This window comes from Staurois parvus, unplaced genomic scaffold (genome assembly GCF_062004578.1).
Source record: "Staurois parvus isolate SC_StPar_1 unplaced genomic scaffold, SC_StPar_1.0 ptg001462l, whole genome shotgun sequence".
Taxonomy (NCBI): Eukaryota; Metazoa; Chordata; class Amphibia; order Anura; family Ranidae; genus Staurois; species Staurois parvus.
In genome coordinates this window covers 892,682-964,770 of record NW_028319258.1, presented here as the reverse complement: position 1 = coordinate 964,770, position 72,089 = coordinate 892,682, and the positions used below count along the sequence as shown (strand labels likewise).

Genomic DNA, 72,089 nt, shown 5'->3' with positions numbered 1-72,089 from the left:
TCTCAAATTCACCTTTTAAAAAAGGTCCCCCTGGAAGTTTTTTTTTTAAACAGATCCTGTTGCAATGTTCATTTTCAATCTGGTGTACATCCACCGGAAGTTTCACTTTTCCGCCACCAGATGTCCTTGGTCTTATGTTCAGGGTCATTCAACACAGAGGACTAAAGACAAACTGTGAGTGCAGTTGAGGAAAGTGGAAAAACAGTGTTGGACCCATAGGAATAACTTATTGGTGTTGCTAACCTAAAGTATGGATGTTGATGTTGGTGATCTGATTTCCGGGCAGGCGGCTTCTACATCCTAGAGGATCTCACGTTCTCATTGGCTTGTAGTGTAATGTTAAAAAAAAAAGGAAAACTGAAACCCCACACCACTGCCAAGAGATCCAGATATAACTTCATTGCAATAAAAGTCAGAGGGACATTCCAAGGATTACCCAATAAGTTCCACGGGTCCAAAATCACACTGAGTGCTGGATCAAGAGGAGGTGTCACAGCCACAAATTATATTCACTGTATAATGATACAGAGAGCTGATGACAATATGTTACCATCATTCTCTGCATCACTGAGGACCGCCCTCCTCTGGGAGGAGACTGAACAGGAAGATGACCCCCATCTAAAAAAGGAAGCATAAGATTAAAAAAAATACATTACACATGGGAAAGTGGGGTGAGTGGGCGGGGGTTGGATGAGTATCCTTTTTTTTCTATTTTTAATCCTCTTTGTTATCCTTTAAGGATTATTTTCTTTCCTTGCTCTCTTTAGCTTGTGTTTACTTCAATTTTTTTTTTTTACCGTTTTTGCAGTTTTTTTATTTTCACCTGCACTTGCTTTGAAAAAAAGCACATACCACTCACAAAATTTTAATAAAAATTTTATTTCCTGTTTACCAAAAATATCATTTTAGTGTTGTTACACATAGGGGTCTATTTATAAAACATTTGTTGGCTGGATGGCAAAGGCATTTGTGCAAGCAGGCGAAATTTCCCTGTATTTTTTGTTATCCTTTATTGATTATATCCTTTCCTTGCTCTCTGTAGCTTGCGTTTTATTTTATTGTTTTTTACCGTTTCTACTGTTTTTTTTTTTTTTGCAGCCGTACTAGCTTTGAAAAAAAAGCACATACTGCTCACAAAATTTGAATAAAGCTTTTATTTCCTGTTTACAAAAAATATATTTTTAGTGTTGTTACACATAGGGGTCCATTTATAAAACATTTGTTGGTTGATGTCAGAAGCATTTGTGCAAGCTGGTGAAATTTCCCTGTATTTTTTCTAATAGATGAATTCCTATGTTGTCCGCTCCATCTAGTGGCCAAGATGCGGTATAACCAGAAAAGTGAACAGCGCAATGGAAACTTACAGAGTAAATAAAATCAATTAAAAATGAAAATGACTTTAAGAAAAAATGTACAAAGTCTAAAAATAAAAATGTAAGTTTCAATAGCGCTGTTCACTTTTCTGGTTATACGCGTTTTAAGGCGCACTCATTGTTGTAGCAAGTTTTGAAGAACTTGGCTGTGGAATGAAATATATTTACAAATCTGCGTAGCTTAAAACATTTTTTTTTACAAAAAATGTGGTACAGATTTATATATATATATATATATATATATATATATATATATAAATATATATAAATTGATCTAATGAGGAAAAAAAATACAGGGAAATTTCGGCCATAAAGGCTTCTGATATTCGGCAAACAAAAGTTTTATTAATAGACCCCTAAAATGATGAAAATGATGGGAACATAAAATTAGTGGTTAATGTTTAAATTTTTTTTCCAACTGAAAAAGATATTATTTGTTTGCTTTTGCTTTTTTTTTTTTTTAGGGTTTCCTCACTCCCTGTTTGATGAACCCGTTGTCACCAGAACAGGAAGTTAGGTAAAATCTCAAGAAAAACAGCTGTTCTAAATTTTTTTCCCATTCTACCCAAATCTAAAAAACAAAACAAAAAAAACAACTTTTGGTTGGACGTTCCCTTTTCGTTTCGCTGCAATAAGTTGAAACTGAATCGCTAAAACAATATTGGTCTCACTTAGGTATCTAAAGCTAAAATGTAAAAACGGCTCTGGAGTGCTTTGGGTTAATAATGCCAGAAACAACGCGGTTATATGTCATTTGTAACAGTAGAGGGCAATGTACACCGCAGGCTCTGTTATGTACACGCCGTTGTTCTATGGATCTTTTTTCATTCCGGCAAAAATCTGTATTTATTTCACTTTTATATTTTCTGGATTGTAGGCAATTTCTAGGATAAAAAAAAATAGACAAAAAAAATAAACAAATAAATCAAAAATAATAATAAAAAAAAAAAATATATATATATATATAATTTATATATATATATATAACATTTATATATATTATATATATATATATATATATATATATATATATATATATATATATAAAAAATTTATATTTATTTTTTATATACATATATATATATATATATATATAAAATTTATATTTATTTTTATATATATATATATATATATATATATATATACATATATATGTATATGGGCAGCACAGTGGCTAAAAGGTTAGCACTTCCGCCTGGCAGCATTAGGGTCATTGCTTCGAACCCCAGCCACGGCACCTCCTGCCTGGAGTTTGCATGTTCTCCCTGTGCCTGTGTGGGTTTCCTCCAGGTATTCCGGTTTCCTCCCACACTCCAAAGACATGCTAGTAGGTTAATTGGCTCCTGTCTAAATTGGCCCTACAGGGGCGGACTGACAACTAATGGGGCCCCCGGGCAATAGGGGATCATGGGGCCCCTGTGTCCTTGCCCAAACTCAAAAAAACCTATGAAAAAGGTACCAGGGGCATCTCATGGGGCCCCCTACTGACCCTGGGCCCTCAGGCAGTGCCCAAGTTTCCAAATGGTCAGTCCACCCGTGTCCCTAGTATGTGTATGTATGAATGTGTACACCCCTTGAGGGTTAGGGACTGATGTGAATGTACAAAATATATGTAAAGTGCTGCATAAATTGACTGCACTATATAAGTACCTGAAATAAATATATATATTATATATATATTGTATATATATCTGAACAACCATAACATTATTATCATCCACCTAATACTGAGTAGGCCCTCTACCCCACCCACCCCGACCCACCGAGGCATGGATTCCACAAAGTAGAAGTATCTCATGGCCTCCACCAATTTCATCCCCATAGTGCATCCTGGTACCATCTCTTCTCCATGTAAGTGACCCTCACACACCCGGCCATTCGCATGAAAAAACACGATTCATCAGACCAGGCCACCTTCTTCCGTGGTCCAGTTCTGAAGCTCACGTGCCCATTGTAAGTGCTTTTGGCTGTGGGTCAGCATGGTCACCCTGACCAGACTGTGACTGCACATCCCCGTATGCAACAATCTGATCCTCTGTGTGTTCTGACACATTTCTATTCGAACCACCATTCACTTTATCAGCAATCTGAGCTCCAGTAGCCCTTCTAGTGGATCTGACTACACAGGCCAGCCTCCCCCCCACCCTACATGCATCAATGAGCCCTGGCTGCCCAAAACTTTGTCGCTGGTTTGCTGGTTCTCCTTCCTTGGACCACTTTTGGTCAGTCCTGACCAATGCAGACCAGGAACATCCCACAAGAGCTGCAGATTTTAAGTTGTTTTGACCCAGTCATCTAGACATTACTATTTTGACCATTTCAAAGTTGCTTACAACACATCATCTTCTGGTACAACATGTTCACTTGCTGATTAATATATCCCTCCCACTTTCAGGTGTCATTGTAATGAGATAATCAATGTTATTCACTTTACTTGTCAGGGTTCATAATGTTATGGCTGATCAGTACATATATATATTCACCAATTCACAAAAGTGAGGAAAGATTAGAGGAACTAATTCTCTCTTGAGAAGTGGAGATTAAGAGGAGATATGACCACCATGTATAATACATAAGGGGGGATATGATCTCCATGTATAATACATAAGGGGGGATATGATCTCCATGTATAATACATAAGGGGGGATATGATCTCCATGTATAATACATAAGGGGGATATGATCTCCATGTATAATACATAAGGGGAGATATGATCTCCATGTATAATACATAAGGGGGGATATGATCTCCATGTATAATACATAAGGGGGGATATGATCACCATATATAATACATAAGGGGGGATATGATCACCATGTATAATGCATAAGGGGGGGATATGATCTCCATGTATAATACATAAGGGGGGATATGATTACCATGTATAATACATAAGGGGGATATGATCACCATGTGTAATACATAAGGGGGGATATGATCACCATATATAATACATAAGGGGGATATGATCACCATGTATAATGCATAAGGGGGGGATATGATCTCCATGTATAATACATAAGGGGGGATATGATCTCCATGTATAATACATAAGGGGGGATATGATCTCCATGTATAATACATAAGGGGGGATATGATTTCCATGTATAATACATAAGGGGGGATATGATCTCCATGTATAATACATAAGGGGGGATATGATCTCTATGTATAATACATAAGGGGGGATATGATCTCCATGTATAATACATAAGGGGGGATATGATCTCCATGTATAATACATAAGGGGGGATATGATCTCCATGTATAATACATAAGGGGGGATATGATCTCCATGTATAATACATAAGGGGGGGATATGATCTCCATGTATAATACATAAGGGGGGGGGATATGATCTCCATGTATAATACATAAGGGGGGATATGATCTCTATGTATAATACATAAGGGGGATATGATCACCATGTATAATACATAAGGGGGGGATATGATATCCATGTATAATACATAAGGGGGGATATGATCTCCATGTATAATACATAAGGGGGATATGATCTCCATGTATAATACATAAGGGGGGATATGATTTCCATGTATAATACATAAGGGGGGATATGATCTCCATGTATAATACATAAGGGGGGATATGATCTCTATGTATAATACATAAGGGGGGATATGATCTCCATGTATAATACATAAGGGGGGATATGATCTCCATGTATAATACATAAGGGGGGATATGATCTCCATGTATAATACATAAGGGGGGATATGATCTCCATGTATAATACATAAGGGGGGGATATGATCTCCATGTATAATACATAAGGGGGGGGGGATATGATCTCCATGTATAATACATAAGGGGGGATATGATCTCTATGTATAATACATAAGGGGGATATGATCACCATGTATAATACATAAGGGGGGGATATGATATCCATGTATAATACATAAGGGGGGATATGATCTCCATGTATAATACATAAGGGGGATATGATCTCCATGTATAATACATAAGGGGGGATATGATCTCCATGTATAATACATAAGGGGGATATGATCTCCATGTATAATACATAAGGGGGTATGATCACCATGTATAATACATAAGGGGGATATGATCTCCATGTATAATACATAAGGGGGGATATGATCTCCATGTATAATACATAAGGGGGGGATATGATCTCCATGTATAATACATAAGGGGGATATGATCTCCATGTATAATACATAAGGGGGATATGATTTCCATGTATAATACATAAGGGGGATATGATCTCCATGTATAATACATAAGGGGGGGGGATATGATCTCCATGTATAATACATAAGGGGGGATATGATCTATATGTATAATACATAAGGGGGGATATGATCTCCATGTATAATACATAAGGGGGGATATGATCTCCATGTATAATACATAAGGGGGGGATATGATCTCCATGTATAATACATAAGGGGGGATATGATCTCCATGTATAATACATAAGGGGGATATGATTTCCATGTATAATACATAAGGGGGATATGATCTCCATGTATAATACATAAGGGGGGGATATGATCTCCATGTATAATACATAAGGGGGGATATGATCTCCATGTATAATACATAAGGGGGGATATGATCTCCATGTATAATACATAAGGGGGGATATGATCTCCATGTATAATACATAAGGGGGGATATGATCTCCATGTATAATACATAAGGGGGGGATATGATCTCCATGTATAATACATAAGGGGGGGATATGATCTCCATGTATAATACATAAGGGGGGGGATATGATCTCCATGTATAATACATAAGGGGGGATATGATCTCCATGTATAATACATAAGGGGGGATATGATCTCCATGTATAATACATAAGGGGGGATATGATCTCCATGTATAATACATAAGGGGGGATATGATCTCCATGTATAATACATAAGGGGGGATATGATCTCCATGTATAATACATAAGGGGGATATGATCTCCATGTATAATACATAAGGGGGGATATGATCTCCATGTATAATACATAAGGGGGGGATATGATCACCATGTATAATACATAAGGAGGGATATGATCTCCATGTATAATACATAAGGGGGGGATATGATCACCATGTATAATACATAAGGGGGATATGATCTCCATGTATAATACATAAGGGGGGGGGATATGATCTCCATGTGTAATACATAAGGGGGGATATGATCTTCATGTATAATACATAAGGGGGGGATATGATCTCCATGTATAATACATAAGGGGGGATATGATCACCATGTATAATACATAAGGGGGGGATATGATCTCCATGTATAATACATAAGGGGGGATATGATCTCCATGTATAATACATAAGGGGGATATGATCTCCATGTATAATACATAAGGGGGATATGATCTCCATGTATAATACATAAGGGGGGATATGATCTCCATGTATAATACATAAGGGGGGATATGATCACCATTAGAGATGAGCGAATTATTCAAAAACTCGGTTCGGCTGATTCGCCGAATTCGCCAAATAAATTTGCTTCGAGCCGAATATATTCGCTGTGAATTTAACTTATAAAAAGGGTGTTTCTAGGCTTCAGAGAGCCTTTATATTAGTGCCGAACACTGTACCTTTAATTTAAATGCCCTTGGAGTCTGCTGGGGAAGAGAAATAATACTGTCAATCAGTATGACATGCAGATGAGTGCCGTCGATCTTAGAATCACCGCACACTTCACTCATTTGGGCAGTCACGGGGCCAAAACCAGAGTGTGGAGCCACAGTGTGGCGGTGGAGGCAGCAGCAATGGGAGGCCATACAGCACCCTATGAAAAAATGGAACCCACCAGCAGTGTGAGGAGACCTGAAAGTGGCACATGGCAGAGTGTGGCGATGGAGACAGCAGCAATGGGAGGCCGTACAGGGACCCATGACACACTCTGGACCTGGCAGCAGCATGAGGAGGCGGTACAGGGGCCCATGACAGATTACGGGCCTGGCAGCAGCATGAGGAGGCGGTACAGGGGCCCATGACAGATTACGGGCCTGGCAGCAGCATGAGGAGTCGGTACGGGGGCCCATGGCAGATTACGGGCCTGGCAGCAGCATGAGGAGGCGGTACAGGGGCCCATGGCAGAGTGGCGGAGCGTAAGCAGCTAAAATTGAAGGCCATACAGAGGCCTATGTTAAAAAGTCCCCCCAGCAGCAGCGTGGGGAGACGACTATCAAGAGTCCAATGGCAGAGTGGCGGAGCAGAAGCAGCTTCAATTGAAGGCCATACACAGGCCTAGGTTTAAAAGTCCCTCACAGTTAATTCCAATAACGGACTCTACTCCTCCGTGCAATCTACTTACGAGACCCTGGGCAGGTCTGGGTCCAATTTGTGGTAGAGACTGGTTTTGTTCAGCCATGCTTGAGCGAGTAATAACAGGTCTGTGCTGCCCTTTGGTGTCTGGCTTAATGCGCACAACACTGAACGTCCCAGCGTTTGTCAACGATTTGCCGTTAAGTGATGCAAACCCCCTGAACCACGTTCATGAGGAGCCGGTACAGGGGGCCATGAATCAGTATGGACCTGGCAGCAGCGTGAGCAGACGACAGAGGCACATGGCGCAGGGTGGCGGTGGAGGCAGCAGTATTCTGAAGCCATCCACAGGCCTAGGTTAAAAAGCGGAAGCCGTCAGCAGCGTGAGCAGACGACAGAGGCACTGTGTCCCTGAGTAACGATTCTGTGTCCCTGAGTAACGATTCTGTGGCCCTAAAGTCTCTGTGGCCCTAACTCTGTCCCTTAATACACACAGGTCTGTCTCTCTTGAATGACCGGAGGCTAATGGAGAATTCTAAGATGGCCGCGATTTATAGCTCCACCATTACACAGTGCTGGCTGGCTGCTGATTGGCTAATGCGATCACATGTCATGAATGCATTATGGGTCAGCGCGCCTTGTCTGCGCGCCTTCCCAGAGATCCCCGCCCCATCTTCTCTGTCCATTTTCTCCGTCGCCACACATGTCGCCGCCATTTTTGGGAAAATTCGATTCGTGCATCCGAAGTTTGCTAATCTTCGGATTCGTTGCGAATCGAATTTTTCCAAATTTTCGGAACGAATTCCACTTTGTCATGTTCGATTCGCTCATCTCTAATCACCATGTATAATACATAAGGGGGATATGATCTCCATGTATAATACATAAGGGGGGATATGATCTCCATGTATAATACATAAGGGGGGATATGATCTCCATGTATAATACATAAGGGGGGATATGATCTCCATGTATAATACATAAGGGGGGATATGATCTCCATGTATATTACATAAGGGGGGATATGATCTCCATGTATAATACATAAGGGGGGGATATGATCTCCATGTATAATACATAAGGGGGATATGATCTCCATGTATAATACATAGGGGGGGATATGATCTCCATGTATATTACATAAGGGGGGATATGATCTCCATGTATAATACATAAGGGGGGGATATGATCTCCATGTATAATACATAAGGGGGATATGATCTCCATGTATAATACATAAGGGGGATATGATCTCCATGTATAATACATAAGGGGGGATATGATCTCCATGTATATTACATAAGGGGGGATATGATCTCCATGTATAATACATAAGGGGGGGATATGATCTCCATGTATAATACATAAGGGGGGATATGATCACCATGTATAATACATAAGGGGGGATATGATCTCCATGTATAATACATAAGGGGGGATATGATCTCCATGTATAATACATAAGGGGGATATGATCTCCATGTATAATACATAAGGGGGGATATGATCTCCATGTATAATACATAAGGGGGGTATGATCTCCATGTATAATACATAAGGGGGATATGATCTCCATGTATAATACATAAGGGGGGATATGATCTCCATGTATAATACATAAGGGGGGATATGATCTCCATGTATAATACATAAGGGGGGATATGATCACCATGTATAATACATAAGGGGGGATATGATCTCCATGTATAATACATAAGGGGGGATATGATCTCCATGTATAATACATAAGGGGGGATATGATCACCATGTATAATACATAAGGGGGGATATGATCTCCATGTATAATACATAAGGGGGGATATGATCTCCATGTATAATACATAAGGGGGATATGATCTCCATGTATAATACATAAGGGGGATATGATTTCCATGTATAATACATAAGGGGGATATGATCTCCATGTATAATACATAAGGGGGGGGATATGATCTCCATGTATAATACATAAGGGGGGATATGATCTCCATGTATAATACATAAGGGGGATATGATCTCCATGTATAATACATAAGGGGGGATATGATCTCCATGTATAATATATAAGGGGGGTATGATCTCCATGTATAATACATAAGGGGGGGATATGATCTCCATGTATAATACATAAGGGGGGATATGATCTCCATGTATAATATATAAGGGGGGTATGATCTCCATGTATAATACATAAGGGGGGATATGATCTCCATGTATAATACATAAGGGGGGATATGATCTCCATGTATAATACATAAGGGGGGATATGATCACCATGTATAATACATCAGTGGTTCATATAGTGAGCTTGTAGGCGCTCTTTTTGTCTGGAGGAAAAGAAATATAATCTCTAAATGCAGAAAGGTTACAGTGAGAGCTGTGAGAATGTGGAATAGACTCCCTCCAGAGTTGGGTGTGGCCAGCTCAGTGGATTGCTGTAGGAAAGTCCTGGATTCTTTCTTGGATACACAGAATATAACTGGATATAACATTTATAGGTAACGTTGATCCAGGGAATATCCGATTGCCTCTCGGGGGATCAGGAAATAATTTTTTTCCCTGCAGGAGCAGATTGGATTTTGCTTTTTGCCTTCCTCTGGATCTTAACTGTGGGTATAGGATTATAACTTTTTTTTTTGAGTTGAACTGGATCGACTGTTGTCTTTTTTTCAGGCAGACTAACTAGCTAACTATATATATATATATATATATATATATATATATATATATATATATATATATATATATATATATATATATATATAGTGAAAGTAGAACCCCTTTAGCGATTGGGTTCCCCAAAACTTTAATATTGACATGAATGGGTATGTGAAAGGGAAAATTTGGGCCATCATTGTAGTTCCCCTTGCAGAACAAGCTTGATTCTTTGGGATTTTCTCCCTCTCTGTTCCTGGTTCTCTCCGGACACTTTGTAGAATCTCTTCAATGCAAACAGCAGTTTCTGTACTCAGCGGAGCAATGTGGAACTTCAGGTTTCTGTCATAGGACTTCTAAGTTTGGGTATAATGACCGGTTCTGCTGCATTCGTAGAGCAGGAAAGCATAAATTCTGATTTTGTTCAACCTAAACACCTTTTCCTAAAATACAGAGACTGACCAAGGCTTTGCAGAACCTCTCATGGAGTCAGATCTATCTCACTGGTACTTTGGTGATAACCAGGGGCGGACTGACAACTCATGGGGTCCCCCGGCAATAGGAAATCATGGGCCCCCTGTGTCTTTGCCCACACTCAAACCACACCCAAAAGGGCCTATGAAAGGTACCAGGTGCATCTCATGGGCCCCCTACTGACCCCGGGCCCTCGGGTAGTGCCCGAGTGCCTAAATGGTCAGTCCGCCCCTGGAGATAATTACATCTGTCTTCCCCCTTTTATATATGTAATTCCAATCTCTAAAAGTTGGTTATAGTATTAGCAAGCATTAAAGTGGAGCTCCATCCAAAATGGAAGTCCTGCTTTAAGGACTTGTCCCCCATGCTCTGTAAAGGATTGGCACCTTTGGGGAGCCAATACCCAATTTTGACAGGTACCTGCTCTACTTCTGCTCCAACCACCTAGGCCAGTGGTCTCCAAACTGAGACCAGGGGCCAGATGCAGCCATTTCTCTGCTTTTTTGCCCTTGGGGCACTATTTCATCCACTGATACCAACAATGGGGCATTATCCTTCCCTCCAAATGAAACCAGTGAAGGGGCAAAATTCTTACCACCAACACCAAAGATGGGTCATTGTTTTGTCCCTGACGTGGAAAACTTTTCTACTCCTAAAGGCCACAGTCTGGCCCCCCCTTAAAGTCAGAAGGACAGTAAACTGGCCCCTTGTTTAGAAAGTTTGGAGACCCCTGACCTAGGCGATTGGAAGCGGTAGTTCTGCTCCACCCCTCCCCCGCAGTCTTCTGGGACATGTGACAGGTCCCAGAGGACTGCGGGACTATTCATAATGTGCAGCACTGCTCGTGCATGCGCAGTGGGCCCCCAGCAAGTTGTCACAGCCAGGTGCCCACACTTAAGGCAGAGGGACAGTGAACGGGCAGTGAACCCAGCTGCAGTGAGGACACCGCGGGACTGAAGGACAGTTTTTGTAACTACTGACTTTTAGTTTTTTCACCGGAGACTGGAGCTCCACTTTGAGCCATGGTTCACACTGATGCGGTGCGGAATTCACAGCGTTTTCAGAGCGAATTTTGCACCGCATCAGAACCGCACTCCGTTCATACGAACCGATGCGGGTGTGTATCAGGGGCCCCATGAGTTTTCAGTCTGCCCCTGGTGTGTATGTTTAGTTAACAACACCCTGAATTCAGTCTGCAAAACGCGGTGTGATATGCAGAATCGGATCGCATGGGTGTGAATACCCATGCGATCCGATTCTAGTGCGGACCAAAAAAGGATCCTGCGCATTTTTGGTGTGGGTACGGTGCAAATAGATCATAGCCACAGATCAGAGCGATTCGTACCTCCGATTTCACTGCGGCTAGCATCTTCATGTAACAGAAGTCAATGCAAGTCACAATGAAATTGGATAAACGTAATGCAGGAACTATTTTTTAAATTGTGCTACTTCAAAACGCACTGATGAAGACCGTGCCCTACTTCCGGATCCGGCGCCGCATGTGAGGACGGTGAGACCCGCGGCTCCGGCTCTTCTTTTATATAAAGCCGGCATACCACAGCAGGGGACACTTTAAAGCTGCACAAAAGTGCCCCCCGATCCCCCCCTCACTTACCAGGCATGGATCGCTTCCTGCTCCCGGTCCCAAACGGCCCTGGATCGGCAGGGGAGACAGAGAGATGCAGCTCTCCCCCTTCTGCAGCCAAGATGGCTGCCGATCACAGCAGCAGCAGCAGCATGGACACAGGACAAGGTATGGCAGAATCACACACACAAGCCATTACCACACTGAGGCAAGCTGACACCTGTAGTCCCACGGACCAATATGACAAAATAGCACAAGCTGTTGCTTCACTACTGTTACCCACTATTACTAAGGCAGTGGACAGAGCAGTGGCACAGGGCATAGAACAGCTTAGGCGTGACATGGGCGAAAGCGCTAAACGCATAACTGAGGTGGAACAGCGCCTATCAGACCTAGAGGATGACCTTCAAGCCATTCAGGCGAAAAACGCACACTCCTCACGTACCCAGATATCTATCTTGGAAAAAATTGATGACCTGGAAAACCGGTTACGTAGGAACAATTTACGTGTCATAGGCCTTCCAGAATCATTTAATCTAGGCACCCTAACGGATATATGTTCCACGCGTATTCCCGCTGCATTGGGCATACCCACGCCATGCCAAGTCGAAAGGGCACATCGCCTAGGGGCTCCCTCAAATGACCGACGCACTCCACGCTCCATAATAGTTAAATATCTTAACTATGCAGACCGCGTGGCTATCCTCAACTCGTTCCGCAACTCCCGCTCACTTCAGCTAGAAGGTCACAAACTACTTCTATTTGCGGACTATTCACAGGAAGTCTCTCGAAAGCGCAAGTCCTTTCAGCAGATCTGCGCAAACCTACATCAAAAAGGGATTAAGTTCACCCTAGCGTACCCAGCCATTTTACGTTTCACTTCGCCCACGGGAGAATCTAAATCCTTCACCCACCCGGAAGAGGCCATACAATATATCCAGACCAACATGACGAACATCCGAGACCCTTCATCTCCACACTCTTCAATCCGAGACCCAGGCCCAAGAGATCAGCGCAGCCCACGCAAAGATCCACCAAAACGGCAGCGAATTAACACTTCTTCGGCCAAAACAAAACTACCCTGACAAGTCTGGTCCACCCTAGGGCTACGATGATGCCAGTCTGGGCTCCAATTTCAAATTCTAAGACACACTTACTAACCTGTGAATTTTATTCCACATGTCTAGTTACACCTCTAGTTGGGGTATTATCTGTCTTCTTTTGAGTATTTTTTACGCTGAAGTGGGGTACCTGTTATTGTTATTGTATTCCTTAATTTTTACTGTTATGGCTCTGACCTTGATTACCTGGGGGGTCGCCGGGATCGATGACCATGTGCCCCAGGTACGTGTCTCTGTCTTGGCCTCCCTTCAAACAAGCTTTGACCATCGCAACATTGCCGATCTCGGGGAATTGACATGTTCTCCTCCATGCCAAAAAATTAACTTCCCATTAGGGGACTCTTTCTTGATTACTACATGCTTTAAGAGGCTAGCTCCCCGGCTGCAGGTTCTCCTCAGCTCAGCTCCGGTTACGCTGGTCAAAGATTAGTGGCAACATGCGGAAAAAAGTGAAGTTCAGTTTGCTACTAAGGTTTACAGAATTTTATGTTTGTTCAAACGGCCCATGTTGGGCTTTGCCTTGGTTCATTCTCCAATCTATCTCTTTCTTTCTTTTTTTTCTCCCTTTCTTCCCGGAGAACCCCTATATCGCATGACCCATTCACTCCCACAGCCCACTAAGGAAGAAAGATCTGATCATACTAAACGGTCAACACTCTCAGCGGATGTAACCCCTGCGTGCATCATCCAATTACCCCCAACAATATGACACGCTTAATCTCCTGGAACGTCAAAGGCCTGAGATCACCCCACAAGCGCATGGCTGTTTTACGCCATCTACAGCGGCTGAAAACAGACATAGCGCTACTCCAAGAAACACATCTGTCCCAAAAGGATTTTATACGTATGAAAAAGCTATGGGTAGGCCAGGTATTGGGCTCCCCCTCACCCCACCACAAAGCAGGAGTGCTAATACTCATTCACAAACGACTCTCCCCTGACATCCTCTCTATGGAAGCAGGTGCGGTCGGGCGCTTTGTTTCAGCTCATATCAAGTTGGGCGATTCCTCTCTGACTCTTACCAATATTTATGCTCCAAACTCTCCCTCCAAACTATTCTTCCAAGACATTGCACACAAATTATCGAAGTATATGCATCTTCCACTTATAATAGGGGGCGATTTCAACTCTTGCATGGACCTACAAGAAGATAAATCAAGACCGACAGACCACACCAGACAATTCTCCCCCACCCCTACTCAAGCGCACACAGTGCTTAGCAACTTTTCTGAAGCTCTCCAACTTATTGACGTCTGGCGCTTGGCACATCCTGACGGTAGAGACTTCACCTTCTTCTCCCCGGTCCATAAATCTTTATCCAGGATCGATTACTTTTTCACTAATCCCAACATGTTACGTCATATTTCTGACACAACTATTCATGACATAGCTTTCTCCGATCATGCTCCCATCTCTTTAACTATTCAACATCAAACACCTAGTTCTCAGGCCCGATCATGGCGATTTCCCGCATACCTTGCTGATAATCAGGATCTGCTTCGGGTGTTGCGTGACACCTGGAAAGAGTTCTGTGACACAAATGCGGCCCACATGTCTAATCCAAATCTGTTCTGGGATACAGGCAAGGCAGTGCTACGTGGTAGAATCATTGCATTCGCCTCGACATATAAGAAAAATCTCATCCATAAATACACCACAGCTAGCCAACGTTTACGTCAGGCTCAAAGGAATCTGGCGGATCTTAACTCGCGCCAAAACAGACAGGATTGGACCGAGGCCAAACACCAATTTGACACCTGGGCAGAGGCCCAGGAATCTATACACAAATCCTATCTAGATCTTCAATATCACAAATTCGGAAACAAATCAGGCAAACTTCTAGCACGTCTATGTAGGAAACCTTTTGTTCCCACCCATTTTACCGCTTTAAAAGACCCCCAGGGCACTCAAAAGACTTACTCAGAGGAAATAATTTCCATATTGGAGAAGTTTTTTGCAAATCTCTATGACACAGATCCCATCGACGCCGAACGAGCCACTGCCTTTTTAGAGAAACTTAATCTCCCACAAATTGACCCCTCCTCACTACACTCCCTGAATGCTACTATAACTCAATTAGATATCAGTCGCACTATCCAATCTCTAGCAAATGGAAAAGCCCCCGGACCTGACGGTTATACCGCAGAGTTCTATAAACTTATGACCGACACTCTCTCACCTACTCTGCAGACGGTGTTCCAATCGATCCAAGAGGGAGGCGAATACCTGCCATCTGGTTTTCAGGCATATATTAAGCTTATAGCTAAAAAAGACAAAGACCCTACTAATCCAGGCTCTTACCGCCCAATTTCTCTTTTGAACCTCGATGCCAAATTGCTCTCTAAAATTATCGCAAACAGACTGGCTTTAATCCTACCTTCAATAATTCACCCCGCCCAAGCAGGTTTCGTCCAGGGTCGTTCAGCCACTTCAAATATACGCAAGGTTTTAGCAGTCCTCAATCATGCCAAACATAATCCTCTACAGGACACAGCGATTATATCCTTAGACGCCGAAAAGGCTTTTGACAACGTTAATTTTACTTGGCTGTTTCTTACGCTACAGAGATTTGGTTTTATAGGCCCTTTCTTCCATGTGATTCAGGCGATGTACTCAGCGCCGACAGCCCAGATATTTGCAGCAGGCCACATTTCTAATCCCATAAAACTCCATAAGGGAACTCGACAGGGATGCCCTCTTTCCCCGCTTCTCTTTAATCTCGCCCTGGAACCACTAGCCCGACATTTACTATTCCACTCAGATCTCCATGGGATCCCGATAGGCCAACAAGAATTACGACTCTCGTTATTTGCAGACGACATATTAATTTTTACCTCCAATCCTTCTGCTGATTTGCCATATATCCGAGGTACCTTTACCGAATTCCGACATTATTCAGGATTACGCATAAATTTTTCCAAAAGTGAAGTCCTGCCGCTGTTCCATGCCCGCCCCCCGCAGTGGACCCTGAACGCACAGTTCACCTTGGCTCACAGCTACATCACATACCTAGGCATAAAAATATTAAAGCTAGCCTCTTCGCTTTACACGCTTAACCTCACGCCAATGATCAACAAAATTACAAGGGAATTAGAGATGTGGAGACAGCTACCTCTATCTCTTCTGGGACGGTCACACCTTTTCAAGATGGCGAGTTTCCCAAAAATCCTATACCCCATGCAGACTATTCCCCTTCTCCTCAGACATAGTGATTGTATGCAACTAAACCAGGCAATTTCCAAATTTCTTTGGAGAGGCAAACGCCCTCGTATTGCATTACATAAACTGTACCTTCCAAGGGGTGAGGGCGGGTCCGGACTCCCCAATATTCGCGTATACAATCTATCTTGCCTATTACGTGTATGTCTAGACTGGCTTACTCAAACATCTAAATACTCCAATTTCCAACTCGAATCCGAGATGGTTCACCCATTTAGTCTCACGGCCCTCTTGCACTCCAATGTAAATACTCTCCCGCCCCATCTAAAACACAATCCTCTGGTCCGTGACACTCTAATTACATGGAGGGAAGTTAGACGCAAAATGGGAGTATCTCCGTGGATCTCACGCTTCCTACCTATTCATAACAACCCCTCTTTTCCCCTTTCCCACCAATATGCAGCTTATGGCACCTGGGTAGCTCATGACCTTACTCTGGTACAGCAATTATTTGATACTTCAAACGGCTCACCGCAACCTTTGGATCACATTCAACAAAGATACCAATTACCCTCTCATCATTTCTTCTATGTATTACAAGTAAGGAACTACGTGAACTCTGTAGCGCCGGTTAAGTCCACCAGATTCTCTGTTACCATATTAGACGACCTGGCTCAACACCGAAAAGATAAAATATCCAACATCTATAAACCACTTAATCGTCTGTACACGAAACCACTGGAAACCTCAAACGCAATCCACTCCTGGACTAGAGACTTTGACAAGGCATTTACAGCAGATCAAATACTCTCCGGCTATAACACCACCTGTGCCTTCAATATTAATGAATTTTGGCGCGAACAACAGTTCAAGATCATGCACCGAGCCCACATGCCCTGTCTCTACCTGAAAGACAATCCTGAAGTGTCTAAATGCCCGCTCTGCAACAGTCCTAAACCCTCCTTACAACACAGATTCTGGCTCTGTCCCTCCATATCCGTCTTTTGGACATAAGTAATCACTTTCATATCGTTTGTCACCACCATCCAATTGACAAGGGATCCCTTAATCCTTCTCTTCGGTAACATGGACAATCTAATTACAGGTCCTCGACCCTCTCAACTACAGGAGCTGAAAGGATACAAACCATGGATATCAACCTGTCTCTTGACAGCAAGAAGGGCCATCCTAAAAAAATGGGTCTCCAACATCCCTCCAACGTTATCGGACCTAAAACAAGACCTCAACTTTCTCTTACGTATGGACAAACTTCATTTAATCTCCTCACGTCCAAAACATGGAGAGGACCTATATCTCCGAAAATGGAGCTCTTACGTGACTGCTACACTCCCTTTGAAAGAGCAAAGGTTTTTCCTTCAGGATGACAAATTATCTGTGCCTTGACATGTAACCTTGCCTACTCACAATCTCTCCATCTTTATTATCTGTTTGTATAACATTGGTTATGTGGATCTGTTCATGTATGCCTGCTGTATCTGCTTTCTGCTTCTATGGCTGCCGTTTGGGATTGTCAGTGATCTGGGCTACAGCAAAAGCTAGACCACATGACTCGTCCTGCTACTAATCATAACATAGACATCTACATTCGAATCACCCTTTATACTCTATTTATTAAATGGGAAAAGAGGATCTCCCCTCATTTCTCTCTCACCTTTCTCCCCCTAGGACAAAGCGAGAACTAAGGTTACATCTTTAATCTGTAATCTACCTAATCACTAATGTCATTCCTCATGTCACAAACCAGATCTAGATCACACTGCTCTACCTAAGCTCATCTTCTTCCCCTATCGCATCTCTCAGCAAACATAGAGGTCTCAGGGTTCCACTGGTCCTTTCTTCTTTCCCCCCCTCCTTTTTTTCCTTCTCTCCTTATTCTTTTGGGTAAGTTATTTTGTTAGCAGCATCACTGCTGCTTCCCCCCTCTATCTTACTTTCTTTCTCTCTTCTCTAATTCCTTTTTTTCCACTTCATACTCTCTCCCTTCTCTGATAACCATTACACATACACATCCAGCTTCTTTTAACTTTCCTTTCTACTCTTCTCACTGAAGTCATAGACTGGCGTTAGACCTCTGCCAATACACCTAAACCATCATTCATGTCCAGAACCAAAGAATCACACTTTATCAAACTGCTAACTCTTGCACCTATACATCGTTCTAACAAATATCCAAAACTCTCCAGTATATAGAGACAATTCACCCCTCCCCCCTTCCACAGCACAGTTGAAACTAATTTGACTGCTACTCATTCCATTTTTACATACTGTCAGCATAATGTATGATTCATCTTATGGTTCTGTACTGTAACATGTGTTTTCTCTATGTGTTTATTTTTTTTTCTTATTGCTTAGGTCAATTACCGTGTATGACTCCACAAAAACCCAATAAAAATTTTTCTAAAAAAAAAAAGACCGTGCCCTGGAAACACATTAGACTCGACTTCGGGTGCAATTTGTAAATCGCATGTCTCACCCGTGTGAACCAGGGCTTAATGTCACCGTATTATGGTGTTTTTGGTGTTTGGAAATCTTGTTACTTTGAACACTTTGATTTCATTGTTGCTACTTTCCAGTTTGAACTTTATGAAGAAAAATCTGTGAGCATTAAAGGAAATCAAAGAGCAACCTTGGGCCCTCAATCATCTTCATTGCTTGTGTCATTCTCTGTAAAGACAATACAAAAAATTCCCAGCACACTTACCAGCTGGTCAGCAGAAGAGGAAAGCATCTGCTTTTTCAATAAGTTGCATTTAAATACAGGTTATTGTTGTATACATTACAGCAGAATTTTTCCCAAGTCTTCCAGAGTTCCTCTCAGGTTCTTAACAGGTCTTCCAGGATTCCTCTCATGATAACTGCCAGGTTTTCTAGGAATCCTCTCAGGATCCATTCTGGATCTTCCTAGATTCCTCTCAAGGAACCCCTGCTTGGTCTTCCAGACTTCCTCTCAGGATATCTGCTGGGTCTTCCAGGATTCCTCCTAGGACTTCCAGGTTTCCGTTTAGGATCCCTCTGGGGGGTTTTCAGGATTCCTGCTTCCTGCTGGGTCATCTAGAATTCATTGAAGGATTCCTGCCGGGTGTTCCAGCATTCCTTCCAGGATCCCTGCTGGATCATCCAGGATTCCTTGCTCGATACCTGCTGGATTTTCCAGGATTCCTCTAATGATCCCTGCTAGGATTTTCAGAATTCCTTGCAGGATCCCTACTGGTTTCTCCAGGATTCCTCTCATAACTGGCAGGTTTGCTAGGAATCCTCTCAGGATCCATTTTCAGGGTCTTTCAGGATGTTTTGCAGGATCCCTTCTGGGTTCTCCAGGATTCATTGAAGTATTCCTGCCGGGTGTTTAGGATTCCTTCCAGGATCCCTGCTGGATCATCCAGGATTCCTTGCTCGATACCTGCTGGATTTTCCAGGACTCCTCTAATGAACCCTGCTGGGTTTTTCAGAATTCCTTGCAGGATCCCTACTGGTTTCTCCAGGATTCCTCTCATAACTGCCAGGTTTTCTAGGAATCCTCTCAGGATCCATTCTGGATCTTCCAGGATTCCTCTCAAGGAACCCCTGCTAGGTCTTCCAGGTTTCCTCTTAGGATATCTGCTGGGTCTTCCTGGATTCCTCTCATTATTCCTCCTGGGACTTCTAGGATTCTTTCAGGATCCCCTCCAGGTCTTTCAGGATGTTTTTCAGGATCCCTGCTGGGTCTTCCAGGATTTCTTTTAGAATGCCTGCCAGGTCTTCCAAGATTCCTTGCAGTATCCCTACTGGTTCCTCCAGGATTCCTCTCATGATCCCAGCTTGATCTCCAGAATCATTCTGAGTATCATTCTGTGTTTAATAAAATCTGGTTTACTGAGGTAATGCGCAAGGTTGGTGCGCTGTTTTGTTTCACTTCGCAGTACTGGTCGGGCTTCCCCAGCCTTGTTTGGAGCTGCACAGCCCTATATGCACTGGTGGTCGAATTTTCAGTTCTGGTTCCATCTACCCCCCCCCCCCCCTTTCTTGGGTCTCAGAGCGCAGGAGAATTTGCTTCTGGTTCTTTTTAGCTCTGAAACAGGGAGTGCGTCTCCCAAAATGCATCAGCTAACCACATCAAGGCTTTCGCACTATCTAGGACCGTTACCACTGGCTCTTTGTCTCTGTTTTTATATCACCTTTGGTTTGTGATTATGCACTTTTATGCATTTTAATGAATTTGTTTTTTACCACGGTAATGCACGAAGAGAGTGCACCCTTCTTTTGTTTTTCTTCACCAGTACCAATGTTTCTATCAAGGGCTGCACCTCAGAGAATGACAGATACAGTACCCCCAGTCAGCATGAAGATTCGAACACTGGTTTCATTTTTCTTGATACATTTAGAGTGGGAATGCCTTGAAAGTGGCCCCATCTTCCTTAAGGAACACTAGAAGCCCAGACTCAGTCAATGGGAGCGGAACACCACAAGTGTCTATCTGCATAAATCCAAAAAGCAAACAAAATGGCATTTATCAATGTATAACCTAGGAAAAGTAAGGTGCGAATGGACAGGGCAGTTCAGAGAACAATGTAACACAAAAAATCCCCCCAGCAAATTTACCAGTCTAGTCAGAACAAAACAAGTCTAAGCTGTTTCAGCAATTCACTTTGAATACTCCAGATTTGTATGGGGGTATCTAAAGCTTGAACATTGGGTCCACCACCAACTTTTGGGTTTGAACATATAGAGGTAAACACCTGAAGTCCAAAAGAAAAAATCATTTATTCCAGTCGTTATACAAGAAAACATTATAGGTGACTAAATATTTTTTTTTTGTAGGAGAATTTACTATTTTAACAAGTCTTCTGCTGAATAAAAATGTTTTTTTTTAATGAAAATCCATCCTTACTTTTTTTTAAAGATTACATATAAATCAGTGTAGAGAGTATAAATCAAAAACAAGACATCATGGTATACATTCTATTAATTCATAAGCATTTTTCAAATATACAATGCCTTATATTTTGATACATTACTCAAGATAACATTTGCATCAACTATGATTCTCCCCACCAAGACAAAACCTATTTAATGTCATTGATTGTGTAAATATGGGGCTCGTATGGCACCAATTTTGGTTAGGATTAAACTTTTTCTACGACCAATCTAAGTGCACAAGATCTTCTCCTGAAGGTTCATGCATCTCTGGATTGCCGGAAATGAATTCTGTGATTATCAGTAGTTGCCAGTTGAGTTGGGTAATCTTTGGTGCCTCTGCTAGTAAAACGCTGTCTCTGCCAGCACAGGAAAGTGCAAAAATTCAAAAATTGGAGCCAGTTAGGCTATACAGTGTATATATATATATATATATATATATATATATATACACACACACATACATATATTTCTAGGGGGAATGGTTGCAGGTAGGGGGGCTTATATAGAAATATATAAGATGGGACTGAGCAATATAAAACTCTGGCATTTGACCTTGGGTGCTAATAGACCTTGGCCTGGCACTCTGTGCTATCAGTATTATCCACCTTCATATCTATCTCTAACTTTATATACAGTAGATTAAGTGAGATGACTGTGCTAAAAAAAAAATAAAAATAGTAATAGTAATAATTCCTCAATAATTGTTTGATGATCGTAGCATTCCTTTAAATTAACCTGTGAGAAGAGAAATAGGGAATCTGCATATGCTGGCTATTGTCAAAAATCAGGGAAAAAGGGAATTGGGAAACGCTGGGGAATCCACGTACAGTATCTAAAAGTGGAGGTGCCACCAGAAGCCTTTTAAGTGTGCACAGGGGCGGACTGACTATTCAATCACTCAAGCACTGCCCAAGGGCCCAGGGTCAGTGGGGGGCCCCCATGAAATGCCCCTGGTACCTTTTATAGGCTTTTTTGGTTGTGCATTGAGTGTGGGCAAGGACACAGGGGCCCCATGAACCCCTATTGCCCGGGGACCCCATGAGTTGTCACTTCACCCCTGGGTGTGCAGCCTTTTTTCTTCCGATCTTTTTTTTTTTTTTTATATGCTGGCTATTATTTACAAGTGCAGGGTTATCATTTTGATCCTCCCTTTGCTACCTAGAAATATATTGGTCTGACACTAACATCCAGCTTGGCAAAAAGTCGAAAGCGGCCACCCTGCTTGTTCCAGGGCAAGCAGATGACACCAATGGAGGCTTTACCAGAAATGGCTGATCATATATCCCTGTGCTCAGGGATATATGATCAGCTGTACACTCAGAGCTGTACACTCTAAGGCTGGACAATAAAAGTGGTTGCAAAGGCTGAAGATTTTTCTATCTTCATTCATTCTATGCATGAAGGTAAAAAACCTTCTGTGCGCTGCTCCCTGCACAGCCCCCCTAATACTCACCTGAACCCCCTCTAAATCCAGCAATGTGCACAGGAGCCTCGGTTGTCCTGGGTTTCTCTCTCCTCATTATCTGAGACAGCAGTGAGGGCCATTGGCTCCCGCTGCTGTCAATCACAGCCAGTAAGCCAATGAGGAGAGAGCCGTGCAGCGGCTTTATGTTTCTTATGGATGCATAGAGTGGGGTTCAGGAACAAGCACTCACCAGTGCCCCCATAGCAAGCGGCTTGCTATTGAGGGCACTGGTTAAGGAGGAAGAGCCAGGAGCTCCAGTGGGGTATTGGAGAAGAAGAGGATTGGGGTTGCTCTGTGCAAAACCATTGCACAGGGTAGGTAACTATGACATTTTTTTTTTAACTAACCGAACCTTTAATATCACTTTATTGATTAGTCTGTACTGTATTTGATTATATAATGATCTATTCTTGGCTCACTGGGTTTTCTTCAGGTTCATGAGAGCTTGTTTCTTTGTCAGTTTGTTCCAGTCTTCTGGAAGTTTGGCTGGGTTAGCATTATACAGTTGTGCAAAAGATTTATTGAACTCCTTCAGAACAAACTTCCAGTAGTCGGAGCCATCGGCAGCTGTATCGGGGGAGATCGCCCAGTCTGGGTAATATCTTCGGTAATCTTTGTAAGGGTGGGGTTCCCCTTCTGCATTCCTAAAAGTCTTATTAGAAATGACATTGGAAGAGCATATGGAATGGTCAAGAGCATTTGTTTCTTCATTGACATGTTTGGCTAACCCTCTCGGTCTATGGACAGATGCAAAATGTTCCTTATGATCCCCTCCTCCAGCTTCACAGGGGGCTTTACAGAAAGGACACTGCTTGCCACACCCCATCACCTTACTAAACAATTCATCCTGAGGTTTCAGTGTCAACTGGGAAAATGTTGTTTCTATGTTTCGTGAGCTTATGTCTCGCATAACCTGTTTTTCTACATCAGAAAGGTACAATTCAATGTCTTCTGCAAACTGCTTAATAGTTCTCAAACTGCTTTCAAAAGTGACGACTTTTATACTGTTCTGTGCAATGACAAGTTCTTTCTTCAAAACATTACAAAACTCAACCAAGAAGTCAAATATAGTCTCGGCCTGGAGAGTTTTTTTATCATGAAGAGCTTCTTTTATTTTTACCAAAAGACTCTGCAAAATATTTGTTTGCAGTACATGAACGATATTCCGACTGTTATAATGGTCAGTAAGGTATTGTGAGATCCATCTTTTCATAAAACTCTCATAGTTGTTAACATATTCTGCATATTGGTCAGAAGAGCCATTTTCAAGCAATATTTTGAGCACCTCTTGTTGTAAGATTTTTCGATTCTTGAATTCCTGAGGGCCGTTTTTCTGGAGAATGTCATCCACTATCTCTTTACCAAGGCACCTGTTGATGTGATCCAGGATGGCTGGTAATAAAGACACCATACAGAATTGTTCGGCCCTTCTTTGACATTCATTCCTTTTTTCAAACATGTTGATGAATGTGGAGAAGTATTGAGGTTTCATCTCCTCTAGGTAGCTTCGAGGATCATTGTTCTGAACAAACTCTGTATGCATTCTCCGAAACGTCTTGGCTGCATTTCCTAAAACACAAAGCTTAAGGTCCAGCTCAAACAATTTGGTTGTCCGAAGATTTTCAACATTATGTCGGTTCAGGTCATTATTTATCATCTTCAGCAGCTCCTTAGAATACATTTCTTTAAAGTCCGTCTTGGAACTTGCAATTTCTGTTACCTTTTTATTACATTTTCTCATTATAGAGGTGGCAAGATCCTTTGCACAGTCATCTTCTCCCTGTGAATAAACTTGGAGATATTTATTTTTCATGGAGAAGTCTTTTTGGCTAAGACCTTTAAGTTTATCTAGTGTTAGAATAACACCACTGTCATCACACCCCATGTCATTTTTCAGCTGGTGAATGATTTCCAGGTCAATGTTATGTTTTTTTAACTTGGTCGGTGGTAAAGTAGATGTTGCATCTTTCCATATCGTCCCAAATTCTATCTCTAACTGTTCTGCATTTACTGAATACTCATTCTTTCTTATTTTGTCCATGAGGTCTGACACTCTTTCTTCGATCATTCTGATATATCTCTCTTGTACAGCTTGGATCTGGCATTTCTCTTTTTGAATGCTGATTGTCAGATCACATTTGCTAAGAAGACCATTTTCAAGGTTTTTCCTGAGATATTTGATGCTTTGGAAGAAATCACCTTTAAACATCTCCAAAAGATGGGCATTGTCACAATCATCTGTAAAGTACTTTTCTAGAGATCTAGCCATGACCCGCTCTTCTTCATCCAATAAACAGTTAATTTCTCTGTGTATATTGTCCCATGTTTTAGCTCCCAATTGATCAGATGATAGGTTAAAGATCAGAGTTTCTGTCTTAATCATCCAGTCGTGACTTTTTTTCTGGAATCTCCATTCCCAGTCTGAGTACTGGATGCAGAGTTGGTTGTAGGCCTCAGTGACCAAGCGGTTTCTGAAACTGAAGACAAATTTTTCATGTTTTACTGCTTCCCACAAACTTCTCATCCACTCTGTGAACTGTCTGATATCTTGTGGCTTTCCCGGCATAGACTTTAGATACCTAGTTATAGACTTTTTTAGCTCCTGAACATTTTCACTGTAACCATAATTAATGGAAGCCATAGGGGGTACACCATGCCACAATCCAGGAATATACCAGGAGTTACTCTCAATGTCACAGTGTATGATGTCACTGAAGGCTTTGACTCCACCTTTGTTCTCCATTCTTGCAGATACTTTGGTCATTTCATTCAGCTGTTCGAGAAATTTTCCTCTGGCTTGGCGGTTTTTCACATGAGCGGACACGTCGCTTACATTCTGATGCACAAACTGGCAGCTGGACTTTTTTCCTACTTCCTTCATCCGAAGAAAGGCATGGATCACAATCTGTAGTATGTCTTTCATTTCTTCTGTATTTTCCATGGCCATGTTTACTATGGTAATGTCGCTCAAACCAACTGCTACTGTGGCCAGTTCATTGTCATGCTCATAACTGCCCTCAAGAGAGGCTAATTCCATGGATTTTAATCCTTCAGTATCAATCACCATAACATAGTCACAGCCCAGATCCTCCTGAAAGTTTTTCTTTGCATCAAGGAGAGTCATAAAGGCTCCTCGTGTGCATCGTCCACTTGATGTAGGTAAATGCAAGCCAAACATGGTGTTCAGAAGGGTGGACTTCCCTGTACTTTGCACTCCTAGGACAGTAATTACTCTAATTGTGCAGTTTTTTAGCTTTGGCTCGTTCATTATATCAGTTATCCACTGCATAGGTATGTTGGAAGCATCTCCATCTATCAGCTCCAGTGGGAACCCATCCAACAACAGATTAGCAGCTATTTCTGGAAGACCCAGCATTTTTCGTTTCCCTATAGAATGTTCTACTTCATAAAACTGCCCCAATTCACGTATAAAATGTTCAACACCTAGAGAACCATCAGCCATTTTCTGATCAATTTCCGCGAAGGCATGGACATTTGATGCCACATCTGTCAATAGCTCTCGGAACTCATCATTTAATTTTGCAAGCTGATGTCTTCCACATTTGTCTAGTTGTATTTTTAGCCACTTCAGGAATACTTTTCGTTCTGCTGGAGTAAACCATATCAGGGCAGCCAGAAATTGCTTCACACCATTCGCCATCTGTTGGTTTATTTGCTGCTTACGGAGCTGGAAATGGTCTTCCCGAAGCTGTGACTGATATTCTTCCACATCTCTGTCCTCTAGTTTTCTCATTCTACACAATTCCTTTTCAATCTTAGCAAGCTGTTTCCAAAGATCACCTTGTTGTTTCATTGTTTCCTTTTTATAATCCAGTACATTCTTTATTTCACTGGTGATTGACGTTGCGGCTTTATTTGCTTTCCAACATTCCCTAAAATTCTCATCAATATCAAAGTTTAATTCAGAAGCTCTATGAGCAATTTTCTCTAGAGTAATGTTTTCCGTGGTATTTGCTATCAGTGCTTTTATCTTTGACTGTAAAGTCTTCACTACTTGTGTGTCGTTGACCCTTTTGGTTTTAAGAATAAATTTCTCTTTGTTTAGGTTATGTGTTGTTGATAAACGTTTAAGAAATTCAAGAATATCACTGTTTTCAGCTCCCAAGTTCACAATAAAGAAGAACTTTGAATTATTGCTTACCAGTTTTGATAAAAGGTCATATTGTTGATCGTTAATGCTCTCAATAAACACAAACACAGCCGATGATACCTCTGATAATAACTCAAACTGTTCCAAGTGACACTCAAGATCCCCTCTCAGGTTAATGAAGCCTAAAGGATCTCCAAAAATATCTGAGTGTCCACGTCCTGCTGGAAAATAGTAAGACAATTCCACCAGCCCATCTGAACATAGGCGTTGGCCATTTCCACCAGGCATGTCCCTATGGACAAAATAATTGTGAATGAACTGGGGAGGGCTTAAGACTTGATTTAAAAGTTTTGACTTTGATAAGCTGCATTTCCCCAGTCTGACGAACGAGAACATGGACATTGGAATGTTAACTAGGTTGTCTTCTGCAAACCCTGTGCTGTTCACTAATGACTGTGGTTTCCACTTCTTCACAATATCTCTCATTGCCCACAACATGAAGGTATGGGGTGATCCGTCATCATCAGGGAGCAGCAGAGGTACGGCAAACTGGCACATGGACATTTTGGTGATGATTTCTTGTTGTAAGAAGGTATCTGAGCTATGCAGAACATCACATAAGACATCCAGGGGGTTGTAGGCATCAGAATCCATGGAATCATCAGCATCCTCATCGTTAAAATCAAAGTTTGTATCCATGTCTCTGTCAGGAGAACAAATGTTTCTTGCCGTGACATTTAAAGCCATGAGCTTCTCGACAAACATCTTCTTTATCGAATCTTGAAAAGAAAGAATACAAAGCTGATGTAAATAAAGATAGTTAAGAATGGAGCATGTGTGCATACTTGCAAAGGGATATGTCTTGTGGCTTTCCTAATAGGTTTACAAGCTGCTGTGCAGGCTTTACCTAGGATTCTTTTTGACTTCTTGGCTGGACCTCTACTGGTTGCACAGCTCAGAGGTCATGGCTTTGCCATACCTCTTCTACATTTGCAAAACAAGAGTCCAGTTCTGTGTTTTCCCTTCTCATTTGATTGACATCTGCACTCAAAAAAATAATAAGAAGCTGATAAAAGAGCATTAAAGTGGACGCAACGGGGTCCACTCAGGAAAAAAATAAATTCTTGCAGAAAACTTAATTTAGATGTTAGCTCCACCTTCATCACCACCTTCATCCACTAATACTGAGGAGAGGTAATGGAAGAGACAGCATGTGGATAACATAAAACATGGATAAAGCAGAAAAAACACAGATTTGCCAGTATGCATGCACTGTTTCAAACTTGAATGTCTAGAGCAGTGGTTCCCAACAATATTGAGACCAGGGCTCAGTAATTTCTTCCAAAACCTTCCATACCTCAACAGTAACAAATAAAGTCTAAAGTCACACAATAGAAGTATGAGAATGCAAAACGTATTGAAATGCTTGAAAGCTCAGGGTGTTGATGGGTGACATTGTGTTGGGGGATGGGGGTTATGGAGTGGGTTGGGGACTCAGCAGTAGATTTGGTGACCCAGCAGTGATGCAGTTTTTGGAGGGGTCTGGGGGCACTCTGGAAGCTGAGGGTTCTCAGGGAGCCTGGGGGCACTGTGGGCAATATGGAAGGTTGGGTGACACTATGGACTCTGGGAAACACTGTAGGAGGTTAGGGTATCCAAAGCTGGCTAGAGACCCAGGAGAAGGAAGGTGGGCAGGTTGAGAACCACTCATCAAACGTGTGTGCATGAATAAGTTCTGCATTAAAGCTAATTCCTGGAAAACTCAAAGCACATTCTTGAAGTGGAGACCTGCCACTGGCTGCCGATAGGCTACCCCAGTTTAAATATCTATCCTTTAAGATATGTGAAGATCATGTGATCGGTATGTTACCATTGGTCATGTGACCAACTGCCCACATCCCCGCTAATACAACAACAGGTTTTTAGACACTTCTTTAATGTAATGGTACCTAATATATAATTATCTCCCTACTAGATTGTAAGCTCCCAGGATCAGGCCCTCAAATCCCTCTTGTATTGAACTGTATTGTTGCTGTATTGTCTTCCGTTATATTGTAAAGCGCTGAGCAAACTGTTGGCGCCATAAATCCTGTATAATAATAATGTAAAAAAGCCAGGTAGCTCAGTGGAGTAGTGGTTAGCTCTTCTGGGCGACACAACCAAGACACACCAATCACAACCAAGACAGTACCTACCTGGAGTTTGCGTGTTCTCCTTGTACTTGCGTGGCTTTCCTTCAGGTTCTTCGGTTTCCCACGACACTGCAAAGACATGCTGGTAGATTAATGGTCTCCTGTATACATTGGCCCTAGTATGTGTATGTACACTCTCTGGCCACTTTGTTAGGTGCACCTTGCTAGTATCGGGTAGGACCCTCTTTTGCCTTCAAAACTGACTTAAAGTGGTTGTACAGGCTGAACGTTTTTTACCTTCATGCATTCTATGTATGACGGTAAAAAACTTTCTCTGTGCATTATTCCCCCTAGCCCCCCCCCCCCAATACTCACCTAAGCCCCCTCTTGATCCAGCGATGTGCACTGGAGTCTCGGCTATCTCGGGACTACCTCTTCTCATTGGCTGAGACAGCAGTGGGAGCCATTGCTGTCAATCACAGCAAGTGAGCCAATGAGAAGAGAGAGAGTGCAGGGATGAGCCGCAGCTCCATTCCCAGTCTGAGTACTGGATGCAGAGTTGGTTGTAGGCCTCAGTGACCAAGAGGTTTCTGAAACTGAGGACACATTTTTCATGTTTTACTGCTTCCCACAAACTTCTCATCCACTCTGTGAACTGTCTGATATCTTGTGGCTTTCCCGGCATAGACTTTAGATACCTAGTTATAGACTTTTGTAGCTCCTGAACATTTTCACTGTAACCATAATTAATGGAAGCCATAGGGGGTACACCATGCCACAATCCAGGAATGTACCAGGAGTTACTCTCAATGTCACAGTGTATGATGTCAGAGAAGGCTTTGACTCCACCTTTGTTCTCCGTTCTTGCAGATACTTTGGTCATTTCATTCAGCTGTTCGAGAAATGTTCCTCTGGCTTGGCATTTTTCACATCAGCGGACATTATCTTGGGACTCCCTCTTCTCATCGGCTGAGACAGCAGCAGGAGCCATTGCTGCCAATCACATGAGAAGAAAGAGGGCAGGGCCAAGCTTCCGTGAATGGATACACAGAGCAGTGGGTGCCCCCATAGCAAGCTGCTCGCTTTGGGGGCACCTAACAGAAGGGAGGGGCCAGGAGAGCCTGCGGGGGACCTGAGAAGAGCAGGTAAGTATAGGCATGTTTGTTATTTAAAAAAAAAAAACTATGCCTTTAGAATCACTTTAATTCTTTGTGGTGTAGATTCAACAAGGTGTTGGAAACATTCCTCAGAGATGTTGGTCCATATCGACATGAGTCAATCATCTATCATCTGGAACCAGTCTGCCCATTCTCCTCTGACCTCTGACATCAACAAGGCGTTTTCCTCCACGCAACTGCCACTCACTGGATATTTTCTCTTTTTCGGACCATTCTCTATAAACCCTAGAGATGGTTGTGCATGAAAATCCCAGTAGATCAGCAGTTTTTGAAATGCACAAACAAACCTGTCTGGCACCATCAACCATGCCACGTTCAAAGTCACTTAAATCCCCTTTCTTCCCCATTCTGACGCTCTGTTTGAACTTCAGCCAGTTGTCTTCACCACGTCTAGATGCCTAAATGCATTGAGTTGCTGCCATGTGATTGGCTGATTAGCAATTTGTGTTACCAAGCAATTGAACAGGTGGACCTAATAAAGTGGCCGGTGAGTTTATATGAGTCAGAGACCTTAGTCTGTAAGCTCCTTGAGGATAGGACTGATGTGAATGTACAATATACAGTATATGTGAGGCGCTGCATCAGCTACATAAATATACTGTTCTGATACTCCTGTGTAATGCTAGACTTTACAGGGATTGTATATGAGGAAGGAGAGAATTCTCTAGTCTTTAGGTACATAATATTCTCAGTATAGATTTTTCTAGACTAAGGGGTCTATTTATAAAAAAACAAAAAAAAAATCATACATCTGTTATGAATAATCCCCATCATTTGTGTAATATGTTTATTTTCTATGGCTTTCAGCTCCATCTAGTGGCAGTAATGTGGTGTTTTGCTGATTGGAGTATTTTAGAGAAATACCAGGTTATGGCCACTAGATGGAACTGATGATCATAGGAAGTAAACACATTACACAAATTACGGGGATTATTCGGGACGGCTGTGCAAACGCCTGACAGTCATACAGAACACAGACCCTGTAATATCAGTAAAATGGAGCATAAAAACATTATTTTTTGTTTGCCAAAGATCCTAAACTCCACTCCATAACAGCCTGTGGGAAATTCTTTTCATTCAACCCAGAGGGCTGAACAAAACAAGGAGGAGCTTGCGGTACCAACTATGTGATCTTAGTACAGGGATCTCCCCGCTGAGCTATTGTGTTCTGAATGGGGGGCTTTCCCCCGCCAAAGCACACCAGCCATTGGCTGCAAGTGCTGATCGGACACCGATTGGCTGCTGGTTTTGCAGCTTGGCCGTTTGACAGAAGCTGGATGATAGGCGGGCTTCTGCTGTATACAGGGGCTGAATGTTGACTGGTTTCTGATGAACCAGCCAATATACCAGCCGATTTTCAGCCCATGTGTCCCAGCCTTAAAGTGTTACTAAACCCACAACAGTACAATCAGTCTGTAGATGCAGTAAAGCATGCTTGTTATACTCACTGTGGAACCTAAGGGGTTAATCCTCTGCATTGTGTAAAAGGGCTGTTTGATCCTGTCTTCTCTGCTCCTCCCCTTCTTCCAGTGTCCCCCTCTTATCTCCTGATAAGACATATTGCGTGGAGTCACTCTGCACATGCTCAGTTTGGTGTGTATTGCTAGAGAGGTTTTTGTTTTTTTTTTCTTGGGGGCGGGGGGTTGCATGCGATCAGCACAGGGCCAATCAGCACTGTCCAGACACAGGTCAGGGGTTCTGAATTCTCCTAGAATGAAAGCTAATTCTACAAGCTCTGACTAGTGCTCCGCTGGACACTGATAGAAGTTACAAGACTGCTGTATACTACTGATGAGAAAAGGTATTTGGCAGTTTATATTTACTAAAATAATTGCATTTCCATGTTCTGTGTACTATGGAAGAGTGGATATAGTGAATGCAGGGTCCGGGGAGAGCGGATATAGTGAATGCGGGGTCCAGGGAAAGCGGATATAGTGAATGCGGGGTCCGGGGAGAGCAGATATAGTGAATGCAGGGTCCGGGGAGAGCGGATATAGTGAATGCGGGGTCCGGGGGAGCGGATATAGTGAATGCAGGGTCCGGGGAGACCGGATATAGTGAATGCAGGGTCCGGGGAGAGCAGATATAGTGAATGCAGGGTCCGGGGAGAGCGGATATAGTGAATGCGGGGTCCGGGGGAGCGGATATAGTGAATGCGGGGTCCGGAGAGAGCGGATATAGTGAATGCAGGGTCTGGGGAGAGCGGATATAGTGAATGCTGGGTCCGGGGAGAGCGGATATAGTGAATGCAGGGTCCGGGGAGAGCGGATATAGTGAATGCGGAGTCCGGGGAGAGAGGATATAGAGAATGCATGGTCTGGGGAGAGCGGATATAGTGAATGCAGGGTCTGGGGAGAGCGGATATAGTGAATGCGGGGTCCGGGGAGAGCGGATATAGTGAATGCGGGGTCCGGGGAGAGCGGATATAGTGAATGCAGGGTCTGGGGAGAGCGGATATAGTAAATGTGGGGTCTGGGGAGAGCAGATATAGTGAATGCGGGGTCCAGGGAGAGCGGATATAGTGAATGCAGGGTCCGGGGAGACCAGATATAGTGAATACAGGGTCCGGGGAGACCAGATATAGTGAATGCAGAGTCCAGGGAGAGCGGATACAGTGAATGCAGGGTCCGGGGAGAGCGGATATAGTGAATGCAGGGTCCGGGGAGACCAGATATAGTGAATGCGGGGTCCGGGGAGAGCGGATATAGTGAATGCAGGGTCCGGGGAGACCAGATATAGTGAATGCGGGGTCCGGGGAGAGCGGATATAGTGAATGCGGGGTCCAGGGAGAGCAGATATAGTGAATGCAGGGTCCAGGGAGAGCAGATATAGTGAATGCAGGGTCCGGGGAGACCAGATATAGTGAATGCAGGGTCCGGGGAGACCAGATATAGTGAATGCTGGGTCCGGGGAGAGTGGATATAGTGAATGCAGGGTCCGGGGAGACCAGATATAGTGAATGCGGGGTCCGGGGAGAGCGGATATAGTGAATGCGGGGTCCGGGGAGAGCGGATATAGTGAATGCGGGGTCCGGGGAGAGCAGATATAGTGAATGCAGGGTCCGGGGAGAGCAGATATAGTGAATGCGGGGTCCGGGGAGAGCAGATATAGTGAATGCGAGGTCCGGGGAGAGCGGATATAGTGAATGCAGGGTCCAGGGAGAGCAGATATAGTGAATGCAGGGTCCGGGGAGACCAGATATAGTGAATGCAGGGTCCAGGGTTTAGTAACACTTTAAAATGGTTGTAAAGACTCAAGGTTTTTTTACCTTCATGCATTCTATGTGTGCAGCATCCCCCCAGCCCCCCTAATACTCACCAGAGCCCGATCACGATCCATCGATGTGCACGACAGCCTCGGCTATCCCAGGTCTCTGCCTCCTCATTGCCTGACACAGCAAGCTAGAGCCATTGGCTCCCACTGCTGTTAATCACAGCCAGTCAGCCAATGCGGAGGGAGAGGGGACCAAGCCACAGTTCCATGTTTGAATGGACACACGGAGCATCAACTTGGGAACACGCCTGCTCAGGTGCCCCCATAGGAAGTTGCTTGCTATAGGGGCACCCGACAGAAAGAAAGAGCCTGGAGCGCCGGCAGGGGAGAAGGATCCAGGCTGCTCTGTGAAAAACCATTACACAGAGCAGGTAAGTATAACATTGTTATTTTACAAAAGAAAAAATGAACCTTTAGTATCACTTTAACGCATTCTCTTTCTGTATTCACCATCTCTATATCTACAGCCTAAAGAGATTTATATCTGAATGTAACAAAAGAGTCCAGAGATGGGAATATCAGCCTGGAAGAATAATTCATCTCACCATAACCGACTTCTGATAGATATGATTCCACACTGACTACGGCTTCCAGTTCCATAGGACGACTTATCGAATCCTGTTCATCATCATCTTTTTTGGGCTTTTTTTCTGGAACTTGATATTCATAACCAAATTCTATGTAAAAGAAAAAAAAAACATAAATAAGGTCAGATTGTCTTGTGTATTCCATTGCAGAAAATTGTTTTTGGTCTATGGATTTATACATTTGTTCCATTATTTAATTGTTAATTAATATATTTATTAATTTGTGTATTTTTTTGTAATAACATGAAGATGCAGATATGGCATAGACAAGCTTACATGAGGGAAAAACGGTTTCTTTTGACATGAGAAAAAAAAAAATAGATCTAGAGCAGAATGAAGAACATAATAAATGGTTTCGGGACACAGGAATAAAAAAAAAAAAAAAAAAAAGAACAGATGAATTTTGGAGGTTGTAATTTTTGACTCTTTTTAACTAATCATCAGAGACAGTTTCCTCCAGTGTTACCTCTTTGTGAGCTCCTGTCTGGGCCTCCTCTGGAATCTTGTTTTTTTTCCAAAACATTTGTTGTGTTGATTTGTTGGTCATTTTCCGACATGTCCACTGAGGAACCCTCGGACAGTTCCATAGGATGTCTAATAGAATCCCTTTCATTGAATGGTTGGTCATATACTGGAATGTCCACTGAGGAACCCTCGTACTGTTCCATAGAATGTCTTTTGGAATCCCTTTCATTGATTGGTTGGTGATATCCTGGAATGTCCACTGAGGAACCCTCGTACAGTTCCATAGAACGTCTTTTGGAATCCCGTTCATCGTCATGTTTTTGGGGCTTGTTTTCTGGAAGTTGATCTTCATAACCAAATTCACGGTGAAAGAAAAAAAAAGTAGAAATAATATAAATGTAAAAGTACTAGAGGGTCCTAGTACAGAGTGAGGAAAGGGGGATGGGTTGGATTTTTTCCCAGTAGGTTTATTTGAACCCCTATTCACAATCCGTGTAATACCATTACTCAGCACAATGCCCTGTGCCAAGGATACATCTATTGACGTCATTCCTATGACAGCTAACAGCCAACACTGCACGGCTCCTGTCTGGCAAACCCAGCTGTGTGTGAAAGCTGCAATCCCCACTAAGGACTGGGAACCAATCAGAGTGGTTCCTGACCATGTGATTACTATGTCAGCTTTGATGAAGCGATCACATGCAAGCTGAAGCCTTCATTCAGGAAATAAATGTTCTTTGCTTGCAGACTTTGCTGCAGCCAGTAGATGAATGATAAAATTGTCTGATACAAATATAGTATTAAGAAATAATTTAGGAATAAATGTAACATATATACTATATGTAGTGCTTCTCCCGCAGGAGCTGCTGAGTTTGATTGGGTCCCCCTAAGCTTTGCATGGCCAGGCAACATGCATTTTTCCACATCTACACACACAGCATGTCTTTGGAGTGTGGGAGGAAAATGGAGTACCCATAGGAAACCCACACAGGCACAGGGAGAATACAAAAACTCTAGGCAGGTGGTGCCGTGGTTGGGATTCGAACAAACGACCCGAGTGTTGCCAGGTGGAATAACTAACCATTTAGCCATTGTACTGTCCAATTTGGATGGGGACTAGGAGTATATGAGATGCCAAAGGAACTGCAAACCAGAGGACAAACTTTGTAGGAACTGTACACAAATGTGGATCATCAAAAATAGAGTAGCACTGTCTTTTTAAGGAGCAATGAAGTCTCCTTGATGTACCTTCTCAGACCCCAAATGAATCTTCCTCTTCACCCGGCTGCACTGAGGGTATCCCTGGCAAGGGATTCCAAGATCTAACAATTAGGTAGTCCCAGATCAGAACTAGTTGTTTGTTGCACCTGACCGCCCTCTTCCTTTATCTGGCCCCGGGGATGTAGAAGTGCTCACACTGTGCTGTCCTGTCAGTGTGGTGGGTTGGTAGCTGCTTTCAGGCCTTATGCTGAGCTGACTCCTTTCCTACTGCACAGGATGTCCTCCCTAGGAGACTTTGGACAGTGGAGATCCTTCTGTCCAGCATCCAGCCTGTAGATAGGGTCCCTTCTCTGGGGCTCTATCCTAATCTTCACACTCCAGCACCTTCTCACAGTCCAGCTTCCACCTCACTCCAACAAACTCCCCTGCTGCACAGACTCTGCCACATTTAAGGTTTGCCCTTGGCCACCATGCCTGGCCTCCTGCCTGGAGATTGGACAAGTTCACCTAAACATGCAAATCTGAGCCTCCGTCCTTCCTTTTCCCCTCTTCCAGAACGTTTTAGCAGTTTGTGAAAGGGTGAGAGGGCTCCAGAAGCCCTGACCTGTAGAGCCTCCCAGCCCCTGTCCTGAGGTGAACTCACTACCTCATTCCCAGGCTGACCCATCCCAACGCCTATAACTAGAGTGCCCTACGCAGGGGCGAACTGACCATTTGGAAACTCGGGCACTGCCTGAGGGCCCGGGGTCAGTAGAGGCCCCATGAGATGCCCCTGGTACCTTTTTCATAGGCTTTTTTGAGTTTGGGCAAGGACACAGGGGCCCCATGAGTTGTCAGTCCGCCCCTGGCCCTACGTAAACATATACAGTGCATATATACAGTCAGGTCCATAAATATTGGAACATCTACACAATTCTAACATTTTTGGCTCTATACACCACCACAATGGATTTGAAATGAAACGAACAAGATGTGCTGTAACTGCAGACTGTCAGCTTTAATTTGAGGGTATTTACATCCAAATCAGGTGAACAATGTAGGAATTACAACAGTTTGCATATGTGCCTCCCACTTGTTAAGGGACCAAAAGTAATGGGACAATTGGCTTCTCAGCTGTTCCATGGCCAGGTGTGTGTTATTCCCTCATTATCCCAATTACAATGAGCAGATAAAAGGTCCAGAGTTCATTTCAAGTGTGCTATTTGCATTTGGAATCTGTTGCTGTCAGCTCTCAAGATGAGATCCAAAGAGCTGTCACTATCAGTGAAGCAAGCCATCATTAGGCTGAAATAACAAAACAAACCCATCAGAGAGATAGCAAAAACATTAGGTGTGGCCAAAACAACTTTTTGGAACATTCTTAAAAAGAAGGAATGCACCGGTGAGCTCAGCAACACCAAAAGACCCGGAAGACCACGGAAAACAACTGTGGTGGATGAGCGAAGAATTCTTTCCCTGGTGAAGAAAACACCCTTCACAACAGTTGGCCAGATCAAGAACACTCTCCAGGAGGTAGGTGTATGTGTGTCAAAGTCAACAATCAAGAGAAGACTTCACCAGAGTGAATACAGAGGGTTCACCACAAGATGTAAACCATTGGTGAGCCTCAAAAACAGGAAGGCCAGATTAGAGTTTGCCAAACGACATCTAAAAAAGCCTTCACAGTTCTGGAACAACATCCTATGGACAGATGAGACCGACATCAACTTGTACCAGAGTGATGGGAAGAGAAGAGTATGGAGAAGGAAAGGAACTGCTCATGATCCTAAGCATACCACCTCATCAGTGAAGCATGGTGGTGGTAGTGTCATGGCGTGGGCATGTATGGCTGCCAATGGAACTGCTTCTCTTGTATTTATTGATGATGTGACTGCTGACAAAAGCAGCCGGATGAATTCTGAAGTGTTTCGGGAATATTATCTGCTCATATTCAGCCAAATGCTTCACAACTCATTGGACGCTTCACAGTGCAGATGGACAATGACCCAAAGCAGACTGCAAAAGCAACCAAAGAGTTTTTTAAGGGAAAGAAGTGGAATGTTCTGCAATGGCCAAGTCAATCACCTGACCTGAATCCGATTGAGCATGCATTTCACTTGCTGAAGACAAAACTGAAGGGAAAATGCCCCAAGAACAAGCAGGAACTGAAGACAGTTGCAGTAGAGGCCTGGCAGAGCATCACCAGGGATGAAACCCAGCGTCTGGTGATGTCTATGCGTTCCAGACTTCAGGCTGTAATTGACTGCAAAGGATTTGCAACCAAGTATTAAAAAGTGAAAGTTTGATTTATGATTATTATTCTGTCCCATTACTTTTGGTCCCTTAAGAAGTGGGAGGCACATATGCAAAGTGTTGTAATTCCTACACCGTTCACCTGATTTGGATGTATATACCCTAAAATTAAAGCTGACAGTCTGCAGTTAAATCACATCTTGTTTGTTTCATTTCAAATCCATTGTGGTGGTGTATAGAGCCAAAAATGTTAGAATTGTGTCGATGTCCCAATATTTATGGACCTGACTGTATATATATATATATATACACACACACACACATATATACACATACATACAGTGCCTTCAAAAAGTATTCATGCCCCTTGAAATGTTCCCATGTTGTCATGTTACAACTTCAAAAGGTAAATGTATTTTATTGGGATTGGATGTGATAGTCCAACACAAAGTGGCACATAATTGTGAAGTGGAAGGAAAATGAGAAATGGTTTTCAACATTTGTGACCAATAAATCTGTGAAATGTGCATTTGCATTCAGCCCCCCGAAGTCAATACTTTGTAGGACCCCCTTTCGCTTCAATTCTAGCTGCAAGTCTTTTGGGGTCTCATCCAGCCAGATCTACAATGGAATGGTTTAGATCAAAGCATCTTCATGTGTTAGAATGACCCAGTCACAGTCCAGACCCAAATCCAATGGAGAATCTGAGACAAGACTTGAAAATTGCTGTTCCCAGACGCTCTCCATCCAATCTGACAGAGCTTGAGCGATTCTGCAAAGAAGAATGGGCAGAAATGTCCCTCTCTAGATGTGCAAAGCTGGGAGAGACGTCCCCAAAAAGAGTTGCAGCTGGAACTGCAGCCAAAGGGGGTCCTACAAAGTATTGACTCCAGGGGGCTGAATACAAACGCACGCCACACATTTTAGATATTAATTTGTAAAAAATGTTGAAAACCATTTCTCATTTTCCTTCCACTTCCCAATTATGTGCCAGTTTGTGTTGGTCTATCACATAAAATCCCAATAAAATACATTTACGTTTTTGGTTGTAACGTGACAAAATGTGGAAAATTTCAAGAGGTACAAATTCTTTTTCAAGGCCCAGTACATACATTTTACATTCCATTTGTATAATACATAGTGGGACAGGTACCTGCTGGTGCAGATTGTGTGCCATTTCCAGATGAGGATTGGGATCTGCTCGATGATCTCTCTGAATGTCTGTCACTCTGGGTTCTCTTTCCAGAAGCTCCATGGACGTTGCCTGTTGGATGAAGGGCTTGTCTGAGACATGTACTTATAAAAGTTCCAGCACAATATTCCCAGCACATATGCTTCTAAAACTGGCTGTAAATATGTGACGGGAGTGACTTTGGGTGGGGGGCCCATGGAACACAGCCCCCTTTGGAGAGGTGGGGAGACCCCTGTCTCAGCTCCTCATATCCCTATTATGTATAAGTCACCCTGTGCCTGTTAGGGGTACAGGGTGGTCTGTCCTAATATTGTGTAGACATGTATAGGTGGGGTGTGGGGGTTGTTCATTGTTTACTGCCATGTGGTCCTATTGTTCTATTGTGTCTTGCTGGCCAGCAAACTATTATGGGATGTATGGGTTTGTGTATTGTCTACTGCCAAGTGGTGTATCCCATTGTTCTATTATGTGTTTGTACTGGCTTGGTGGGGGGGGTGTTTCCGGCAGCCCTTCCTCCTGATGGGACGGCCTGCCAATGTGTTTCCTGTTACTGGGTGTATTTCCCCGCCCTGTGTATATATCTTGTATCTATGTTAAAATAAAGCAGTCCACTTCCTGTTTTAAGACGAGTCTGGTGCTGTTTCGTCTTGTATGGCCAGCGGTGGTGTCCGTGGATCTGTGTTCGGACAGGGAAGCGGGAGTCTAACGGAAATACCCTAGTGCAGTCGGGGTCCGGTTCCATTACAAAATATAAATGGGAGCTGCAATGACCACCGTCTGTTAACCGAACACTGCCTAAGCTAGAAGTATGTCACCAGCAGACCAAGGATCCCCAAAATGGGTCCAAAGCTTTATTTGGTGATCACATCATAGTTACAGTAGCCACTGCAAATGTATTGAATGTACTTATAAAAAGGTCAAAGGAGGGTGGCAATTTTTTTAAAATCATTCTATAATTTATGATCTTAAGATACAGTTGTGTTCAAAATAATAGCAGTCAGACATCACTAACCGGATCAATCACTGTTTTTGGTAGAAATGACATTTCTACATGGCAAATAATTTCCTAGCAGGTGTAGTAGAGTAATAGAAATCCAACAGACCCGACAGTCATGACATGCATGCTGCTGATTCTGTGTCATTGAATCACTCATTGAAAGGGGCGTGTTCAAAATAATAGCAGTGTGGAGTTCTATTAGTGAGGTCATTCATTCTTTGAAAAACAGGTGGCAATTATTGCCCTTATTTAGGGAAGGAAGGCAGCAAATGTTGTACATGCCGGTTACAGTGCATTTCTCTCTGAAATTCTGAGGAAAATGGGTCGTTCCAGACATTGTTCAGAAGAACAGCGTACCTTGATTAAAAGGTTGATTGGAGAGGGGAAACATATAAAGAAGTGCAGAAAATGATCGGCTGCTCAGCTAAAATGATGGCAAATGCTTTAAAATGGCACCAAAACCTGAAAGACGTGGAAGAAAGCAAAAAACTACCATTGGAATGGATAGAATAGCCAAAATGGGGCGGACTCAGCCAACAATCAGCTCCAGGAAGATGAAAGAAGGTGTGACGTTCCCTGTGAGGACTGTTACAATTAGAAGACGCCTATGTGAAGCCAAGCTATCTGCAAGAAGTCCCCGCAAAGTCCCACTGGTGGAAAAAAGACGTGTGCTGAAGAGGTTACAATCTGCCAAAGAGCACATTGACTGGCCTAAAGAGAAATGGCGCAACATTTTCTGGACTGATGAAAGTAAGATCGTTCTTTTTGGGTCTAGTGGGCGGAGACAGTTTGTCAGACGACCCCCAAACACTGAATTCAAGCCACAGTACACTGTGAAGACCGTGAAGCATGGTGGTGCAAGCATCATGATATGGGGATGTTTCTCATACTACGGTGTTGGGCCTATTTATCGCATACCAGGGATCATGGATCAGTTTGAATCCATCAGAATACTTGAAGAGGTCATGCTGCCTTATGCTGAAGAGGAAATGCCCTTGAAATGGGTGTTCCAACAAGACAACGACCCCAAACACACCAGTAAACGTGCAACATCTTGGTTCCAGACCAACAAGATGGACGTTATGGAGTGGCCAGCCCAATCCCCGGATCTTAATCCAATAGAAGACTTGTGGGGTGACATCAAAAATGCCGTTTCTGAGGCAAAACCAAGAAATAGAGAAGAACTGTGGAATGTGGTCCAATCATCCTGGGCTGGAATACCTGATCACAGGGGCCAGAAGTTGGGGGACTCCATGCAACACAGATGTACAGCAGTTCTCAGAAGCAGTGCGACTACAACCAAATATTCATGAAGTCATTCAAAGGAAAGCAAAATCTTCAAACATTTCTCAGTTTATATAGTGAATGTTTGAGTTTGTAAAGAAGAATACAAACACTGCGATTTTTTGGAACCGTCTAATATTCACTTTTCTTCTATTTTTTTAGAGGAACAACACAAATTTGATGTATTTTTCTTCATGTTTTGATTTGGAATAGAATGTGTTGTGTTCCCAATGCATTTGTGTGGATGGAAATAAAAGCTATTAGAAGGATTATTTTGAACACAACTGTATGTCTAAACTACTGGTAGAGGAACCAAGTCATTTACAAGAACAGAGAGATGAGGATTCTGGAGAAGCCTGACCACAAGCTGAAGACTGACCAAGCCATAGTTGGACACAGGGTAATGTTTCATTAGATGGTCCATGTCTACCTGTAGCCAGATGAAATTTTATCAATTGTAAAAAAAGAATCCTTCAGAGCCCATAGTAACAACATTCTGTTTGTAGTAATATTTTCCATAATTCCCTCTTCTCTTGTAGTTGGCTTATTGTCTCTTCTAGAATCCCATACTTATGTTAGACCCTACACCTGAGGTTAAACATCGGAGCCCCATGAACCGGGGCTAAATGCCTAGTGTGTATGGGGCCTTAAAGCCACATTTCAGGCATTCTGCTTGGAGTGCTGCATCCCTACTTTAAACTGGCCATGCACCAGTAGAATTTTGCTCAAAAATTTTCCTTTTCAGCACGTATGTTGGATTTTATAATAGGTATTGGGAGTCAAATCAACTTTATTTTTTACTGTAGTAATAAGAAAATTCAAAGAAGCAGGATGGAAAATTTTTCTAAAATGAATGAAATTTTAACTGAATGGTTTTTGTTTGAACATATTGTACTGAAGCCTATTTAATACATCTGGGATTCCATTTAAGTAGCAGGTCTGGAGAAAATTTTAGGGGCTCAGAACAAAATCAGCTGATTCAACGATGGCAAGAAAGAATATTCTGATGAATGATTTTTATTTGAATGTTCAAATAAAAATCTAACCATACACTCACTGGCCACTTTATTAGGTCCACCTGTTCAATTGCTTGCTAACACAAATTGCTAACCAGCCAATCACATGGCAGCAACTCAATGCATTTAGGCATCTAGACGTGATGAAGACGACTTGCTGAAGTGTAAATTAAGCATCAAACTGGGGAAGAAAGTGACTTTGAACTTGTCATCATTGTTGGTGCCAGACGAGCTGGTCTGAGTATTTCAAAAACTGCTGATCTACTGGAATTTTCACACACAACCGTCTCTAGGGTTTACAGAGAATGGTCCAAAAAAGAGAAATATCCAGTGAGCGGCAGTTGTGTGGAGGAAAATGCCTTGTTGATGTCAGAGGAGAATGGGCAGACTGGCACAGCTGTGACATTCAGATGGTAAGGTTAGAATTTGGCATAAACAACATGAAAGCATGGATCCATCCTGCCTTGTATCAATGGTTCAGGCTGGTGGTGGTGGTGTCATGGTGTGGTGGATCCATCCTGCCTTGTATGAACAGTTCAGGCTGGTGGTGGTGGTGGTGTCATGGTGTGGTGGATCCATCCTGCCTTGTATCAATGGTTCAGGCTGGTGGTGGTGGTGTCATGGTGTGGTGGATCCATCCTGCCTTGTATCAATGGTTCAGGCTGGTGGTGGTGGTGTCTTGGTGTGGGGGAGATTTTCTTGGCACTAGCAAAGTGTACCTAATAAAGTGGCTGGTGAGTGTATATGGCCAGGTTTAGGGATGCCCCGCCCTGGGAAAGGTTCTTTTCTATTCCAACATGACTGTGCTTCTGTTAACAAAGTCACTTTCATAAGGACATGGTTTGACCAGCTTGGTGCGGGGGAATTGGAGTGTCCTGCACAGAGCCCTGACCTCAACCCTACTGAATACCTTTGGGATGAATTTAAAACCTGATTTCAAGCCACATCTTCCCATCCTACATTAATACTTGACAAATGCTGTTTGTGCAGCATGGAGACAAATTCCCACAGATACACTCCAAAATCGCGAAAGCCTTCCGAGAGAAGTGGAGGCTGTTTATGCCCAAGATTTTGGAATCGGTTGTTCAAAAAACTCTTATATAGGTGTGATGGTCAGGTGTTCATACATAAGGTGGCCATAGTTGGTAGTAGGACAGTAGGGGATGTGTGGTTGACCCTTCTCAACAGAAGTCGATTGTTAGATTGGCTTCTGTCAAACGGGAATGTTGTAAAACCTTTATCAGTCAGCATCAGCAATTGGCTGCAGTCACTGATTAGTGTATTCCACCTGGTTTGTATGGATGGAGGAATCCTCCTCACAGGGACATCCACCTGGTTTGTTTGGATGGAGGAATCCTCCTCACAGGGACATCCACCTGGTTTGTGTGGATGGAGGAATACTCCTCACAGGGACGTCCACCTGGTTTGTGTGGATGGAGGAATCCTCCTCACAGGGACGTTCACCTGGTTCGTGTGGATGGAGGAATCCTCCTCACAGGGACGTCCACCTGGTTTGTGTGGATGGAGGAATACTCCTCACAGGGATGTCCACCTGGTTTGTGTGGATGGAGGAATTTCTCACAGGGACATCCACCTGGTTTGTTTGGACAGAGGAGTCTACTCCTTTTTATTTTTTTTTTGTTCAGCCCACTGGCTGAACAGACAAAAAGGAACTATCTATGGCCAGCTAAAGATCTACTTTAAATAGCTCAACATGGGGATATGGGGATAGCTAGTCATCTAAAAGTCCAGCACACCAGAATGAAGACTGTCTACTTTAATGGAAAGAACATTTGTGCATTTTAAAAGCTGTCATTGCATTTTCTGATGAAGTCCAACTTACTGGCCGTCTCTGGGATCACAGGTTTAGATGGTGCTCTGTGCTCCCCTTGACTCAGTCCCGACTTTACAGATTCACTTTGTAGGGATGACGTTCTATTACTCGTAGTGTGAGAGGTTGCTGCAGGGGTAAGAAATACCAGTATACAGAATTATGGAGAGGTTTCATAATTCTACAGGAAGAGCAGAATTAAAGTATATCTCTGGCATAGAGAAGGGAATGGTTACAACTCTTCAAGTTTTCTTTTTGCTTTCCCATTGCGGAGACTTTTCTTCACTTCCAGTTCTGGAGACACAACAAGAAGTGAGAGGAAATCTCACCAAAATGATAGGAAATGATCCCATAGACAGTTGTCCTCATTGAAAAAAGTTCTTCACTCTCTGTTCTATTGAAGCCTGTAGAGCATCTGACATCCCATCACTATACCAAAGACAAAGATCACTAGGACAGACAGCAATTAATACTTGACGGGGGTTCCCCAGTTCATTGAAAACTAAAAGAAATGACTAGAGATGCAATTAAAATATGTTCTGTAACCCAAACAGGAAGCTACGTCCCCCCATACCTGAGACTGGATGAACCCCACTCCCCGTTGATGTCCTCTTGTCACTCTCCTGGTTCTTCTTCATCAGTGGTAACTTTTCTTGAACATCAGATCCTGAGGATGAGTTTAAGAAACTAATTTGATTATTCAGTTTGGAAAGTATAGCTTACACTTTATGATTATTTTTTATGCATTCTTTATTTATAGAAAGATTCAACAAGTACAATAAGCAGAGAAATACACAAGACACAGTACATAGACATGACCATCCATGTGTGACATCAAAAGGGTTCCAGTAAGTCTGGGTCTATAGTTTTCAACACACACTCACCGGCCACTTTATTAGGTCCACCTTGCTAGTACCGGGTTGAACCCCCTTTTGCCTTCAGAACTGCCTTCATTTTTCATGGCATAGATCCAACAAGGTGTTGGAGACATTCCTCAGAGATTTTGGTGCATATTGAGTTACTGTTGCCTTTCTATCATTAGGAACCAGTCTGCCCGTTCTCCTCTGACCTCTGACACCAACAAGTCATTTTCCTCCACACAGCTGCCGCTCACTGGATATTTTTCGGACCATTCTCTGTAAACCCTAGAGATGGTTGTGCAGGAAAATCCCAGGAGATCAATAGTTTTTGAAATACTCAGAGCAGCCCGTCTGGCACCAACAACCAACCCACATTCAAAGTCAAGGGGAAAGAAAGCAAGGACCAGTAAGAGGATCGTTGTGGCCCCAGAGGAAGGGGACCACAGGGGAAGCCCGTCTGGCACCAACAACCAAGCCACATTCAAAGTCAAAGGGAAGGAAAGCCAGGACCAGTAGGAGGGTCGTTGTGGCCCAAGAGGAAGGGGACCACAGGGGAAGCCAGTCTGGCACCAACAACCATGCCACATTCAAAGTCAAAGGGAAGGAAAGCCAGGACCAGTAGGAGGATCGTTGTGGCCCCAGAGGAAGGGGACCACAGGGGGAGCCTGTCTGGCACCAACAACCATGCCACTTTCAAAGTCAAAGGGAAGGAAAGCCAGGACCAGTAGGAGGATAGTTGTGTCCCCAGAGGAAGGGGACCACAGGGGGAGCCTGTCTGGCACCAACAACCATGCCACTTTCAAAGTCAAAGGGAAGGAAAGCCAGAACCAGTAGGAGGATAGTTGTGTCCCCAGAGGAAGGGGACCATAGGGGAAGCCTGTCTGGCACCAATAACTAAGCCACATTCAAAGTCGAAGGGAAGTAAAGCCAGGACCAGTAGGAGGATCATTGTGGCCCTAGAGGAAGGAAAACATTTTATCTGACCTATTATAATGTGAAGACGATCTTTGATTGAAACGCATCAAGTATGATGACGCAACTTCCTCTGATGTCACTTCCGATGTATGGAACGCACGTCGCTCTGAAGAGCGCTTGGTCCAGTGGCCTCCATACACACAAATAAGGCTGAGTACACCAGGTGCCAGGCAAAGGCACTTCATTTGTGAGAGATATTCTATATATCTATTCTACAATATCATATACTGTATGTATGGGATTCCCCTTCCCGGTCTTTCTGTGATATGTCCATCCTGAACTTGCGGTGATCTGGAGAGAACCAACTTCATAGGAAATGCCTCATAAGCGTTGTAGACCACTCTACAAATAGATGGCCATCAGCTGAGGGTGAGTTTTAGTCCACGTGGGGCACCTTTGAGCACTGTGGAGCACTTTGAATTGGTTGAACAAGTTAAGCACTTCAACCAAGATGGAACACAGGCAGGGGCACTTATGTCACTATTTGGGACAGTAATAACGGCAAATTATGTTGTAAATCACTGAGATGGTGTCATGTTTGAGTCACAGATGTTCTGAATCTCTAGAAATACATGGTATATATGCTCATGTTACATGTTACATGTTTAATTTAGCTGCGTGGTCTGAATACATTGTTATTATTTCTTATCTTGTGGTAGCATTGCACGTTTTCGGGGCCGCTGTAATGTTGGGTTTGTTCTGCATTGTAATGTATTGCAGATCCACAAGCGCATGAGCGGAATACTTATATACTACTTATATCCAATTCTTTTATCCATTATACTTTTTAATGGTTGAACTGGATGGACTTTTGTCTTTTTGCAGCCAGACTAACTATGTAACTATGAAACTATGTAACGAGGAAAGTTCAAAACCAATCTCAAAAAGTACTATTTTACTGAAAGAGTAGTTGATGCTCGGAATAAACTTCCAGCAGAGGTAGGGAGTCGGGCAATAGTAAATAGCTTCAAATATGCCTGGGACAAGCATAGATCTATACTCAGACAAAATAAATCCCCTCCCTCCTAGATTGTAAGCTCCCAGGATCAGGGCCCTCCTAACCCTCTTGTATTGAACTGTATTGTTGCTGTATTGTCTCCCTTTATATTGTAAAGTGCTGAGCAAACTGTTGACGCCATAAATCCTGTATAATAATAATAATAATAAATAGCTTCAAACATGCCTGGGACAAGCATAGATCTATACTCAGACAAAAAAAGTTAACAAAAAAAAAAACAATCCCCCTCCCAAAAAAAACAAAAACTAAAAAACACACAAATGATAAAAAACCCCGCAACCCCCCCAAAAAAAAACAACCCCCCCAAAAAACAAAAGAAAACCACACACAAAAAACATCGGCAGACTGGATGGATGCCTCCATCTTTTTCTGCTCTCACTTTTCTCTGTTTCTACGATCACCAGCTCCATCTGCTGGCCATAATGTGTTATTTCCCTATTCACTCTATTGTGTATCAATGACTAACATTGGACCAGAAGAGAAAACAGCCCAGTGACATTCGTGTATTTTTTGTTTCCAGATTTACCCAGAATGCACTTTTACTGGATGAATAGCAATGTAAATTAGTCACCGGTCACACCGCTGCGATTTAAACTTGCGCGATTTGTGTGCAGTTTCAGGTGCCATTTCTGAAGACTTTATTGCTGCTTGTGAAGATTTTCAATGATTTCTTGCGATTTGCAGCGCGATTTCCATTGTATTTTATGTGTGAAATCGCAACAAAATGGCAGAAAAAAGTCATGTGAGAATTGCCTTAGAAACGGCACTGCAGCAAATCGCACGTGTTAAGACGCCGACATTCACATTCATTAGATGCGATTTCAAGTGCTATTCTAATTCACAAATCGCACAATCGCTGTGACCGGCACTTCATGTAACATTTGGCAAGTGCAGGGCAGACAGTGTTTTGTATTTTTGTTGCTCTCACCTGTTTGATTTTCCCTCTCTTCCTCGTATTGATCGGGGGGAACTTTTTTGGACCAATCTGTATCATCACATTCAATTTCAGCGCCTTCTTCATCCGTGGGTTTTCGTCGTTTCCACAATCTTCTTCTCCCTGTGAGGACACAGCCGGGGCAGACAAACACACTCTGATTTACTATCTATTGTTCCTCCTGTTCCAGACAAAAAAGAAACAATCTACAAATAAAGAATGGAAAGGAACTATTGTGGGTCCAAATCACAATGTCGGGTTCCTCTGCGGCCTCCAGGACACGGACTGAGAGGAGAGCAGAGTTCTCCTTTAGGGCAGTTCACACTCCATGCGGTTCAGTCGTTGATATGGTGGTCAATGTCATCATTCACATCAGTGCTTGCAGTTCCGGCACGTTCCGAAAGCAGAAAAAAAAGAACAGGCAAAACGCATCAAAAATACACCGGAACGCACCAAAAATACACCGGAATGCACATGTCCCTATTTAAACTGAAGAAAAAGAGAGGGGAAAAAATAAACTGGAACGCATCGAAAACACACCAGCGCACGTCTTAAAAATGCTTAGAAAATGCACCAAAAATGCATTAGAATGCACATGTCCCTATTTACATTGATGAATTTAAATTGCAAATCGTATCTCAAGTCGCACCCTATTGTCGGCAATTGGAGCGATCATATCGGTTCTGACTTGGTCGGAGCCGAACCGATTTCTAAAGTACTACATGCACTGCTTTTGGTGCGATTTGCATAGATATCTGTGTCAGGTGTCTTGTAAATCGCACCTGAAATCGGCGGGTCCCCTGACCTTGAAATTGTGCGATTTCACTGCAAGTCGCACAATTTCAAAGTCGGGCTTCATGTGATCGGGGTGTTAGTCACCGGTCACACTGCCGCGATTTAAAATTGCGCAATTTCTGGGCAATTTCTGAAGACTACACCCCGGTCACATTAAACCCGACTTTAAAATCGTGCAACTTACAGTGAAGTCGCACGATTTCAAAGTTGAGTGACTTGCCAATTTCAGGTGTGATTTCTAAAGTGGTCCATGCACTACTTTTGGTGCAATTTGCATAGACATCTGTGTCGGATGTCGGATCGCACCTGAAATCGGCGTGTCGTCTGACTTTGAAATCGTGCGACTTCACTGTAAGTCGCATGATTTTAAAGTTGGGTTTGATGTGACCGGGCTGCAGTCTTCAGAAAATGCACACAAATTGCGCAATTTTAAATCGCAGCAGTGTGATCGGTGACTAACGGCCCGTTCACATCAAGCCCGACTTTGAGGGGAAAAAATGAAATGGAACGCATCAAAAATATACCGGAACACGCATGTCTCTATTTAAATTAAAGAAAAAGAGATGGGAACAAATAAACTGGAATGCACCAAAAACGCACCGGAACGCGTCTTAAAAAATGCACCTGAACGCACACGGACCTATTTAAATTGAAGAAAAAAAGAGGGGAAAAAATAAAACTGGAACGCATCAAAAACACACCGGAACGCGTCACAAATGTATCAAAAGCGCACCGGAACACTCCAAAAACAGGTCAACAATGCGTATGCAGAAACGTATTCAGAATGCATGTGGACTGCGTTTCTGTAGTGTAAACCAGCCCAAAGCTTAGGTCCCAATCAGAGATACGAGTGATCCGAGCTCCTGGTCTTCCCCCCACCCTGCGCCCCCCCCATCCTCTTCATCACTACTAACAACGCCACCATCACTCCCACCCCACATGCCAAAGTCCGAGGTGTCACCCTGGACTCCAACCTTTCCTTCCTACCTCATGTCCAATCACTATCAAGGTCATGCAGGCTCCACCTCCGCAACATCTCCAAGATACGCACATTCCTCACCCCAGACACCACCAAACAACTCGTACACTCCCTCATCATCTCACGCCTGGACTACTGCAACTCCCTCCTCACCGGCCTACCCAAACGAACGCTATCCCCACTCCAGTCTATCCTGAACTCAGCGGCTAGACTCATCCACCTCACCAACCGCTCCACATCTGCCTCCCCCCTCTGCCAATCCCTTCATTGGCTCCCAATTGCCCAACGCATCAAATTCAAACTGCTAACCCTGACCTACAAAGCCATTCACAACACTGCCCCTAACTACATAACTGACCTGATACCCAAATACTACCCTGCCCGTACCCTCCGCTCCTCACAGGACCTCCTACTCTCTAGCTCCCTGGTCTCCTCCTCCCATGCCCGATTGCAGGATTTCTCCAGGACTTCCCCCACCCTCTGGAATTCCCTACCCCAATCAATCAGACTGTCACCTACCCTCATCACCTTCAGGCGCACCCTGAAGACCCACCTCAGGGAAGCCTACCCCACCCTCACCTAACAACTGGCCTCCTCCACTCCTCCCACCACTCCATCCCCCACAGCCATCTCCTCCTGTACCACCTTCCCCTCCCTCCTAGACTGTAAGCTCCAAAGAGCAGGGCCCTCGAACCCCTCGTGTATTGTATTGTTACTGTCATGTCTCATGTTCTGTCCCCCTTGCTACTGTACAGCGCTGAGCAAACCCTTTGGCGCTATATAAATACTGTATAATAATAATAATAATCCCTCCCAATCGGAGATACGAGTGACCCCTCCCAATGGGAGATACGAGTGACCCCTCCCAATCGGAGATACGAGTGATCTCTCCCAATCAGATCTCACGGTAACAGACAAGGTTCATGTGACGTCAACCTTTACCCTTTACCAGAAACGGGTGCAATCAATGTACTGTATTGTATATCCTCACCTAGTCCTATGATGGCCACAACGAGACCCAGGACGAACAAAGGACCTAACACCACCGACCAGCGGATCCGCTCCGTGGTCTTGGGGAACCTCAGATCTATAAACACAAATTACAGACAATTCTGGAATACTTTAGAGAACGTCTATTAATAGCAATTTGTACATTACTATTATTATTGTATTACCAGGATCCATATATTTCTGTCCAAGGACCTTTCTGGCAGAACTCAAGTGGTCTTCACAAGCTCAACTGAACAACTGTGGGATGAATTACAATTACAATTCTGATTGTGAGACAGATCTTCTCATCCAGTATCACAAATTCTCACAGACACTCTCCAAAATTTTGTTGAAAGCCTTCCCAGAACATTGAAAGTGGGTCAACTCCATACTAATGGCCATGGTGGGTGAACTCCATACTAATGGCCATAGTGGGTGAACTCTATACTAATGGCCATAGTGGGTGAACTCCATACTAATGGCCATAGTGGGTGAACTCCATACTAATGGCCATAGTGGGTGAACTCCATACTAATGGCCATGGTGGGTGAACTCCATACTAATGGCCATGGTGGGTGAACTCCATACTAATGGCCATGGTGGGTGAACTCCATACTAATGGCCATGGTGGGTGAACTCCATACTAATGGCCATGGTGGGTGAACTCCATACTAATGGCCATGGTGGGTGAACTCCATACTAATGGCCATAGTGGGTGAACTCCATACTAATGGCCATAGTGGGTGAACTCCATATTAATGGCCATGGTGGGGTGAGATCCATATTAATGGCTATGGTGGGGTCTGAACCATATTAATGGCCATGGTTACGTCAGATCCATATTAATGGCCATGGTGGGGTTACCTCCATATTAATGGCCATTGTGGGGTTACCTCCATATTAATGGCCATGGTGGGGTCAGATCCATACTAATGGCCATTATGGGGTTAGCTCCATAATAATGGCCATGGTGGGTCAACTCCATATTAATGGCCATGCTGGGGTCAGCTGCATATTAATGGTCATGGTGGGGTCAACTCCATATTAATGGTCATGGTGGGGTTAGCTCCATATTAATGGCCATGGTGGGTCAACTTCATATTAATGGCCATGGTGGGGTCAGATCCATATTAATGGCCATGGTGGGGTCAACTCCATATTAATGATCATGGTGCGGTCATCTCCATATTAATGGCCATGGTGGGGTTAATAAATAATTGGTTGTGTTGCGCTCCACCTACTAAAAATAAGATATTTAAAATATTTTAACCATGCATATCATGCATTACTGTGTTAAATAATAAATAATGTAAATCTATATTATTCCATGATCATATAAAAAATTATAATAAAATAAAAATAAAAATAAAAAACTTCTGTGCTATAATTAATTATTGGACAATATTAAAAAATATATTATATAAATTATGAAATCAATAATGTGAAAACCCTAATGAATATAATAGAATGCTATTTCAGTGACATTAAATAAAACCACCATTTAAAGTGACATATATGTGCAAAACGCAAAATACATCAATAAATTAATAATAATAATTAATGATAAATAATAAATAATATAAAATGAGCATAAAGATAAATCTGAAATATAATATTAATATCAAATAATTAATTATAAGTAATCAATAACACTTCTATATAATCTTACTGTGCAAGTGATATTGTATGTGCACCTCACTTGTACAGCCCAAAGTTCTAAATGGAGCTATGTATTTATTGTCCTTAGCTAGACACAATGCGAATGTCCCGATTTCGATCTTTATATATTGTAAACAATATATATATTGCTGTTGAGATGGACTATAATATTACTGTCCTTCCACTGGGTGGCCTCCCAGATACTTCTGAGCTGTAAGGGCTAGGTGGATGGATGCGGATATTCCCCTCGTCCTAGGGGGGTCAATCTCCTATCTCCTCTTCTCCCCTTTTGCTCCTCCAGTTTAGGCCATGTAAAAGAAGAATTCCCACATAGTCTTTCAAATAAGACTTTAATTTGTCTCCGATAAAATGCGCACTTACATTTCTTAAGAAAATACAGAGCGTGTTTCAATGTGTGCCCGTGCACAATAACAGTACTCGCCGTTCTGCTGACTGATGGCGTCGTGACGTCAGAGCCCCTCCCCTACGCGTTACGCCACAGGGTCACGTGGCTTCCTCAGGGGGGGTTAGATCCATATTAATGGATATCGTGGGTCAACTCCATATAGTCATGGTGAGGTCAAATCCATATTAATAGCCATGGTGGGGTCAATTCCATATAACTGGTCATAGTGGGGCAGCTCCAAATTAAAGGCCACGGTGAGGTCAATTCCAAATTAATGGCCATGGTGGCTCAAGTCCTTATTAATGGGCATGGTGGGTCAACTCTATATTAATGACCATGGTGGAGTCAACTCCATAATAATGGCCCTGTTAGAGCAACTCCATATTAATGACCATGGTGGGACAATTACATATCAATGGTTATGGTGAGGTCAACTCCATATTAATGACCATAGAGTCTCTGGTCAGAGACTGCAGCATAGTACAGGAGATGATCAGAGACTGCAGACAGAATAGAGTAGATGGTCAGAGACTGCAAACGCACTACAGGGGATGGTCAGAGACTGCAGACACAATGGGGGGGATGGTCATCAGAGACTGCAGACACAGTACGGGGGGGGTGGTGGTCAGAGACTGCAGACACAATATGGGGGATGGTCAGAGACTGCAGACACGATATGGGGGACGGTCAGAGACTGCAGACATGATATGGGGGATGGTCAGAGACTGCAGACATGATAGAGGGGATGGTCAGAGACTGCAGACACGATATGGGGGATGGTCAGAGACTGCAGACACAATATGGGGGATGGTCAGAGACTGCAGACACGATATGGGGGATGGTCAGAGACTGCAGACACGATATGGGGGATGGTCAGAGACTGCAGACACGATATGGGGGATGGTCAGAGACTGCAGACATGATAGAGGGGATGGTCAGAGACTGCAATTCATCTCAGTAAGATCCAAAAACGGAAAAGGGATGGACAGCACAGAAAAAGTATAATAGCATGAAAGACAGAAACCAAATCGTTCCAATAGTCTTCTTTCTCTAGCACCTAGGTGAGGCAAACAGGGACTAGTGTGTGCAGAGGGCCACAAAATAAGTGCCAATGGGCTGCATGTGGCCCCCCAGGATCTCAGGTTTGGCATCAAGGGTTTAACAGAACATGTGTTAGAAAAAAAAGAGTATAAACTGGAACTCACTTATGATGCGAGCCGAGGAAACCATACAAATCAAGACCAGGAGGTACAATGCAAGTTTACGTCTGTCCAGCGTGAGAGCGATCTGCGGAGAGAACACAATGTCTGTGTGTAAGCTCCAATCATTGTATATAATGACAGAACAGATATCTGATCCTGGAGATGGTAACAATCTTTGCTTCTTGCTTTGCTGCAATGACCCGAGGTGCCGTATCGGTGAAGGTGATTCCCACACATACCTCCCTCACAGTTCTGGTGAAGAATGCCATTACTTAAGCACGAGGAAGAGTTGTGACAGCACCGGGTGGGTCTGTACATTTGTCACTGATCTCTATGGGTGGCTTAGTGGTTAGCACTTCTGTCTTGCAGCTCTGGGGTCCCCGGATTTAATCCTGACTGGAACACCATCTGCATGGAGTCTGCATGTTCTTCCTGTGCTTGTGTAGGTTTCCTCCGGCTACTATGGTTCCTTCCCATACTGCAAAAACATGCTGGTAGGTAGGGAAGAACTAGGGGTTTGGTCCATATCTGGGTTCAGAACTAACGCAGAAGGAAGCTGTCACTCCTGCCCACTGCTGCCAAATCAACGGTGGCCAGTGATTTCCCTGCCAGGGATGCAGATGACATCATTGTCCTAATATGTCCATGCATCATTGACCTTCTATGGCCAGGTGTCATTGGCCTACTATAGCCATGTGTGACTGACCTACTATGGTGATGGGTCACAGGCCTACTATGGACTTGTGTGACTGACCTACTATGGCTATGTGTCATTGAGCTACTAAGCCATGTGTCATTGACCTACTATGACCATGCGTCATTGACCTACTGAACATGCATCATTGACCTACTATGACCATGTGTCGTTGATCTACTATGGCCATGCCTCATTGACCTACTATGACCATGCATTGTTGACCTTCTATGATCATGCGTCATTGACCTACTATGACCATATGTCATTGATCTATTATGGCCATGCCTCATTGACCTACTATGACCATGTGTCATAGACCTACTATGAACATGCATCATTGATCTACTATGGGCATCCCTCATTGACCTACTATGACCATGTGTCATTGACCTACTATGAACATGCATCATTGATCTACTGTGGCCATCCCTCATTGACCTACTATGACCATGTGTCATTGATCTACTGTGGCCATCCCTCATTGACCTACTATGACCATGTGTCATTGATCTACTGTGGCCATCCCTCATTGACCTACTATGACCATGCATCGTTGACCTACTGTGGCCATGTGCCTCCGATAGAGATCAGTGACAAATGTACAATGCCGTAACACACAAAATGGCCTGGTCAGGAAGGGGGGGATCCTTTGGAGGGCGACATACAGAATTGGTGCCAGCTGGGCGAATACCTGTACCATTCGTCAGGCGAGTTTTTTCTTTTTAGAAATAGACCCCTCAGTGACCTGAGAAATGATTGTCAGATTGTTTCGGTGGAAATCAGAATAAAGCTTTTTTTGCCCCCCATAGACTTCTATAGAATTATCTGTAAATGCCAGAACAATCGCTCTAGTAGACCCCCCCCTCATCGCCTCCTAGCCGGGAGCTGGCATACTGATGTAAAATCACCAACGACTCTTTAAAAAAAAAAGCAGAAAAACACGCATAAGCCGATCTTCAGTTATTTGCTTGTATTCCCTCCCACATAGGCGAGGAGCGTCAGGCTGAGAGTCAGGCTTCAAGGACCCCAGAGAGGCCGTCCTATCTCCTGCCTGAGCTCAGGCATTGATAAAACTGTAACAAAGGTGCTGCCAGGATTACATTGTAGAAATACGAACTAATGTTACAATTGACAGATAAGGAACGGGGTCTGTTCATTGAGAGGTTTCTCCTCCTCCAGCAGCCAATAGAGAGGCTCTCCTATCAGCCCTGAGCTCAGGCAGTACAGAAGGCAGCTTTATAGGGTAACACAGGGCTGAGCCCGGGTTCATGCTATGCGTTGTGGGACACCGCATGTAATTCGCACAGGAATCTCAACGCAACACTGTGTGAATTAATGTCTGCTGGGGGGGCTCCAAACTTCCCAATAATCGGGGGCTCCAAACTTCCCAATAATCGGGGGGCTCCAAACTTCCCAATAATCGGGGGGCTCCAAACTTCCCAATAATCGGGGGGGCTCCAAACGTCCCAATAATTGGGGCCCCAAACTTACCAGTAATCGGGGCTCTAAACTTCCCAATAATCGGGGCTCCAAACTTCCCAATAATCGGGGATCTCCAAACTTCCCAATAATCGGGATCTCCAAACTTCCCAATAATCGGGGCTCCAAACTTCCCAATAATCGGGGCTCCAAACCTCCGAATAATTGGGGGGCTCCAAACTTCCCAATAATCTGGGGTCTCCAAACTTCCCAATAACCGGGATCTCCAAACCTCCCAATAATCGGGGGGCTCCAAACCTCCCAATAATCGGGGGGCTCCAAACTTCCCAATAATCGGGGCTCCAAACTTCCTAATAATTGGGGATCTCCAAACTTCCCAATAATTGGGGCTCCAAACTTCTAAATAATCGGGATCTCCAAACTTCCAAATAATCAGGGGTCTCCAAACTTCCCAAATATCGGGGCTCCAAACTTCCCAATAATCGGGGGGCTCCAAACCTCCCAATAATCGGGGCTCCAAACTTCCCAATAATCGGGGCTCCAAACCTCCCAATAATTGGGGGGCTCCAAACTTCCCAATAATCGGGGGGGCTCCAAACTTCCCAATAATCGGGATCTCCAAACATCCCAATAATCGGGGCTCTCCAAACCTCCCAATAATCGGGGGGCTCCAAACCTCCCAATAATTGGGGCTCCAAACTTCCCAATAATCGGGGCTCTAAACTTCCCAATAATCGGGGCTCCAAACTTCCCAATAATCGGGGGGCTCCAAACTTCCCAATAATCGGGGCTCCAAACTTCCCAATAATCGGGGGGCTCCAAACTTCCCAATAATCGGGGCTCCAAACTTCCCAATAATCGGGGCTCCAAACTTCCCAATAATCGGGGGGTCTCCAAACTTCCTAATAATTGGGGCCCCAAACTTACCAGTAATCGGGGCTCTAAACTTCCCAATAATCGGGGCTCCAAACTTCCCAATATTCGGGGATCTCCAAACTTCCCAATAATAGGGATCTCCAAACGTCCCAATAATCTGGGGACTCAAAACCTCCCAATAATCGGGGGGCTCCAAACCTCCCAATAATTGGGGCTCCAAACTTCCCAATAATCGGGGCTCCAAACCTCCCAATAATTGGGGCTCCAAACTTCCCAATAATCGGGGCTCTAAACTTCCCAATAATCGGGGCTCCAAACTTCCCAATAATCGGGGGGCTCCAAACTTCCCAATAATCGGGGCTCCAAACTTCCCAATAATCAGGGGGCTCCAAACTTCCCAATAATTGGGGCTCCAAACTTCCCAATAATCAGGGGGCTCCAAACTTCCCAATAATCGGGGCTCCAAACTTCCCAATAATCGGGGGGTCTCCAAACTTCCTAATAATTGGGGCCCCAAACTTACCAGTAATCGGGGCTCTAAACTTCCCAATAATCGGGATCTCCAAACTTCCCAATAATCGGGGCTCCAAACTTCCCAATAATCGGGGCTCCAAACCTCCGAATAATTGGGGGGCTCCAAACTTCCCAATAATCTGGGGTCTCCAAACTTCCCAATAACCGGGATCTCCAAACCTCCCAATAATCGGGGGGCTCCAAACCTCCCAATAATCGGGGGGCTCCAAACTTCCCAATAATCGGGGCTCCAAACTTCCTAATAATTGGGGATCTCCAAACTTCCCAATAATTGGGGCTCCAAACTTCTAAATAATCAGGGGGCTCCAAACTTCCCAATAATCGGGGCTCCAAACTTCCCAATAATCAGGGGGCTCCAAACTTCCCAATAATCGGGGCTCCAAACTTCCCAATAATCTGGGGGTCTCCAAACTTCCTAATAATTGGGGCCCCAAACTTACCAGTAATCGGGGCTCTAAACTTCCCAATAATCGGGGCTCCAAACTTCCCAATAATCGGGGATCTCCAAACTTCCCAATAATCGGGATCTCCAAACGTCCCAATAATCTGGGGGCTCCAAACTTCCCAATAATCGGGGGGCTCCAAACTTCCCAATAATCGGGGCTCCAAACTTCCCAATAATCTGGGGTCTCCAAACTTCCCAATAATCAGGATCTCCAAACCTCCCAATAATCGGGGGGCTCCAAACCTCCCAATAATCGGGGGGCTCCAAACTTCCCAATAATCGGGGCTCCAAACTTCCCAATAATCGGGGCTCCAAACTTCTCAATAATCGGGGGGCTCCAAACTTCCCAATAATCGGGGATCACCAAACTTCCCAATAATCGATGGGCTCCAAACTTCCCAATAATCGGGGATCTCCAAACTTCCCAATAATCTGGGGTCTCACTTTGGAGTCCCCTTTACATTAGAGTGTCCATTAACTTAGAGTCCCTATCAGAGCCTCATAATATCAGAGTCCCCCTTACTTTGGAGTCCTACTTATATCAGAGTCCCCGTTATGCATTAGGGTCCCCATCAGAGCCCCTCACATCAGAGAATCTCATTAATGTCCCCCTTATTTTGGATTCCTTTACAACAGAGTCTCTCTTTACATCAGGGTCCTCATCAGAGCCCCCTCATATCAGAGTATGCGTCAAAGCCCCCTTTACTTTGGAGTCCCCCCTTACATGAGAGTCCCAATAAAGTTCCCCTTACTTCAGAATCTCCCTTACATCAGAGTCCCCCTTTACATCAGGATCCCTATCAGAGCCCTTCATATCACAGACCCATTTAAAGTCCCCCTTACTTCCTTACACCAGAGTCCCACTCTACATCAGGGTTCCCATCGGAGCCCTCCTTACATCAGCATCACCCTTAAAAACCATCTTACATCAGGATCCCCATCAGAGCCCCTTTACATCAGAGTTTCCATCAATGTCATCCTTACTTTGGAGTCCCCCCCTTACATCAGGGTCCCCATGAGAGCCCTTTTAATTCAGGGTTCCCATCAATGTCTCTCTTACTTCAGAGTCCTCCTATGCCTGTATCTGATAGTCCCCTTGTATCAGAGACCCCAATAAAGTCCCCCTTGCTTCGGAGTTCTACTTACCTCAGAGTCCCCCTTATACATTAGGGTCCCCATTAGAACCCCTCACATCAGAGACCCCCATTAAAGCCCCCCTTATTTTGGAGTCCCTTACATCAGAGTCTCCCTTTACAGCAGAGTCTCCATCAAAGCCCCCTTTACTTTGGAGTCCCCCCCCCCTTTACATCAGGATCTCCATCAGAGCTCCATATATCAGAATCCCCATGAAGGTTCCTCTTAGGTTAGAGTCCCCTCTTACATTAGAGTCCCTTACATCAGAGCCCCCCCCCCCTCATCAGAAACAAGATAGACCTGTGCTCCAATCCCAATAGCATGTACATGCATTTATCTATCAGGTGCCAGAGGGGTGTGACCACACACTAGAAATTCAGGAAGAACCCTCTGCACACTAGTTTGTAGAGGGTTCTTCCAGAGCTCCCCCTTTACATCAGTCTCTCTATCAGAGTCCCCTCTTACATCATAGCCCCTTACATCAGAGCCCCCCCTCCCCCCCCCCATGACATCAGTCTCTCCATCAGAGTCCCTTCTTACATCAGAGGGCCAGATACAATCTTGCAGCGGGCGGGTTTGGCCCCTGGGCTGTAGTTTGGAGATCCCTGGTCCGAATGATGACTGACCGATGACTGTCTGGCCTCCGGTCGGACCCTCTTACCTGCACACCGGGGTACCCCGCAGTCAGTGAGGGCTCTAGGCTCAGCGAAAGGTGACCCCGTACAGGGTGGACGGGGCACAGTCCTTGCCGTGTCACAACCAGGAAATCACAACTGATCTGCAAACACCGAGATCTCTTTCACTTTTACTTTGTCCTCCCCTCCCCCCCTCCATTCTGATCACACAGCAGCCTGTGTATAGGGAGAGATATATCATATACTCATCCCATTCCATCCCATCCACCCCATCCATCCCAGACCATCGCAGTGTGTACAAGAAACACATACACTATAATACAGACAGGGGATGGGGGGAGGGGACTAAAGGGACCCCAAATCCCTCCAATCAGAGCAAAGCCTGACTCTTCCCCTCTTGTACTCTATTCCTGTTTTTTCTCTTTTTTTAACTTTGTTTCTTTTTTACTTTCTCTTGTAGCCCAGCAGCCAATCACCTCCAGGATTATTCCGTGTTTTCTTTTTGTATTGTTTTCCTGTAATAAGAACAAAATGTATCAAAAAACAAAGTGTACTTTATGGGAACACAGATGTGTGACTGGGGCTCTCTGTTACCACCCCCCACTACAATCATTAATCATTATAAATGGTATTCTGAAAGCGGTATTAAACCCAAAAGCAAACATTTATTATATTAGCAGCACAGTGGCTAAATGGTCAGCTCTTCCCCTGGCAGTACTCATGTCATTGGTTCATAATCCCAACCACAGCACCACCTGCCTGGAGTTTGCATGTTCTCCCTATGCCTGTGTGGGTTTCCTCCGGGTACTCCGGTTTCCTCCCAAACACATGCTGGGAGGTGAATTGGCTCCTGTCTGCCTTGTCCCTAGTATGTGTATGTATGAATGTGAGTTAGGGACCTTAGATTGTACACCCCTTGAGGGTTAGGGACCTTAGATTGTACGCCCCTTGAGGGTTAGGGACTGATGTGAATGTACAATATATATGTAAAGTGCTGTGTAAATTGATCGTGTTATATAAGTACCTGAAATAAATAATAAATTACAGCTTACCGATCATTAGATGTGGCGGCTGCATTTGTTTTCTTTTTTTTTTAAAGCTTTTTCCCCCCCTCTGTTTTCACCGGGTGATCTGGCCAGTAACACCCCTTCTGTATTGAGAGTCCCCCATTCAGCACAGGGGCACCTTTGGACAGCAGCATTGTCAGTCTGGGGGAGGGGAGTGTTAGGTGTACTATCAGATTTAGATACACTAACAAAATGAAGACAAACTCCAGCTAACCCCTGGTTCACATCTGTGCGTTCGTGTGGGCTGTGATTTGCGCGGGCACAAGAGACCATTAATTTGAATGGACTCCTGTGCCCCGGGACACACAGGGAAGAAGTCCCGGCACTACTTGGGAAATCGCAGCCCACATGGGAACCGAGGACCTCAGTACGGTTGCGATTTCCAATGCGGGTGGCATGCCGTTAGAATTAATGGCACCCGCCCTCAGGTCCCCATTCCTCTGTGTGGGTGGTGCAGGTATTTGTGCGGGTCCCCCATTCCTCTGTGTGGGTGGTGCGGCTGCAGGTATTTGTGCGGGTCCCCCATTCCTCTGTGTGGGTGGTGCGGCTGCAGGTATTTGTGCGGGTCCCCCATTCCTCTGTGTGGGTAGTGCAGGTATTTGTGCGGGTCCCCCATTCCTCTGTGTGGGTAGTGCAGGTATTTGTGCGGGTCCCCCATTCCTCTGTGTGGGTGGTGCGGCTGCAGGTATTTGTGCCGGTCCCCCATTCCTCTGTGCGGGTGGTGCGGCTGCAGGTATTTGTGCGGGTCCCCCATTCCTCTGTGCGGGTGGTGCGGCTGCAGGTATTTGTGCGGGTCCCCCATTCCTCTGTGTGGGTGGTGCGGCTGCAGGTATTTGTGCGGGTCCCCCATTCCTCTGTGTGGGTGGTGCGGCTGCAGGTATTTGTGCGGGTCCCCATTCCTCTGTGTGGGTAGTGCAGGTATTTGTGCGGGTCTCCCATTCCTCTGTGTGGGTAGTGCAGGTATTTGTGCGGGTCCCCCATTCCTCTGTGTGGGTGGTGCAGGTATTTGTGTGGGTCCCCCATTCCTCTGTGTGGGTGGTGCAGGTATTTCTGTGGGTCCCCCATTCCTCTGTGTGGGTGGTGCAGCTGCAGGTATTTGTGTGGGTCCCCCATTCCTCTGTGTGGGTAGTGCAGGTATTTGTGCGGGTCCCCCATTCCTCTGTGTGGGTGGTGCAGGTATTTGTGGGGGTCCCGCATTCCTCTGTGTGGGTGGTGCGGCTGCAGGTAGTTGCTCGTATCGGCACCACCCGCACAGATGTGAGCCGGGGGACTTTATAAGCAGTTACAGCAAACAGTTTTTTCTCCTTTCGGGATGAAGGGATTACATATAAAAAATAAAATCTTATCATTAAAGGTTTTACATAAATGAAAGCTGATCATTGTCAGCACCCCTGTCAGTGTTACATGATTTGTCTCATCCCTCTAACTGTTACATCTGCAGGAGAGCTGGTTCTGTTGAGAAACAACAGACTTACTGTCCGGATCACTGGATGGAAAGGAAAGAAAACCTACAAAAGAAAACGAATGCAGCCATCATCTCTGAGAATTGGTAAGCTGCCATATAATAATAATTTGGGGGTAATTCCGCCTTCAGGATCTCATTTATAATGATTGATATCTGTATTCCTGTCTGTAGAGAGAATGGTATCAGAGCCCCCCCATGTACACCTTTGTGCTGTCATTGAACACACTTTGCTTTTTATACATTTAGTTCTCATTACAACAAAAAGATACAAATAAGAAAGATGTGAGAGGAGCAAAGTACACAACAGGGTAGTGATGTGAAGGGGGGACTCTGACATGACGAGGGGAACTCTGATGTGAAGGGGGACTCTGACATGAAGAGGGGACCTCTGATGTGAAGGGGGACTCTGACTTGAAGAGGGGACCTCTGATATGAAGGGGGGACCTCTGACATGAGGAGGGGCCCTCTGATGTAAAGGGGGGACTCTGATGTGATGAGGAAACTTTACTCGCAGTGTGAACCCTGGATCACGTTCCCCAGGAGTTTCCTTCAGACAGCTGGATGAGAAGAGGATTCATGTGGGGTCTGGGGTGACACACCAGGAGAGGCTGGAGATCTCCCAGAGGAGTTTGCTGTAACGGGATTTGTACTGTTACTATGAATCTGTCCTCAGTCGCATTCTCCTTGGGCATCCCGTACACCTCGTACACCCCATACACCCCGTACACCCCGTACACCCCGTACACCTCGTACACCCCGTACACCCCGTACACCTCGTACACCCCATACACCCCGTACACCTCGTACTTCCCGTACACCCCGTACACCTCGTACACCCCGTACACCTCGTACACCTCGTACACCCCGTACACCCTGTACACCCTTTACCCCATCCAAGTTCAATATCCTTAATAAACCCAAAAAACAAAGCTCAAGGACTGTTTACTGTCTCCAGAATGCAGGTCTGAGAACATACGTGTTGCCTGCCTGTGCAGGACTACAGGGGGCCCCAAATGTCAGTGACCCCTGAGGGAGGGCTCCTACGTTGCAGGTTTGGTCGGTTTTTCCATCTTCAGGTAAATACACAAAATGTTCACTTAGCATTAAAAAAAAGAGAAAACAAATGGTGTGCTACATCCAGGGGCGGACTGACAACTCATGGGGCCCCCGGGCAATAGGGGATCATGGGGCCCCTGCGTCCTTTCCCAAACTCAAAAAAGCCTATGAAAAAGGTACCAGGGGCATCTCATGGGGCCCCCTACTGACCCCGGGCCCCCGGGCAGTGCCTGAGTTTCCAAATGGTCAGTCCGCTCCTGGCTACAGCACAGTCACAATGCCTGCATCACCAAAGTGTAAATCCAGCCTGGGGGGGAATCTAAAGCCCATGTAACATACATTTTGGAGACAGAGTAATTCCATGACTGCTGGACATGCAGAAAATCGAGGCAAATACTTACCACCCTAATCCATAAAACAACCACCCCTTCAACCTCCCCCACCTAAATAACCACGCGACTCTCCATTGGTATAAAACCGGCCATAGCAGCCATTTATTTAACATAACTCTAACATAACACTTCTTACAGTACAATCCAATAATAACTGCCAGTAATGATCCCAACCGGGTCCAAGGTCTTCCAAGGCACTGTTACTCACATCAATAACTCGGCTGTATCTGACACCCAATGAAAAAGGCCCCCAGCCGCTACTACACCGCCTCAGGGACAATTCTACAGTTACGTAGTCCCAGATACAGCCAATGAACTCCCACATTACCAACGTGACCTTATAATTGGGAAGGAACACCCATACCTATGAAGGGCCCAACCCATAATCCACCAAATTGTCACTCCAGCACCGCCATCAAATACCCAGGGACCCCTGCCAGCTGCCATGACAAAACAAATCAGACAAACACCTCGGGACACAAATGGCTTTCCAGGCAAGAAACAAACTCAAGGAACCCACACAAGACAAACAACAGGACAAACACCAAGAACAAACCAGAACCAAAACAGCAAAACAAAACAAGCAGGGTTCAGCGAGCGCTTACCAGAGAAATGCAGCTAGTACACTAAAGAGGGAACCACATAACCTTCTAAAATAATCATAAAATATGTAGTGCAGTGCTATAAAAAAACATAAAAATAAAAAACACTTATACTAAGATATGTATAAACGGTCAAAATATCAAAGTAATCAATATTACATATAGTAAGGTGCATATATGGTGACAAACGGTGTCCTTATCAAATATGAGGTATTCTTGTACAACCAACATCCACTTAAATCTGTGATAAACAGTATTATTGAAAGTCCAATAGGTGATGAAGATGGTGGACACACAAATAAACTGAAAGAAGGTGACTTGAATAATCCCAGTGACACATGTGATCCGGTGTCGTGCAGGAAAAACAAATAAATTGCACACTCACCAGAGGCGCAATATAAATGCGCATTTACATCAAATGTATCAGAGGTCCCCTCAGTCCTGGGTTGGATGTAGCCTGGAATGGATACCTCTTCAGTAGATAATGATGATGGTACTTCTAGAGGTCTCCTTTAAGGCTTGGCTATGGACGGGGTCTGCTGAGTGCAGCTCTCCTCTGGGCCCTGGGATGGTCACCTGGGGGTCCTGTATAAGTTCATCCCCAACTATCACTCTCCATGTCTTCAGCTCTTTTCCATTGTCCTTTCTTTTAAATGTTCCTACGAGTTTATCTCCCTCTAAAACCCAGAACCAGAGAGTTCTGTTCCATCTGCAGGAGAATACTCAAATGTGACTCCAATGGTGGAATTGATTTCAATGGTCCTGAAGGCGCTGGATTCCTTTACATTAAAATTGTTCCCATCATGTTGGATTCAGGTTATCATGTGCAGCCAGCTTGCATTTCATTATATTCCAGGAATGGAAGTCACATGTTGCCTGTCAAAAGTGGAGCTCCAGTCTGCAGCCAGACCCCTGCTTGAGCTGGTGCTGTTCATGTTCATCTACCTGCTGCCCTCAGTGTGAACCATTGAAAGCCAATTAGAGAAAGTGCGGGGGATCAAACCGCCGTTTTTCCTCCTCCTCCTTCTTACTCTCGTCTGGCCGAACTTTGTCCAAGTTGAATTTCTCCAACGGCCACAAAGAAAATATCTCCACATATTCACCCTTCCAAATACGCTCCTTCACCTCCGGCTTCAGATGAACCCCAAGGGCTCCTCAAAGCACACATAAACTTCACATTTGGCCGCGTCCGCCAAACGCACCCCATCAAACCCCGGAACCGCCTTTTCCCCGCCGTCGGCCCCAGGACCATCAACAGCCGCTTCCCCCCTATAACCTCAGAGGGAGCGCTGGAAGAACCACCCACCGCCGACCTAACGGCAGAAGAGGTTCCAGTGAACTGCGGCATAGCTACCGTAACCACCCGCGGGGGCACCCCCTCAGCAGCGTCTCTACCTCCCATGGAGCCAACACCGCCCCCAGATACCGCAGCCTGAACAGCCGACCACGCGGCCAAAGATGGCGCCGAAGCCCGAGCCACCACCCCCACTTCACAACACGCCAGAACATCCCTAAAACCCGCCAGCAGCATACCAACAACCCCATCAGTGCCCAGGGAACCCCCCAGCAACAACGCAGCAACCCAGTAACCCCAGACCCACTCGCCGCCGCAAACCCCAAAGCGCTACTCCCCAAGTCTCGAAAACCCCCAAACAGAGAAGAAGAGGAAGACAACAGAAAAATAGCCGCAGAAGTCAACTCACCAGGCTGCATCCGCCCACTGGGACTCACAGCCACCACTCCGGATCCATGCAGGGGCGAAGGGACCGCGTCATCTTCAGAGCCGCTGAGCTCCCCCTCTGACCTGCGCTCCGCATCTTCCGGCTCCCAGGCAGCACCACACATCACTCGAGGATCGCTCACGGCTCCTGAGCCCGGAAGGCACACAGAAAGGATGTCGGCAGCCACCGCACCGGAGCCCAGAGCTGCCGGATCATCCCTCCCTCGCTGGGATGCAGAGGAACTCCCAGCAGCCGAAGCCCCATCCGGTGTCAGGGGACTCTGGCTGGCTCCAAACCCTGGGCGGTGCACAGGGGTGACGTCAGCAGCCTCTGGCCCCTTTCGATGGGCTCGCTGGGCGGCCAAAGAAGGCCCAGCAGCAGCAGGCCGGATCTGATGTAAAGGCCGGTTCCTGGCTCCGGAGCCCGGGAACAGGAGTGATGTCATCCGGTGCCGCCCCCACTGCGCTCTGAGCCGCCCTCCCACGATAGGCCCGCTGGGCCCAGCAGCCGTGGGCTGGAGCTGAAGATGCCGGGTCACAGCTCTGGAGCCCGGGCTGCACACAGGGGTGACGTCATCACCCGCCGCAGCCCTGGAGCTCTGAGCCACCAAGACCCGCCCACTGTGGGCTCGCTGGGCTGCCGAGGAGGGCCCTGCAGTTGCCGTCCCAGCCTGCTGAGCGGCGGCAACCACCCAGGCCCGCCGTGATGCTGGAGAGCTGGATCCTCTTCTTCTGGGGGGCGTGGTCCCAGCCCCCCCCCCAAAGGCCGACCAATCACTTCTCCTGCACAGGGCTGCCACCGCTGCAGGCCCGGAGCCCGCTGCATGGTCCCGATCTGAAGGTGAGTTGGCAGGGGAGCGGGTGGTCGTGGAAGTGCTCCTGCCGGGGGTCCAGCAGCGACGAGGATTTCTCCCAGCCCCCCCACCAGAGTAAGGAAGGTCGACGCTTCACTGGCAGAGCTGGAGGGTCCCCTAAGGGGCTCCCAGAGTGGCGCCAAACCTGTGTTGTCACTTCTGGGCTAAAGCGAACCGGAGGCACAGATCGCCGAGCATGTGTGCGCTCAGGAGAGGGACCTGGTGACACGGGCTTGGGACCTTGCAGCATTTCCGACAGCCTCTCACGCAGCCACTCCAAGCCATTTGCTTCCGCCGCTGCCCACAATTGGGATAGCATCCCATCCAAGTCACTCACGGCCTAGTGTTTTCTTTGCAGGTACCAGAGAAGGAAGAAGAAACCACCCCCGTGCTGGCACAAGCTCCGACTGACCTCCAACAAGACTCAACCCCCCTCCTAATCCTGGCAAGACCACCCCTCAATGTTGGGTACTCCAATCAGGTGAGTAACCACCCCCTTACCTCCTGCATATACTCCCACCCAAATACACGCTCCGCCTGGTGTGCACGCCCCAGTCATGCTGGCTTTCCCTTTTAGCTTTGCTCAGTCCAGGCCTTGACTTTTCAGACAATTTGAAGCTGTTTGAGCTGTAAATGGCGGGACTACTCAATATTGAACCCTACGGACTAAAACTGGGGGGGCCATTCAAGTTCATGTGTGCGGAAAGGAAGGCATCCCAACAGTGTTGCCAATATAGTGTATTTGTCAATGAACTATAGATTAGTCTTTATGGTGCCTTTTGGGCTTTAGAATCTGGGTGGATAGGTCTGGCAAAGGAATAGATCTTCCTGCTAGTCATGTGATGTGCCAAACTCAAGCAGTCTAATTATTGGCCCTATGTTTAAATAAGAGTCCCAAAGCATGAATTCATTTACTTTGTTTTGGGGGCGGGGCACTGTAAAATGATTTGCCCCTGGGGATTCCTTTTTCGGGAGTTAGAAAGATTGACATTTGTGTGTGCTTTTAATTGTGATCTGGCTGGGTTTTTTGGCTTCGGGAAAATGGCTCCAAAAATACTCAATCTTGGTATGTCTTTGATTTTGCCTCTGCATTTTGGGCAATGGTAAAATGGTCGCCGTCAATTTGAACTTTACAATTGGGTAGTAGCTACATTTCTTGATGTTGACCTCTAAAGTTTTACTAGGCTGAAGTCTCAGATGAGATGATGAAACAAGCCAGGAGGGGGGCCCACTAGATATTACTGGCAGACGTGTCAGCACAACCACTTACCTACTGGCCACTTAAAATCCCTTCCTGCCTCGGACAATTTTCACCTTTCAGTGCTGTTGCACTTTGAATGACAATTGTGGTCATGCAACACTGTACTCATCTGACATTGTTTTCACACAAATAGTGGTTGCTTTTGGTGATATTTAATGGCTGCTGGGTGTGTTTTTTTTTGTTTGCCCTAAAAATACATAACCACCTAACAATGTGAAAATAAACTATGTTTCTCTTGTTTTCTCTTATCAAATTCTTCAAACAGGTAACTTTTCTCCTTCACTGAGCTGTTGATGAGACTGCACTAATGAGGTGGCACGGATAGGCAGCACTGATGATGCAGCACTGATCTGCACCAATGAAGGGAACTGATAGGCAGCACTGATGATGCAGCACTGATCTGCACCAATGATGGCCACTGATAGGCAGCACTGATCTGCACCAATGATGGCCACTGATAGGCAGCACTGATGATGCAGCACTGATCTACACCAATGATGGCCACTGATAGGCAGCACTGACTGGTGGCCCTGCTGGGCAATGATCATCAGTGCCCTAATGATCATTGGCGAGCCATCCTCTGCAAATTGCCAGTTATTTGCAGTACATTCCTCACACTGACAGCGTGAGGAAAGTGCAGCCGATAACTGGCAACTGCATTGAGTGTTGATCTGCCGTGATCAGGTGGTAAAAGGCCACAGAGATCGGCAGGTGTGAGCCCCCAGGGGCACGTGGGAGGGCGTCATTTGATGCCCTCCCCGGACTGTAGACCAATGACACCTACAGTGCGGGTGTCAAGTGACTACTCTGGAAATCAGCATCCTTTAGGGGACCAATAAACTCATTGAATGGAAATGTAAACAAGCATGAGCTCTTTTGGGCTTTACTTTTACCAAGGATTTGCCTGGAGACCTGCGGCCTTAAAATGAGACTTACTGATTACAAGAGAATTTGAGGAATGTTGCCAGTTCTGCCACCCATAGTGTTGACCAAAGTGTGTTTGACCTTCCCTTTGTGTGGCCAAAAACCTGAAGTTGAGCGGCACGATTGGGAGGTGATGGGTCCCTGTAGTGGATCATTTCCTGTATATTGAGCAGGCATGATATATGATGTCACTAACCACCCTACACATTGGATATTCTGAGACTGTCGGAGTTGAACATTTTGACGTTGGTCAGATTACATGTATGTGTTTACATGCGTGGAATGTTTTTGTGTCTGGGAGAAGTTGTGAAGTTCCGAGGGGGAGTCTGATTTTGAACGCTCAGGAGATGTCAGCTAGTTAGTGATGTTTGGAACTTTATTTCTCTCATCAGTTAGTTCCCCCATTTGGTTTGGTGGGGTTACCTGCTTGTATTGGTCCGGGGAAACTGGGCCCAGGACATTTGGCAGGGATTAGACACATTTCTGTGTGGTAACAGTTTATCACATTGATTTCTTTGGGGGTTTGAGCGCAATTCAGTGAGGAGCAACAAAGAAATCCAGCGTGTTGTGGAGATATATTTGTGTTCACACAGAGTTTAGCATCGGTTTGTTCTGCATTCCTCAGAGGATGCTCATTGGCTCATCCTGAGTGATTCTGCTAGTTCTAGACAAGCACATTAATACATACCCAGATCTTCCTCCATTCCTGGCTGCAGCGGGGGGAGCCGCTCCTCCTCCTCCTGCTGATGTTGTGCTGTGAATAGGACATTGACATGTGAGATGATGTTTGATGTTCTAGCAGCCTGTTCAACATTACGGGGAGCATGCCCAATGAGTACTTACCAGGAGGGAACACCTCTGGATGAGCGTATGCGTGATCCGAGTCATCTGAGGGGCTGGCAGGGGCAGCACCTGGCTCGGGATGGGCTACAACACAAGACAAAATGAACAACAAATGTAAAGCTACACTATTTCACACACTTTGCTTTAAAAAAAGAGAACACAACTTTAAAGACAATATGGATATGTGTAGTGTACTTACCACTCTGCAAGTCATCAGTATCTGCACGAGCCGTCACCCCCAAAATCGTGGACATGCTGATGAGTGGCAGAAGTGCTTGTTCTTCCCGAGACAGGCGCTGAAGATATGCAGGATCCACACCATGGATGGTAACATGCCCCCACTCAGCCAACTAAGACTTTAAATTCTGTCTCAGATCACGCATACGCTTCTTGAGGTTTGGGAGGCTCCGGCGTATCCTCCTGCCCACTGCATTCACGACCACTGCGATTTCCTCCCACAGATGGTCCTTGGCTGCCTGACCACTGCGAGAGGACCTGGGCCCCAAAATTTGGTCTGCTCTTTCCACCAAAGTAGACACAAAGGCCAAGGTCTTCTTGCTGGAGAAGGGCGGAAACTTTGGCTTGGTCTGAACCGCCTGATTGTCCCGTCTTCAGGACTAGAAGGGGAGGCAGCAGTCACAGCTTCCGCCTCTTCTTGGAAGGAAGCCTGGCCCCTTCGGCCACCGGCTTGGCGCCCCCTCACACCAAAGCCAGACCCCCGGCCCTCCATGCTCCCCCTGGCCCTAACAGGCTCCTGGGCCCCCCTGCCAACTGGACCAGGGGAAGGCCGAGTGTCCCGCCAGACACCACGGCCCCCCCTGGGTCCACGGCCTCTTCGGCCCACCATGGGAGGACAAGTGGGCAGGGGGTCTGGCTGGATGCTGTTTGCAGCAGCAGCAGGGATCCCGAACAAGTGTAGAAATCTGCAACACAAAAAGTGACATAAGGGCAAGGGTTAGTTGTTTGGCCTCAAAAGACAGCACATGCTCTGGAGAAAGGGCCACACTTACCAAAATAATATTTATTTGTCGCTGGCTGGTGTGGGGGGGGTGTAACACGCCAGAATCCTGCAAAGAGAAAAAAGACAGAAGGGCAAAAGTCAGGGCTCTGGCCTCCAACAACAGCACATGCCCTAGTGGGGACCACACTTACCACACTTACCAAATACAAATTTTCCCCTCTCCGGGGTAGGGGGGGAATACGTCCGAAAACTGCAAAGAGAAAAAAGACAGAAGGGGAAAAGTCTGGCAAAAAATACTATGTTTGGCCAGACAAACAACACATTATAACATAAGTAAACGTTTTTTGGCACTGGCACACTACAGGTGCTACAAACAGCTGAAAATGAGCTAAATGAAAAGCACAGATACAAGCCAGAAAATGGGCAAATTAAGTAGAGAAGGATACATTTGTTTACAGGTAATAGTGTTGTATAGCACATTCTTTTTGTGTTTATAGTAACAAATGTCGGTAAAAATGTACTCTTTAACAACATTGTAAGCTTACCTTGGAGGTGATCTCAGGCCACATGTCAGGGCTCCGGGTATGACCAGAGGTATGTGAACTGACGCAGGGAAACGCAGGCTTCAGATATGTTATAAACAATATAATTTATTAATACTAACAATACAAAACGCAGTGCAATACTAAAACATAAACACAGTGCATATGAACCATACCAAACCACCCACAGATAACAATACATACAATGCAAGCGAGTCAGGCAGGCCGGGTCAATAACAATCGGGCAGGTAGGAACAGAAGGAGCAGGCAGA

General features: G+C 44.7%; 1 protein-coding gene across 1 annotated transcript; it reads right to left on the bottom strand.

The window, feature by feature from the left end:
• Nucleotides 1–21,392: 21,392 nt before the first annotated feature.
• On the bottom strand, nucleotides 21,393–60,300 carry LOC149435845 (interferon-induced very large GTPase 1-like). Its single transcript, XM_089662383.1, has 12 exons — nucleotides 60,157–60,300; nucleotides 54,373–54,454; nucleotides 51,288–51,360; nucleotides 51,104–51,199; nucleotides 48,333–48,461; nucleotides 45,126–45,218; nucleotides 44,564–44,680; nucleotides 39,385–39,495; nucleotides 34,780–35,124; nucleotides 34,272–34,403; nucleotides 29,339–29,404; nucleotides 21,393–27,922 (listed from the first exon to the last, which is right to left on the bottom strand). The coding sequence occupies exons 3-12, from the start codon at nucleotides 51,295–51,297 to the stop codon at nucleotides 23,448–23,450; spliced, it is 5,574 nt and encodes a 1,857-aa protein (XP_089518509.1). The 5' UTR covers nucleotides 51,298–51,360; nucleotides 54,373–54,454; nucleotides 60,157–60,300; the 3' UTR covers nucleotides 21,393–23,447.
• Nucleotides 60,301–72,089: the final 11,789 nt, after the last annotated feature.

Coding starts and splice junctions, on each gene's coding strand:
- LOC149435845 (XM_089662383.1), bottom strand. Junction 34,404..34,779: donor AGACAGGAGCTCACAAAGAG/GTAACACTGGAG, acceptor TCTTTTACATAG/AATTTGGTTATGAATATCAA. Junction 29,405..34,271: donor TCTATCAGAAGTCGGTTATG/GTGAGATGAATT, acceptor ATGTCTTTGCAG/TGTCGTGGGAAACCGAAGAA.